This window comes from Cryptomeria japonica, chromosome 5, assembly GCF_030272615.1.
Source record: "Cryptomeria japonica chromosome 5, Sugi_1.0, whole genome shotgun sequence".
Taxonomy (NCBI): Eukaryota; Viridiplantae; Streptophyta; class Pinopsida; order Cupressales; family Cupressaceae; genus Cryptomeria; species Cryptomeria japonica.
The window spans coordinates 99,745,201-99,817,289 of NC_081409.1; the positions used below are offsets into that span (position 1 = coordinate 99,745,201).

The 72,089-nt window shown below is 36.0% G+C and overlaps 1 protein-coding gene across 1 annotated transcript; it reads right to left on the bottom strand.

Annotated features, from left to right (window-relative positions):
- Positions 1 to 5,536: 5,536 nt before the first annotated feature.
- On the bottom strand, positions 5,537 to 29,486 carry LOC131067675 (uncharacterized). Its single transcript, XM_058002788.2, has 3 exons — positions 29,169 to 29,486; positions 18,216 to 18,325; positions 5,537 to 5,872 (listed from the first exon to the last, which is right to left on the bottom strand). The coding sequence occupies exons 2-3, from the start codon at positions 18,313 to 18,315 to the stop codon at positions 5,649 to 5,651; spliced, it is 324 nt and encodes a 107-aa protein (XP_057858771.2). The 5' UTR covers positions 18,316 to 18,325; positions 29,169 to 29,486; the 3' UTR covers positions 5,537 to 5,648.
- Between the last annotated feature and the right edge of the window lie 42,603 nt (positions 29,487 to 72,089).

Here is a 72,089-nt window from a genome sequence, read left to right on the forward strand (position 1 = left end):
CATTTGGTTGACTTGAGGAAGTTCAGTTATTTGCATATTGGTTTTGTTGATATGCGGGTATATTCCCTTGGAAATTTTGTTGGAAAGGAGGTCTAGCAGGTGGGATTTGGGACCTTTTCAAATTAACGATTTCATTTGAGAAAGATCTCAAGAAGTTTTTCATATCGTTGACCTCTACAGCTAGGGATGAGGGGGAAGGCATATTTGCTTGTTGGGATCCGGGGTATACATACATAGATTGGGGTGCAGATGTGCTAGGTACGGCTGGCTCGAGGACTTGATTTGATAACTCAGGAAAGACCGGCATGAGCGGTCGTGGCGCAAGCTTTCCAACATCAATTAGATTGTTTTCTACTCGGACCACCAAATCATACACATCCGGGAGAGTATTGCCTTCGAGAGATTGGATCATCACAGATATATCTGAATTGAAGGCTTTCAGATAAAAAACAAATGCCATATCCGCAGGTGGATGAGCGGACAACAGTATTCTTTGTCAAGTCCTCTAAAATCTCATATTGAATTATGTCACCGCTTCTTGGGGGGCTCTTTTTATGGTAATCAATTGTTGCATTAGGGACGACCTATCAACCTTGTCGGAAAATCTCTCAAAGAAGCGTTCACCCAGCTAGTCTCAATCGGCTATAGAGTTTGGGCCAAGAGATTTGTACCAATCTAATGCTTTCCCTTTGAATGAAGCCACGAGAAATCTTAGAGCTACATTTTACTCTGTAATGTTATGGACAGTGAAGACATCGGCCACATCTTGTAGGTGTTCCCCAAGCGTCTTAGGACATTCTACGATGAATTTAGGGACAACTTTTAGCGCGGAAGTGGGAATCGGCCCCAATACTGCAGGTGGAACCGGAGAAATGAGAGGGCTCCCGCTATTCGAAGTCACGAAGTTTCTAGGAGGAATCTGAGTCATTATTACGGAAACAACTGTAGAGAAAATAGGTGGAATCCGAGAAGAAGTAGTTGTGGGTGAATGGACGCTTACCAGGGGTGGGAGAAGCAAACTGGGATTTAAAGTTGTTTGGCTCCTGGTAACAGGTCTACGACTCATAAACTTGCTTAGGCTTGTTCAAAATTACGATCCCACCGGGCGTTCCAGAAAAAAGAACTGTTGACTCTTAATTTTACATTAAACGCTAGCAGCCTTATGGGAAATTCAGTGATGGGGGACCTTTTGCACGAAACTCACTGAATGACCTCCGAGTTTGAGAAGTTGGCTCTTCATACAATTGGAGGAGAAAAGGGGAAGAAGAAAACTTAAAACAAACAATCTACACTACTTAGGCGATCGCCAGATTATTTTGGAAAAGTATTAACGGCATATAAAACCCAGATACATGCGACTTTAAAGCTCATTCAACAATCTACATGTCCAGAACCATTTGAAAGAGTAATTCAACAAAACTTATTCAACATAATATGACATTCACCATTCATCCAACAGATAACAAGTCTTAAAACATAGTTTAATTTGTGGACTCTCACGGCATATATCATAGAAGTTATTAAATTTGAAAACAGCACAGAAATCAGTCTATTAAGCTTCAAATCAAACAATCACAAAGGCCATAGGCACAATCTGACATGTCTATCATTCACCAAATTTAATTAACATAAAGGCATCTTCAATGAGCCAAAGTCTAAAAAATCTCTCTAAAGTCTGAACCCCCTAAAAGAAGGAAAAAAGAAGCATGTATAGAGCCCCTGACTCTTAACCAACAGTATGCAGCATCAACAAAATCATAGCAACCGATCCTAACAGGAAACTCCAAGTGTAGCATTCTATGAGACGCTACCCAGCGAAACGACCTTCGAAGTTGTTATCCCAACCGCATCATGGCAACCCCTGCACCTACCCAACAAGAAAATCGCGATGCAAACCACATTCTGGTTCACGAACCACCATGGAAGACATGCGGCGACTCCGGGGAGACCCGAAGTCAAGCGCGAAAAGAGAACCGGATCGTCCAATGCGGGGACACCAAGTGTCACTATCTTTACACGATGCATAGTGGGGCCGAGAAGCATACACCAAGGAAAAGACTTGAGCCACGCGGCAGCTCCGCGTTCTCTCAACTTTGAGCGAGATAAGCGAATTTCTCAGGACAACGCTGAGACGCCACATGGCATGCATGCTGACGAACGGAAAAGCGGGCCAAAAATCAAAAAAAGTCGCTGCCACTTGACCAAAATGCCGCCTACGAACAATCCCGAAATAATATTAACAATTCCAAATTGAAATTGGAGTCCTAAGTTTTCTAATACTTGTAAAATTATTGTCAAGGAAGTTTGAATTTCCCTTGACCCTTGCATATCTAAAAAAGAATCCATTCAAATATTAACTCAAAATTAATCACCCAAATAACTAATTTAGGTTTCAGTATTAATTAGCCAAATAACTAATTTAGCTTTCAACCAAGAATTAAAAACATGGTGTTAGAAATATCAAAGAACGGTATTTTCGATGTAAATGTGCAATCTTCATAGTTTATAAATGATAACAAAAATAAATATAGCACTAGTAGTGTAAACTTTATTGCCTAAAATGCAAATAATTCGAGTGTTCTAAAAAGTCTTCAAGGCTAGATTATTAGCTATGTAAATCAAATGTCTGCCTAAGTTTCAAGTAATATGTGCATACGTGCAAAAGTGGCTTGCGTGGATTTAAGCATTAGCATGAAATACGTCAATCATGGTTTGCAATACGGAGCATATAACCAATGCTACCTAAAGAGAATTAAAATGCAAGTAGATTCAAGTGTGATCTAAGGCAAAGACAATAAAGCAATTATCTTACGTGCATAAAAAATGCGTACCATACTTTAGTCTTTAATTATATAGTTTTTTAATCAAATTATGAAACACAACACATACCCAAATGATGCACATTTGTAGCCATCTCTATCTATATACTCAAGGAGAAGAGAATAAATAATAATAATAATAAACAAAACAAATCAAACAACGTAATCTAATTCAATCTTCAAAATGAAATCATATTTAAAAGAGGAATGGAAATGTAACGTGAAAGGCAACTACGCTAAAATGTAATAAAACATCAATAATCAGTACAATTCATCCTCCATCACAACGAATATATAAATCAAATCTAGGTAGAGAAAGTACCCTTAAAGTGAAGACGTATAATTTTCTTAGGTTTCTAGCCATGAGTTTCATCACTCAACTCACCTTTAAAAGAGGGATAAGTTGAGAGAGAAAATGAAGACCTGAAAGTGTTTGGGAGACCTCTTCAAACATGATGACAACAAACATGATTTGTTCATAGCCCACTCAACTTGCAAAACACAAAATATCTCATAAGCTCAAAATTAGATTAGATTCAACCAAGAATGCAACTAGGGGTTAGAGGTTATCATTGTAGGCCTAAATAGATACCCATGTTCTTAGAAGATATTTGGGATCATGCAAAATAGATCTCACCATCCAAAATCAAATTTTGTTATTGTATATTTTGGGGTTAGGTGTATCATCCTAGGTTTAATACTCACCGATGTTCTTAGAAGATGTTTGAGACCATGCAAAATAGATTCAACTATCCAAAACCAAATTTTGTTGTAAATTACATAAATGATATAAAGAAAACTATTCCAAAAGTTGGGAATTGATTAAATTGTTTCATTGAAGTTTTGTCAAACCATTTTTGTGGTTGGGCCACTTAGGCCCAACACCTCTATAATTTGATGTTGATCATGAAACGTATAGATAAGTCCAAAGATACCATGCAAAGGTTACCATGACCTAGTATATATCATTAGTGTTCCTCCAATCTTGGATTCATGTGTGTCTTAACCAAGAGTTTTCCTTTGGGGAAGCTACTTAACCATTTTTGTCCTAAGTTGTGTCAATGGCATCAATATAGCATCAAAGTGAGCATAAGATGTTTCTTTTTAATAGGCATAGAAATTAACAATATTCTCAATGGCATAAATATAATATCAGTGTGACCATAAAAAAAAAATTTAATAAGCTTAGAAATTAACTATAAATATGTATACAAATTTCATAAGTTGTATTCTTATTAGACCGATCAAGCCAAGGGTGTCTGCTTGTTTTTCCCTGAAAAAACAAACAAAACAAAAAGAAACTCACAACTCTAGCTGAAAAAATCATCCAATTTGACCAAGACGAGTGTGTCAATGAGACACTTGAGGAGATAAAAACAAGGACAAGGGACCTTACAAAGTGACTATAAGAATGATGAGATATTATATTGAGGAAAATTTTAAGGCGAGAAGGAATTAAAATAGAATACCTAAAACACTTTTCCAAATACAAGATTGCTTCAATTATCCTTCCCAACCCATCTAGGAAATTACTATGCCAACAAACCCTTGACAACATAAAGAGTTAATATGTCAACAAGTTTGCTACAAATATCCGACCACAACCCAATTGGGATGTTAATATGCCAACAAGATTGCTACAATTATCCGACCACAACACGATTCGGATGTTAATATGCCAACAAGATTGCTCCAATTATCCACTACAATCCAACTGTAATCTGCCAATAAATAATTTGACAACAAATAAGCATTTTGTTTACATGCAATTGACAAGGCATCATTAAAATGTACATGGAATTTAACTACCTCTTTGTAAAACACAAAAAAACTGAGCAAATTCCATCTAGGTGGACATTAACAAAGAGTCCTAAAAATGTAAATCGAATAAAATTACCTAGGTGAAACAAAAAAAACTCAGCAAAAAATAAGGAGCTAAATAACAATGTACTAATTGTAAAAATTAACAAAATAACTTTGTTGTTTCATGTCTAATATAGCATGTAAAAATTAAAAAAGATTATACATTATAGACATTAGTGATTATTAAAAAAAATGCAAAAGTATCCTTTTAATGTTTTTTCAAATATAGCATGTAAAAATTAAAAAAGATTATACATTAGATATTGATGATTATTAAAAAAAAATGCATACGAATCTTTTTTATGTATTTTTTTTACTTTCACATAAGAGATTTTATATAATAAGCATGCATCTGAACCTAAAATGGCAAGGTGTTCTATTATGAAGCATGGCCTGCTTTTTAGGGACAACCCTGCCCTTTTTACCTAAGCTCTCAATAAGATCACTCTCAATAAGATCTTTAAAAGAAAAACTTTCAATTCTGTTTAAAATTTAACTTCTAAAAGAGATCTATTGAAAGTACATAAAAGAAATTTTATATACACTATGAATGTACCTTTGCTCTATATATTTGTCTTACTATAAAATGAGCCCAGAAAATTATATAAAATCCTATCCTCTCTAACTAAAAGATTTTTAACATTGCCCAATATTGATCCTAGTGTTGTGCCCTTCTACATAGATTATTATGCTTCACTACTGCCTTGTTAACTTTAGTGGTTGTTAACTAGGATACTAAATCTTCTAGTCAAGGGACCCACCAAAAAATTGGTGTCGTTTGAAAATATTCAATTATTTGTCCATGATGAGATTTAGTGTCCTCACAACTACTTGTAAAACTTGAGAAAGCAGAATAAAAACGTAACTCGTGTACCCATTATAATGCGTCGATGCTACAAGAATATGAAAAATGTTGCATTCCATAAACCGAGGTCTCAAGCAACTAGCTACATCAATATAATGTATCTAATCAGTTTTTTTGTCATCTTCTAGTATTACATTTCTTTCCGAGACAGTCTTTTGAATGCTTGCTCGAGCTTGAGCTAAAAATGCTGGATCTGGCTGATGTGTTGAAGATGGAGCCTCTTTCAGTGCCATGAAAATGTAGAGTCCGATCACCAGATTCACAGATAATACAGCTAAAAACCCACTCAAAAGTGTATGTGAAGAGGATGACAAAGTCCCAGTACCTGTCATGGCCCATATGGATACAAATAAGATAATATTATGTCTAAAAAGGACCATGATATACTTTTAAGTGTCACACTTAGATATACAAATAAGATACGATTATGTCTAAGGACCATGATATACTTTTTAGTATCACACTTAGATATACAAATATCCTTGTCATGTTAACAAATGGCCTCCATATACTTCTGACTGTCCGAACATCACGCATGCATATGCTAGTCTCCTTGACAGACAGAAAAGAAAAATTCTAAACAAATAAGATACACGTGACACAAGATTTAATTCTAACATTTAACTCTTCAAAATACATTAGTTCTACCAAGCAACCAGATTTATAATAAAAAGTTAATAATATAAAAATTAGACCATGAAAACACAAGTCATGTTTTAAGTAACAGTCATGATATGTATAGGTACACATTAATCAGAGAAAAATGAATAGAAATCAAACTTTACAAGCAGATAATGTCAGATTCTATTAGTTTAAAGCATGGAAAATATGCAGTGAAACACCGGGATGCATATTTTTCAGCGGAAGGATAAGACAGATGATGCCATTGGCAAGTTCTTCTTTGCCAATGGCATCCCATTTCATGTAGCCCGATCTCCTTATTATAAGGAGATGATATCGATGGTGACAAGGGGAGGACCATGATATGTGCCACCAGGTGAGACCAAATTGAGGAACATGATCTTGGATAAGAACTATTCCAAGATCACTGTTTTGATGGAGAAGATGAAGGCATGTTGGGTAGAGTCTGGATGCAACATAGTTATGGATGGGTGGATGGACATTAGCCATCGTCCACTCATCAACATCATGGTTACATTTGCAAAGGGCCCATACCTTCTCAGGACAACTAATTGTACAGGGCATCACAAAGATGCTGCTTTTCAATTTGAGGTCCTCACGGAGGCTACTGAGGAGGTTGGCCACAAAATGTGGTCCAAGTAATGACAGATGCAACACGTGTGTAGGGAAACTTATTGAGGTAGCCTACAAACATATTTGGTGGACTCTATGTTGTGTGCATGCCATGAACAATGCATTCAAGGACATGGGAAAGATTGAGTGGATTAGAGGAGTGGTCAGCGAAGCGAGGAATGTGCAAATGTTTATCTGCTACCACCACACTTCACATGCACTCTTCAAAAGCTTCGCGAAGGAGTTCTTAAAACATGTTGAGACGAGATATGCATCCTATTTCATTCTACTGGAGAGAAAGATTGAGTTGCAAGAGGCGCCTCCATCATTGCTCAAGTTTTCTAGGTCATCAAATATGGGGATGGGGATGCACCTACCCTTGGAGAGGTGTATGAGTGCATTGATTCTATGTTTGACCAAATGAGGGTTGTGCGAGTGAAGGACCCCACTTTAGCATTCTACAATGAGCACATTTGAACAATCATTCAACGCAAATGGAACAAGTTCAACACTCCCTTGCATATGGCTGCCTTATGCATTGAATCCTAAGTGGTACAAGGGTAGGCCTGCTAAAGTTACACCGATTTAGAATGATGAAAAGAAGGCAGGGTTCTTTAGGTACATTGATAAGACATATGATCCTAATAATGCTGGCAAGATTCACACTAAGTGGACCAAATTTGCCTCTTAGGGGTTATTCGGACGCGGCTAAGATGGATATACGAACTATGGCATAAGATGACCCAATTTTGTGGGGAATTGTCATGGACAAAAATCTTTGACTACCACTCTAGCCATTCATTTGCTATCTCAGGTTTCTAATTCTTCAGTTGCTGCGAGGAATTGGTCTACCTATAACTTCATCCACTTTCTTAAGAGGAACAGACTTACCTCTAGGAGAGCAGACGAGCTTGTAGTTGTACATAGTGCTTTGCATCTCATTGACTGCAAGACACTTGTGTACAAAGAGAGTCCAATAGCACAATGGAATGTAGAGCCAACGAGACCATCATAGGTTGATGAGAATGCTACAACTTCAGATGCAGGGCTGGTTGGTGTTAGTTTGGTGGTTCTTGACTGTTAGGAGTCTAGCAGTTCCAGTGACGTGGAGTTTGGGGATGATCAGAGGCCTCCCTTCACTACATTTTGACATTTTGTACGTATTTTGATATCATGCTACTCATTGTAATCATCTTTATGATATTTTCATGCTACTCATTGTAATCATCTTTATATCGATATAATAGAAATCTCCAATTTGACAATTTCATTTGTCAAATTTTATTTAGTATTCAAGATATCTTAGCATTCAGTATTTGCAATTTTGCTATTTTACTAATTTGCAAAAGTTTCATTTGAAATGTAATTCTTATACATCTTTTCAGAACTAGTTTTTCAAATACTATATGTATATCAGCACTGCCCCCCTCCCCCACCGCCATCCCCAAACTTAGGCCCTTTGTACCTCGTCCCCAAAACGCATCCCCCTGTCCCGAACCTCCATGGAACAATGAAAATATGTACATTAATTATGAGCTGAAATCGATAATAATAGCAATTCATCACTTCTACATTATTCGTCCACAAGTTTTGTTTTGTCTTACTCAATTCTCTTTCTTAACAAAATCTTTAATGGTATTGATACCTTGACTATGGTTCTTTGATCACATGCACTTCAACATGGTATTGGTGTTCTGTCCCAAAGGGCAGAGACTTCTTGTGACATATTTTTAAGAAGATATTGACAGGATGCTTTGGTAGATGTAATGTGCATAACAATTCCTAGCCATTCCTAATATCCATAAGAAATGTACGTCAAATTAATATTCTGATGAGAAACTGTTAGTCTTTTTGTATGTAACATAAACAGCAAATATACTGTTTTCTTCATTAATTATGTCACTCGAGGGTTAGACACAAATTTAGTGACACTAAGGTTAAGTATATCAAGACCAGGCTAAGTAGCTCAGGAATATTTTTAAGGTCTCAGATTAACTAAAGCATGCAAGAAAGTAGAGCACATGCTGGTAAACAAGATTTGGCTTAATGTTTTAAACCGTGGCAATGGTTGTGAAATCAGTCAGAGAATTCAACTATGCTTAAGGAAGAAACACACACCAACACTCTTAATGTGTACCAAAAGATGGAGAAAATACTAGCAAATCAAGAGTTGTCAAGACACAAAAGTTGCATACACACTTGAATATGTTGACAGCATTAAAACATGATAATAAATACCGAGTATGGCCCATTTAGTGTGCTCGTAGTGCAACAAGATGACATAAGCAAGGCATATCAATAAGCACTGCCATGCATGCATAAAGTCACAATGTGCCAACAACGATGAAAACTGCAATTAAAAAGTAAAATCACTCAAATAATTGAAAAGCAGAAATCATAGACCACATCACCTCATGTTCTTGATAGGAATAATTAAATCTGACCTACCAGACATCAAAATGAAGTGCGTATGGTATATCTGATTTGATAATTACATCTACACATGTCTATCTCTATGCGAAATGTATTGAATGAGGAAAAAATCGGTAGGCTGAGGAGAAAATAGAAGTATATAGTCCAACCTCCAAGTGCAGGCTTAGCCTGTGGTATTGGAAATGTAAAGAAAAGTCATCAACTCCAAAAAGTTCATTAGCAGTGCCCAGTAAAGAGGAATTAACACCAGCCAACAGTTGTAGCTGCCAATAGTAAGGGCAGGAAGTCTAATGTCGTGATCATTTTTATGAACCTCAAATCAGCCAGCTCTGTGTGTGTGCGTGCGCAGAAGAATTTCATGCCCACAATTCGGAAACACCCTATTGCATCCACATGTATATGCAGATGTAAGGTAGAGAGTCTCCAACAGCTTTTAAGGATGTTTCCTTGCCTAAGAATTTAAAAAACATATTTCACAATAATTGGGAAGCTGCACCTGAAAATGGGTGAAAAATGGTGACTTTTTTCAAATTATTGAGGGAATGTGCTGCCATTCACAATAATTAAGAAACTGCCTGTGAAAATGAGCCAGAAATGGCGAATCTTTTCCCACTATTAAGGGAGCATACTGGCATCCACTCCAAATGTTGTTTCAGCCGCTTATAATTTTGTAACATTTTATGATTTATCTGTTTACTATGTGGTGATGTGTTTTTATGCACAATGCAACACAAAATAAAATACTAAGTATTATATCCTCTCTTGAACAAAATCTCCTCTTATGCTGAGCTTCGCAATCATAGGAGGTTACTCCAAGGTTCCAGATGTCAGGTCTTGATGTGCTCTTGGATAGACTCGGTTGTTTGATGTGATATTGCTGGAATCACAAAGGGGACTTGTTGAGACATGGACCAGCTAGGACTCAAACCTAGGACCTTCCATACGCTGCTGGAGTGCTCTACCACTGAGCTACTGGCCCCTCTTGGACCAGTCCATCGTTGGTCTGGGTGTGGCTTATTTCCAACACCAACACCCCCCCTTAAGCCACACCTCTCATGTGCTTGGGGCTCCTAGCCTGGACCTGGCTCTGATACCATGTTAATGCATGGTAGCTTATGCAAGATAAGATCTTCCTAACCTTCCTTGTTCTGTTATTTATCTACATGCTTCATGTCTGACTTATATTAAATGCTATAAGTTATCGGGTTAGATTAGCCGATACATACTTGCTATCGGATGCATAAACATTGGCACCGATTCACATATGTTATCGGGCTTAATTATATTGAGCATATTTGTTATCGGGTTTAATGAATACACCGCTTCATTTGGCAATTAACATCGGTTAACAAATGCACCGGTTGGAATATATTCATCGTGCACTTTGAATCATCGGTGTTTGTATGAACCGATTCATTAAATTGATCAGTCATTATATTATGATATTACAATATGCTATCGGGGGTTTTTGAACCGATAATCAGCATTGTGTTAATGGTATAATTGTAAAGGCCCCGATCAATGGGTGCATTGATCGGTCATGCCTAAAAGGCATGACCGGTCAATACACCAATTGACCGGTTACCTAAATAATATATATGCCAATTGAATTCATTTGGAGAAGACATAGAAAATATTAAATGATCTCTCTCCTTCAGACCTGCAGATAAAAATCAGATTTATTAGACATTGACATAATTCCTCATATCCATATATAGCAATCATAGTTCATAACTTGTTCTTTAATTAAAATTGAAATAACTTTACAGGACTTACGTTGAATCTTGAATGCTTAAATATCGTTGGAATGTGGGAGTTTACTTGAAAAAAGGAAAAAAGGATAAAGGGTTTAGGAAGCTACTCTAATCCTAGGAATATAAGAGTGATGGACAATCTTTAGTGAAACTCAACTAAGCTTTCCTTTGACATGTAACGAACATCTCTACAAGGCTAGTGCAATCTCCTAAGGTAAGCATATGATGTTCAAATCACCACTACAAGCATAGACACCATCAAGACAATGCATATCAATGAAGAAGTAGCAATTGAAGTTAAGTTTGGCTAAGATGGATCCAGTTGACTACGCAAGACACTTTACAATCAACAAGGTGTTAGTAGTATGGATGTACGAATTTCATCATTGATAATGCACCAAGTTCTTCCATTCATCTAAACAACATAAAAAATAAAATGAGAAGTAGAGACCATGCAAATATTGAATCAACACATAAAGTTCACCATGTCTTCAATGAAATTAATATGCTTCTTACAACAAAAGTCTTGGCAACAATCTTCGCCTTCTCCTCCTCCTCTATTCTAAATGCTTGCTATCTAATTATTGTCTACTACTAAACTATTCACTATTCACTATTCACTATTAACCTTTACAAATGAAAAAGTGGAGCCTTATATAGTGTCCTCATTACAATTGAGTGGCTAGGATCATATCTTCATCAATGGCCAAGATTGAAAGATGAAAACCCTAATTAGGGTTTGTTACACCCATTACAAAGCATTTAATGCTTGACCAATGATAGACTTACAATAAAATGGACACGTGTCCTTTGAATTATAAACCAATAGATGATGAGGGTAGGTGCATCGAACTTTGTGCCCACATGTGATAGTTATCCTCTTTGATGGATGAGTCAAGTACATTGAACTTGGACGCCTGAGCTTGAAATGATGCGATTGGATAAGTGATGATTGGGTGCCACCTTAGCTAGCTCATTGTAACTCATCACAAATTGAAGGTGATTGAGGCATATCCCTTGATACTCAACATTATCAAACGCTCCTAGTGAAGATTGGGATGAAAGTAGGAGATACTCCCAAATTGCATCATCTTCCTGACTTGATCACCTCCACCCTGGAACTTCCGTCTTGCTATATTGGCAATGATTCTTGGATATCCAGAGAAAATTCAAGATTGTGAAAATTTCTTCCTCTAGCACATGCATTCTCATGCTGAATCTTGTGCTTCCTTGATCTCTTCTATGCGGTGAAGTTTCTTTCCTCATGAAGCAAGTTGGCATCTTCATGTTGCATTTACACCATTTCTCATGTTGATGATATTGATGTTAACCTCTTGTCTCGCTTGTCTTTGATTTGTTATCATCCTTGAGCTGACCACCTTCATTTGTTGCTAAGTTTTCGTACCTTGAATCTCTCCTTCTAGCTTGCCTTATGTATGTTAGGGTGTGAATGTTGTTCATCCTCACCTTGTTGTCTTCTTGATATTTACTTCTTTGGGTTTGAGCATTATGAACTGATCTCCTGCATATCCTTGTAAGTGATGAAGTTCTTTCTTCCTTGCCCTCACAACCCGAAAAGCAAACACACCTTGATCAAGATATAGAAGAGAACAAAGTTATTCTTTAAATTTGTAAATGATTTCCCTTTGTTTGATCTCTGAAGTCTGATTTTTGCAAGTCTGATTTTCACTGTTTTAATGTCTGATTTGATAGGTTTCAGGTGGCAAAGGAAATGGCCAAGAGAAGGTCGCGGTTTTGACATCCCAAAGGAAGTTCGCTGATTTGGGAAACCAAAGGAAGTTCGCTGATTTTAGGAGGCAAAGGAAATGTTGAGTGGAGGGTTGCGCTTTGAGGTGAGTATTGGAAGTGTCAAGGTGAATGTCGCGCTTTAAAAGAGTATTGGAAGTGATTCATCACTTGTTGATTAGCTTGGTAGTCCATTTGTTCCCTTCACTTGCCATGGATCAGGCTTTTGATAACTTCTTAGCAACATTCTAGCAAGGTCACAATCATCTCCAGGCAAAGGAAATGTGAGGTGAAAGTTCGCTGATTTGAGAGGCAATTGGAAGTTCGCACATTTGAGGCTCCACGGGAAGTTACCTCAAGATGACAACTTTGCTAGCTTAATCATTTCGCCTTGAGCTTCTTCATGATAATTCGGACTCTAGCCTATCCTTCCTCCCAAGCTTTTGCCTGAGCCAAATTTTAGCATTTCATCTCTGATTCAGCAAGTAAATGATGATTATCAAATGGAATATTCATCATGAAATCGTTCATTTCCTAAATTTTGAAAGTTGACTGACCTCACTACAACTCAAAGAGAGACTTGACTTGATTACATCGTGGTCACCTAAGATACTACACCTCTTCCAAGTGAAAGTCCAATAGCTAAAGACTCCACAACTATCATAGAAAGCACAAAAAAGTGGGGGTCCCCATTTGCAATGGGGCGATGTGTGAAAACATCACAACAATATGGATCACCTTACCTATACATGCAAATACAAATGGTGAAGACAACAAGTGTGAGCATCTTGTTGGTGTGTTTTTTGGACACCTCTAACAAAGATAATTTGGTATTTTATCCTCTCTTAAACAAAATCTTCTGAAATGCTAAACTATGTGATCAATTGGAAGACTCCAAGGTTCCTAATGTTGGGTCTCGACATGTGGATAAGCTCAATGGTTTGATGTGATTTGCTGGAATCTCAAGGGGACTTACATTGTACATGAAAGCTTGAATGCTGCTGGAATTTGATCATCTGATATCGCAATCTTGTGATGCTTTCTCTCCTAAACTAACTTGAATTGAAAAAAAGGACTAAAGGAGAAGGGTTTAGGAAGACTAATCTACTCCTAGGATTGTAAGAAGTAGTGAATGACTTGGTGAGACTCAACTAGGCTTTGCTTTGACATCAATAAACTCCACAAAGCTAGTGTGATCTTCTAAGGTAAATATATGATGTTCAAATCACTATTAACAAAATGGATACCATCAAGGCAATGCATATCAATGTGTGAATAACAATTGAAATTAAGCTTGAATAAGGATTCTAGTTGACCACACAAAGCAAGTTTACAATCAACAAACTCCTAGTAGTATGGATATGTGAATTTCACCATTAATCATCCACAAAATCTTTCATTCAATTAACCAACATGAAAACAAATGAGAAGTAGAGACCATGCAACATGTTGAATCAACATACAAAATTCACCATAACTTCAATGAAAAACAATATGTCTCTTGCAACAAGATCTTGGCAACAATCTTTACCTTAGCTTCTAATCTACTTCTAATATAACTTCTAATTCCTAATTGCCTTAGCAACTATTCTTAGACTCTTCTAACATTAGCCTTTACAAATGAGAGAGATGAGCCTTATATAGAGGTCTCATTACAACGAATGGCTCAGATTGATTCAAGATCAATGGCCAAGATCGAAAGATAAAAACCCTAATTAGGGTTTGTTACAACCACCATTATATTCGCCAATGAGAGATGAGGATAGGTAAGATAAATAATATTTGATGTAGGGCCACGTGTCACTTGTTCCATCCTTGAAAAAATGTTGACTTGGTACCCTTTTGATTGTACGAATGGCGACTAGGATGCTACCTCAGCTTGCCTTGTAGACTTCATCAATTTGCCCTGAACATTCTTCATGATGTTTGGAATTCCTTGTGATCATGTCTTGGGTTTGCCTTTCCCTCATTTGTTCACCATCATAGTGAAGCTTTCTTCTTGTTTGAGCTAGTCCTCATCTTTGCTTTTCGAAATCCTTGTCTTGAAATCCTCTTCCAATCCTTGAAATGTTCATCTTCCTCGTAGCATTGTTTAAGTTTCTTCATTCTTGCATTTCACTTGCTTGTCCTCTTGGAGCTGATCCTTCATCATTTGTTGCTTCGAAGAGTTGAGCCCTTGGTATACCTGCAAGCTACATCCTCTTTCACCTCAAACCTTGATCATCGTGCTTCCCTTCCTTGTAGCAGAGCCTGCAAAACAAACAAATATTGAATCAAACACCTAAGGGATAAACTTCATTTCAACCTTAGTGGGAAATCAATCCTTGTAGGGACTAATTCAGTCCTTGAAATTTATTAGTGTCTTCATGATCATTTTCTCATGATGGAAATTTGAAGGTCATAGACTCATAGGGACTCCTTGCTCTTAGCAAACTTCACTTCATTTTGATGCCTTACCCTTGGAGTGGAAAATCAATGGGTATAGAGACAACATCAATCCTTAGTAAATTTTACCTTGTCATTCTTTTCATACCCTTGGGTGGAAAATCGAACCTCATAAGGGCCTTTTGCTCCCAATTTTTGTCCCAGCTTGAGATAGGTAATTCAAACAATTAATTTTTTTCAGAATTAATTTAGGTTCTGATTTTTAAATGATTTTCAGACTTATTAGCTTAAAATCAGAAAATTGAAACTATGAAACATAATTCTGGAATATGCAAATGATTTGATCAAAATCTGGAAATTTCGTTTTAAGGAAAATTGATTTCAAACTTAAGAAAGGTCTGATTTTAAGTTGTAAGTCTGAAAATATCCTTCAAATTCAGGAAAATGAATGATATTGCAGCCCAGTTCACTGTCCAAATCTGATTTCTGAGTCTCAAAGGTCTGAAAATGTGTTTGAAAATATCTCAAAAATCAGCCAAATGTCATCCTTTCACTTGTGTGATTCATGTTGCTGATGTAATCTGTGTTTGCTTGGCTGGAAATGGTGTGTTTTCCCCCTTTAGGATGATAGCTGGTAATGTTGTTCTCAGCTAGCAATGGTGTCCTCAGCTGAGCTCAAAATGTTTTTAATGGTAGCATAAAATCATCCTCAATAATGGCGCCACATTATCTTCAATGATGGTGCACTCCCCCTTGGCCAATATCAATCTCCTTGACCCTCCAGCGGACTTGCAGTCAGGTCAGCAACATAATGATATTTTAATGTTTGCTGGCCTGTGTTTATTCAGCTCCTCACCTCTTGCTTTCACCGTATAGTGCTTGTGGGATAAATAACAAAGTTACCTCAGCAAAGGGGAAAAACGATATGCATTGGGACATTTAAACTTAGCTTTATTTTCCTCCTTGTTTGTCCACCAAATGGAATGGTGGAAAATCGCCCCTGATCTGGACTATATTCTCCTCAAATCATATTCATTTTGTCTTAAAAGCTCATTCAATCTTGCAAAGGGGAAAATCGATAGCCATTGGGCCTTTGTTTTTCACCATAAATTCACTTTTCCTTGCATATTTCCTATCAAGTGTAAATCCTTGAGTCATTAAGACTGATTGTCCTTAAGAATCTCATGTTATTTTGATCTCCAGCCCCTTAGTGGAAAATAGATGGGTGCAGGGGCAAAATTAGTCCTTAGTAAATTTTACCTTGTAACACCCCATTCATACCCCCGTAGCTTTATTCACCTTCATCCGATTTTGTTCCATTCCACAATGAATGTGGGATAAATATTATAAAATACCAGCTGGGTGGGAAAATGTGGGTCATCGGGACTCTTGTTTTTAACTTGTAAACTTTCTTCCCTGAGTGGAAATTCAAACTTCATCAAGGCTCCTCTTTATTTCATTCACTTGTCCTTATTTCCAATGGGTAAATTGATCTATAAGGCCTCGAGTGGAAAATCGAACTCCATCAAGACTCTTGATTTCCATTGTTGTGTCCTGAGTGGAAATTCCAAGGTCATCGAGACTTTCCACCTGGGCACCTTCATTCTTTTATTAACTAAGTCCCAAGAGTGGAAAAACATGGGTCATCGGTACTAATGTATTTTTTGCCTTGTAAACTTTCTTTCCAAGTAGAAAAACGCGCCTCATCAGGACTAAACATTCCAAACACATGTCCCAAACTCAAAATAGGTATTTGATACTCAAAATGGAGGGGAAAAATGACCTCCATCAGGGCTGATTGACTTTACCTTAATTGCTCAGTGGAAAAACGTTTTCCATCAGGACTTTGTTGATTTTCATGCTTTTAAAGTCCAAACTCACCCAATTTCATCAATTCATGCAATGGAAATTCTATTTCCATCGCGACTTTATGAATTTTCCCAAGTTTTCAAGGGTGGGAAATTGAATTCCATCGGGACTTTGTGCATTTTCACACAAAATTTGCATCAATTTGCAGCAGTTTCATCATTTTTGCTCAAAATTCAAAGGAAACATGGAAATTCAATTTTCATGAGGACAACCTGATTGATCTAGGCAATTTAGCACTCAGGATGAATTCTTTGCAACTTTTACATCCTCGGCCAAGTGACAACTTTGATCCTGATAGAACACCCTCTCATAAGCAAAGGCTAAAACTAAGAAACTACTGCTAAACTAAGACAACCTAAGGAGAACAACTACCCTAAAAGCGAAAAAGTGGGGGTCCCCATTTGCAATGGGGCGATGTGTGAAAACGTCACAACACATCCCTAGATAGATGTGTATCTCACTATCTAGCTATGGGTAGCTGAATCAATCTTGAGTTCGATCAACCTGCAAGGATAGTGCAGAGTATAACCATCACCAAACCCCTCTATTCATTGTTGTTGTGTTTTGAATTTTAAATAGGTATAATCATAGTTCAAAAACCTGGCTAGTGCTCTTGCAAGTACTTGCCAAAAATTGCAGGCTGCAAGTAATCACAGTGAAAACTCGCAGCAAGTTTTTTGCAAAAACTGTAGCATTCTTTTCTATTTAAATTTGTGATTAATTGTCTAAACCCTGCCAATCTGGTGTATGTCATAAATATCCCTGGAAGTTTTAATTAAAAAGGGTTTCAATTTTTTTATTTTTGCTCATTATTTTTCAGACAGGACAGCAGAGCAGCGAACCACTAACCACAAAAGGTGAAGTACAAGTACCAACTAGGGCACAAATTTGAGGGTGTGTAGCTATTTTAAAATTTATGTGTATGCAGTAAACAACAAGTAGCTAATCTTACAAAGTTCACCTCGTCAATAAATCACATATATAAATATTAATATGAATTGTCAGTTGAATATTTTATATTCCTGTTTGTGCAGATATTCAAAAATAAAATTGTCTTTATTGTATTTTTTCAGGTTTTTAAATGTAATGGGTGCTGCCCCCTTAGGCAGAGCTTACCTATCAAAAATAAATTTGCAAAAATTTGTATCAAGTCCATAGGCATGTATATTATTATTAATTATATAAATTCAATATTAAATCCTCCATTCTCATTTAAAAATATCTGACCTGGGAAAATATGATGATTGAACCCATATAAAATTGTAAGAGGTAATGCCCACATTACAGTTGATGTCAAAAAGAACATCCTCAGGACATTGGATAACATGGTGTTTAAACTGCAAAATGGAAATGAAACATTTCAGATTTATTAACACAATCAAAAATATATGAGAGTTCAAACATCCAAGAAACAAATCCTCAACAAAGTTGTACAGAAAATAAGCTGATCTGTATTATCTAGGATCAAAGGTATCATAAATCAACGTGTAACACCAATTAGCAATTGAGATGATCAAGCATACAAAACAAGGGTTCAAAAATTAATTCTAATTGAGAGAGTAAATTATTGTACGTTTGTGGTTCCAGTGGACAAATCAGCACATGCAACTTCAGTTGCCAAAAGCACTAGGAAATCTTTTGCCACACAAATTCAACTTCCACTGAATGCAACTTATATGTGAAGAAATGATACACTGCATATGACCTTAAATTTGGAAATTAGTAAGATTCTTCTATTCATGGCTGACACACTGAAATTGTATTGATGATTATTCAAATGTAAAATAATAAAATTAAACAGGTAAAAACTATAGGGTGTATTGGGCATACACCCTATTCATTCATTAACAAGGAGGTAGTAAAAGGGGTTTGCATTCCATAAGATACAACGATCTTAATAACGTTTATTCAGTCTGTATGGGTAGCAACACTAATCACTGCATTATGGAGTTTGACTTCTTCTTTGCTGTAATCAACTACAATGTGCAAGTATCAGTGTTATGAGCCTAAATGAAAACTTGAAAAATTGCTGTGAAGTTGTATAATTTATAGCAGAAACCCTTGGCATTGAAAAATTAAAATAGAGATGTGATTCTTAACTGCAAAATGTTCCGAAAACTTGGCCTGGTCACAATTGAAGAAAGAAAAGAGATGTGATTCTTAACAGTAGAAATAAAATGTTCTGAAAACCTGACCTCGTCACAATCCATATTTTTCCACTTCTACATGGAGACTAGAAAAATAGTAATTTATATGAATGATCTATTTCCTTTGAAGTGTGATGAAACAGAACTGTTCTTGAAAATGTCAATTCCAGGCAATACATAATAAAGAGAGAAATTTTCTAAGCAGCACCAAGACAATCTCCATAGACCCATGCACCAAGAAATTGTTCCAAAAGCATGTTCTACTCTTATGCCTAAGAACCTATCAATAGCTGGTTTCGCACTTTAATATTCAATCTCTTTTGCATGCAGATTAATTAAAATATTTAGCACACCCTCTAATAAACACACAAGTTACCAATTAACTAGTACTGAAGTTGATTAATCTCAAGTTTTATAATAATAAGTAAAAAGAGCAGGGAATGCAAATAGCACGTAATGAGGTGCAGAATATCAGTGTGGTTATCATAGCATATAATAGTTAACATGTGAAAGTAGAAGCAAGAAATGTCCCTTGAAGGTGAAAGAGCAAATAAAAAATATACCATGTGCTGTTGAACAATTAGTATTCTAATTTTCGGAGCTTGTATACACTTTAAAAAAAAAAATTCAAGCCTTCAATGTAGTTGCCAAGAACCCAGAGTAAATGTTGCCAATTTAAAACATGTCACTACTATCAAAAATAATAATTAACAATGTTGCTGACACCATTATTGTTGTTGTTTGCCTCCAGATCTGGTATTGCATGGTCAACAAATATTCTACAGTATTGTTAGGCGCCAGTAATAAAATAGTGTTTGGTAATTGCCATAGTTAGCAGGAGATGGGAACTATTGACATGGAAGATGGCTGCAGTTACCAATAAACCATTTTTTAAGACAATGGAAGACAGGTATGGAGTCAACAAATATTAAAAATAAAAAAGCAATCTTCAAATTCAGTATGAGAAAACAAACAATGGCTATACAACTTTAAAAAATGTAACATGATTACAAATTAAAAACTAACATTTTAGAGTACTGAAACAAATGTTGATGAAAGCAAAGATGAATTATATTGATATTTGATAATGATCATTACATAAACAGTTAATTTTAACCATAACGACCAAGACGCAACAGATGGGAACCAAGATAGGAATGCCATTATTTAAAAATATGGTAAAGGGTTATTTTGTTTGTTTCAAATTATCAAACACTTAGGGAGTTTTTCTTGGGTGGGGTGGGGGGGGGTTGTTTTATGTTTGCACTTGCAGCTCTGTTTTTTAATTTCCAAAAACAAAAATAATATGAGCGGCAATGAGGGTAGTGAAGGTGAAAATATTTAGATTCAACAAAGAGGCAAATACTATGGGTGTGGAAGTGTTGCAAGTACTATGCGTGCAAATAACACATTTGAATGCCCTTCTACTCTCCTAAAACCTTATCCAAAGGGCCCATTCAATCTTTATAAATCCCTTTTACGATTTGCAACAGCCACAGACAAACAAGAAAAAAAAATTCAGGGGATGTTGGTAAACAGAATTTGTCACTACAGATTTCAATGTGACTTGCCCAATAAGCAGTGATGAATGTTCCAATAGTTGGATAAGTTGTCATTGGACTAATAACTTTCCTCTACGTTTAAGAGGGGCAGCTTCCTCATATGATAGGGGTTCTTATGGTTTTTGTGTACTTTTTACCAAAAAGTATAGAAAGGAAAAGGGGAGAGCTAAGAAAAATGAATCACAAAAACCCTAGCAATAGACACACAAATACCAACTGGGATTTCACAGCTAATAACAAATTTGAAGGAGGATTCTGAACAAAGTATGTTTTGATATACAATGACAATGAAAGAAGGATAACAAATCTCAACATACGAAGAGATAGGTTGCTTCAACACATTCAAACCAAGCTATCAAGATATGATTGTGTTTCAATACATCAATTGCATAGATTACGAATGTTTCAATAGATGACCAATGGTTTCCAGTTCCATCATTACAAGAGAGATTACCAATTTAACATACGAAAAATTAGTAATAATAACTCAAAAATACATTCAAAACATATGAACCAAATGCACTCTTTATTATCTTTATGAAATTCTACAAGTCCAACAACCCTTATGTACGAAGTGTCAAACCTAAAATCCTCAAAAAGACTCTTTAGAAAGTTCTCCTCAAAAGTTCCTCCCTCTGTAAGAGTTCCCTTACATTCAAAATAGCCTTGTATTTCTAGGCCTTTCTGGATAACTACCTGAACTACCTTTTTGAAATACAATAATGGTTTAGAAAATAATAAAATTTATTTGGTTATGTTTTACATCACTTTTCCAAAAATAAGGTTCATTTCCTAACTTTTAGTTACAATAAGTGACATAAGCCATTTTTTCAAAAAGACAGCTTGATACCTAAGTTACCAGGTTATTCCCTACAAAACTAGGTTCTGGTCCTAGTTTGGCCCAGGTACTGGTCCAGTCCTGGTACATCCCTAGGTTTGCCCAGGGTACTACCCAAACGCCCAGGCTCTCTGTGGGTTGAACCTCGGTAGTTGGGTAGTACCCTAGGTGAACCCAAGGACATAGCAGGAGTCCAGACACAAAACCAAGAGCAAAATCTGCTCACTTTGCAGTCTGATCTGTATTAGGATAGTTATTCTTTTCTAAGTCATTAATGAAACTTTTAACATGATTACAATATGCATTTTTATTTCTGTTGTTCGAGTACTTTGCTTAAGAAAATAGAAGTGAGCATCAAAATATGAAATATTGAAGTGCCAGTATTCATGACAGCAATTACAGAATATCAAATTGATTAATTGACAGAAGCTTCTGGCACAAGAAATCATCTGCATAGTTTACTTCGTATGAGAAATATTAAATCTTTTAGAACATACACTGTTAAGAACTATTGTAACTTTCTCATGCTTAAATGTCTGACTTGTAAATTCATTTAGGTTTAGGATTGTGTTTTTAACAAATGAACTTTAAATCATAACACGGAATTCACAGTAGATTGAACAGTAAGCAATAGACATCATTAATGAAAGTAAATAACAGCTATTCATGGTTGCAAATGAATGATTTTGTTACTTTAGATTTGTTCATATATCTGATACTAATGAACCCAAAACAATCCCAAACCCAAAAAAAAAATTAGCCGAACCGGCAACTTGCTTGAAACCTATAACTTCGAAGAAAGAGCAAGTTATTGGTCTTGCTGAGGCAAGCACTGTGTCTTCTTCCAATACATGAATGATCTGTTCAATAACAACTAGACATCCAAGGATATCCACCCCGATACCATTTGCTAAACATCCTTCTATGAACTCATATTCTTCCTAAGCAATGTAACCTTAGACTAATTATCATGATCATTTTTAGGCAATTTCATCACTTGGTTGGTATCACTTGAATATGTTGAATCCCTCTATGAATCTACTCGAACACATGAAATTTGCACCAAACCTATTTCAGCCATTGCATGTTCCTCATCCAAAGTAGAAACTAAGTCTCCATGTGCATCTTCAGGTTTTCCGTTAAGTTAAATTACACCTAGTGTTGTCATCATTCAAAGTCTTAAGTTGTGATTTCAATGATTCATTCACATCGATATCATTGGAGTGAAATGTCTTATTTGAACAAGCTTGAGGTTTCTCACAACATGGGAAGTAGCATTTGCTTGATGAATCCTTATCACATTTCAATGTGCCAGTAGACTTTTGTTTTGGGGTAGAAGCAGCAAGCTGCACTTTGCCAAGGTGTCAAACCTTTAAATTTGAGGCCCCATCATTGGGTAGCATCTTCAAACAGTTGTTGCACAATGAAATCCGTCATGTGGGAAAAAAAATTGTTTCAGCCACTGCAAACACCCGACCTTTCACAACACGACCCAAGGCACAAAAAATGCATCAATTCATAGAGATAAATCGTGTGGGAGAAATGACAGAGCTCGCAGACAGAAAGGAACTCCATTTGAAGATCACGCTAAGAAACCCAGACGCAGCGCAAAGAAAATCTGCAATTTTCAGCTCAGAAACCCTTGAAAAAAAATCTAGCCTGCGATGCAAAAAAAATACCTCCACTATTTCAAAGGAACCCTTTGAACCAGTCACAACCCTCAGAAATAACCACAAATAGAGCCACGATTCTTAAAAAAACTTATGATTTTTCAGAAAAAAACTACAAAAACCCTCAGTCTAAGAAAACCACAATTTTTTGTAAAAAATCGTTTCAAAGAAATTTTGGAAATAAATTCCAGGTAATGAAACCACGAATTTTATTAAAAATTTGCTAAACAATTACCTCTACTTTGATACCATGAAATAATAATTGCTTGTTATTATTAATTACAAAGGAGACAAGCTACTAAAATAAGTGATTGCAAAAGTTCTTTCCATAACGGAAACAATTGAGAACTAAAGACATAAACGAAAGTTACTAGAACTGACTAACTGACATACAGAATAAAAAGTTACTAACTAAACTACTTAAATGACTTAAACCACCATTGTAAGGTAAATATTACAATATTACTTTAATATATATGACTCATATGAAATGTTAAATGATATGAGTGTTAATGATACAATATATCCATCATTGAATGTACGAGAACTATATAATTCTGATCATAATACTACCAGCATTGAGTGCTTTGTCAGTATTGATCATGATATCACTGAACATGCCCATAATCATTCAACTAATGAAATTGATTATATTGATTGTTATTCTGATGTTTCCAATGACTTATATGAAGTTGAATTTAACAATTTTGTTCTAGATGAAGATAGCATTGGCATGCAGAATGTGGATAGCATGTTTTCAGCCTTAACTGATTTAATTATGCATAATGATGAACATATGGATCGGGATTCAATATTATTATCAGTTGAAGGCACTACAGATAGAAAGTGTTTCTAACCTTGTTATCTCAAAATGCATTAATACATCAGAAATTTCAAGTTTGTGTATAAAGGGGTTAGAGGGTGAAGTGACAAGTGAAGCTGATCATCATTGCTTCTTGGTTGATGTCTAATGACATTCGTGATAGATAAGTAGAAGATGATGATGAATCAAAAAGTGTTGATGCAGCTGAAAGCTAAAAACCTCATGAAGCTCTTCATGACAGAGTGTTTTATGAGTTATTTGAACCATTTCTTGAGGGTTTCCACATGGATATGAGTGATGATTTTAGAGCTGAATCAGATTGCATCAATGAATCTGAAACGGATTTGTTTTTAGAGGTGTGTGATGTTGATGATGCGGTTAGGTTTTATTTGCAAGTCACAAACACATGCATGAAGAAGCTATATCAAAGTATTCAGGTGCGTACTTTGACGCTCAGAAGTCATCATGCAAATCCCTTTGGTGAAAAATTGTTTGGAAATGTTGAGTATCGAGAGATATTGCCTGAATCACAAACACTTGTGATGAGTTACAAGGAGCAAGTAGCTAAGGTGGCGCCCAATCATCACCGACTCACCTTCACGCGTCATTCAAATTCAAGGCATCTAGATTCGTCGAACCTGACTCATCCAACGAGGCAGATAACTACCACATGGCACAAAGTTCAAGCTACCTACCCTCATCGTTCATCGGTCAAACATTCAAGGAAGGACATGTGTCCCATAAAATGTAATTTTATCATTGATCAAGCATTAAATGCTATGTAATGGGTGTAACAAACCCTAATTAAGGTTTTCATCTTGTAATCTCGGCCATTGATTGTGAATCAATTTGAGCCACTCATTGTAAAGAGCTATCTATATAAGGCTCAGTTTTCTCATTTCAAAAGGTTAAGAGTCAATAGTCAATAGTTAATAGTTAGCAAGTAGCAAGCAGATAGCAGCTAGAATCGATTAGAAGAATTTTGAAGAATTGTTGCTTTGATGCTACCAAAAAAAAAAATCATTGAAGTCTTGGTGACTTATTGTGTTTGGAGCATTTGCTTGTTTCTTCATCCTTTTAAAAGATAACTTAAAACTAAAATAAATAAAAAATAAAAAGAGAGTAAATTTGCTTAAGTATTTAGATGAATGGAAGATCTATGTGCATTATTGATGGTCAAATTCCTATGTTCGCATTACTAGTATTTCACTAATTGTGAAGTATCTTGTGTAGTCAACTGAACTCATTTAGCCAACGTTAACTCCAATTGCTTGCTACTTATTTATTGATATGCATAGTTTTGATGGTGTCTATGTCCTTCGTGGCAATTTGAACATCATATGCTTACCTAAGAAGATCGCACCAGCTTTGTGGAGTTGTTCTTCGCATGTCAAAGCAAAGCTTACTTGAGTTTCAATTGAAATCATCCATCATCATTGCATTCTTAGTGTTAGTCTAGCATTCCTAAACCCTTAACCTTTTTGCATTTTTTTATCAAGTGATCATCATTGGTAGTAGTAGGAAAAGAACTTCATTGCATATCATTCATAAGAATAATATTCCTTGTGATCAAGAATTTTGTCTCCTAAAAAGAAGAACTACATAAGTCCCCTTGGAAGAGCAACATCACATCACAATCACTGAGTCTATCCAAGAACACATCAAGACCTGACATTTGAAACCTTGGAGTCATCCCATTTGATCACGCAGTTTAGCACTTGAGAGGATTTTGTTCAAGAGAGGAAAGAATACTTAGTATTTTATTCTATGTTGCATGATGTCATGAAAAACACATCAACAATGCCAAAATTCAGTTTGTTGTGCAAATTTAGACAACAAACCCATGTTTTATTTAATTAATTAAGGCCCCATACAAATTTTGACAGCCCTAGGGCACCCAGTTTGTCTGCAGTGAAATTACAACAATTTTGCCAGCAGGAGAAATTAAAAATTGCTAGTTTTACTAAGTTTAAAAGGCAATTATAAAACAAATTAGATGTTTTAAGTATTTAAAAAACATTTATGGTGGTTTTAAATGGTTTTTATGACTCAACTTGCAAAATAAACTTTATCTTTATAAAGTTTATACTTCCAAATTTTTCAACTTTATGTGAGCATTGGCAAAGTTTCCTTTTGGTATGTGCGCATTTGTGCAGGTCAAAGGGAAGGCATGAAATCAAATTTGCGCAATATAACAAGTGAAAACCTAATTTCTATCTGTGCAAGTGCAAATGGGTTGGTTTGTTGTTCAGTTTGCATTTTGTTTCTCCTTGCTATTTGACCTGCACTTTTACCTGCTAATGCTGCACCATTCTGAAGAGTTCACAGGTGTTATAAGGAATGATTTTGAGATGCATATCTTCACCATTGCCCAAGACCTGCACTCCACTATGTATAGGTGAAATTGTGTAATATTTTTAGTCTTTTTTGGCTTGCTGTGGGGGAATGACTCTATTTATTTTTCATTGATTTGCTGCATTGAGCATGAGAGTGTAGCAATGGAAAACCATTGAGGGGCAATGTTTTAGTTGCCAACAAAGGATGCAAATGTAATCAGGCATTTGTGGCAGAAGAGATGAAAGGCATATAGGTTGAAAAAGCTACAGGAAATGGAGGCAATGGACAATCAGATGAGGCAAATCACTTTCCAGCTATTGCTGATAGGAAAGTCACAGAAAACAAATGAAAGTACAAATTCAAGGTTGGACACCCACAAAAGTCAAGGAGAGACTTGCAATAAAGAATTTGAGATTGCCAGTCATTCAACAGGTTTTGCAAAACATTTGGAAATGCAACAAGAGCTTTTTGGAAGTGTTCAATGACTACTTATGTTACTGTGGGGAAAGAACAATACCAAATAAAGACGACACTTGTTTGTGAATGCAACAGGAGAAATTTTAAGAGAAAATATTTGAAATAAATGTTGATGGTTTCATTTGTAGACTCTACTCTATGTAACACATTTTTCTAATTTTTTCATTGCAGATTTGAGGTGAAGTTGGTGCTGCACGTAAAATGTGCTATTTGATATTCCAGAGGTTTTAGTTTGTTTTCAATTGATCAGTTGTATGGTGGTGCCATTCAAATTATAAGATGCAGCATATGAAAATGTCTGATTTAAAGTGATCTTGATGTCATGTCTAGAATAATGGAGCTGTGAATATAAGATAAAATAAAATGATATTAATCGTGGCAGATGTAATTGGGAACTAATTCAACTCAACAAGCAAATGGAGGAAATAGAGGTGATATTTAAGATCTGAGCTGGAGCAAACATATAAGCACAGTGACAGAGACAAGCAAGTGTATGCCAAATATGGCAGGAAACAAATTAGGATATTTTATGGTTTAAAATATCAAGTGCTAATACTACAGAAAGGTTTCAAATGCCTAGACACTTTAAATTTGTGACAAATATGCATGTAGAAAGGAGGTCTTAATTGAGAAACTATGGGTTTTAACAAGAGGGTTATGATTTTCACCCACAAAGGGCAAAGTGCAACAGTAAATGTATTTTTCAATAAGAGTTTAAATTATTCACGAGAATACAAGCAAGAGGTGATAAAGACAAATGTTCAATTGCAAATTAAAGGCAAGTGCAAGACAAACGGAATGAGCTAAAGATTATTCAATTTACCAGATGTCACAACTCAGGGGAGCTGAAGATATTCCAGATATGTCAGCTGCTGCAAATCAAAGAGAGATGAATATACCAAGTGTCAATCATAGATTAATTTTAGAGCTTTCTGCTTCTCTTTTTATTCTTCTTCTTCTCCATTGTAAAAGGTTCCAGTCCCAAGTTTCTGAAATGTAATTTCTTGTACAAAGTAACTCTGCTAGGTCTGGTTTTTTTTAAAGTTTCAGTTTCAATGTTGTAATCAGATTTTTTATGATAGAAAGCAAATCAGTTTGCAGCATAGGATGAAAGATGTACTGTAATGTCTCCTTGGAATGTATGCTATATCTTTTGAATCAGAACAATTAAGGATTTTAATAGTTTTTGTTGCACATTTGATGCAATAAACATTTGGTTGATGGCTCTTGTTCAAGGAGAAAGTTAAATGTTCTTTCACTCAATTGTTGGAGATACTGTGTTATATTTCAGGATCTGTAAGTAGATAACTGGTAAGTCCATGATAGGCCTCATTATATGGCCACTGGTTTTGTGCTCATGCTAGTATCATCTGGTTTATTTCATCTTGACTCTATAAATGGATAAGGCACCGATCTAGTGTAGTTCTTGTGCAAACCCTGGATGGAAACATCTTAAATATGAAAATCATTTCTAATTCCTATTTGTAATTTAGTTTAAGTTTTTTCTTTCACTTCATGCCAGTGTTATTAAATGAAGAACAAAGGGTTGTATCAGCTAGAAATAGTCACACAAACCCTTGTTATTTTGTGTGAAGTTATCTGCTAGACATTGTGGTATGATTATTAGTATTATTCAGTTTCAATGCTATTGGGGAAGACCCACCTAGGTTTTGCAGAGCCTGAAGTGCAGAGGATCTCAACCTTTGGTTAAATCCTTTTCATTGGCCAAATCCTTTGCTAACTCTGAGCATAAGACCAGGCATAGCTTTAAGATTTATTGATATGTTGATTTGGGAACCAACATACCTGACCTGACCTCCTTATACCTTTGGCTCGTTCAGGTCTATGTAACCTTGTTTCTTGTAATTAATATGAGAAAACAAATGGCGTGATTTAGAACAAATCAATGACTAAATAGGCATAAACACTTCTACAATAATCAAATTGAGTTGGAAATCACTTATAAGGATGTTCCGAGGCGATAAGCAGGCACATTAGGTTCTTTGCAGTCAAATTAAAGGCAGCATACAAAAGAAAAAAGAATCAAATTTTAAGCAATACTGCAGTTAATTTTGGCCCCCAAATGAGAAAGGTTAAATAAAAGAACCATGCATCGTACATACAACTGCATAATCTGTTTTTCTACACTTAAAAGGATCTAATACGAGGCATTACAATAATATCATATATGAAAAAAGCCATAGATAAAACTACAGAACCAATACTTTCATTTAACAGATAACAAAAGAATAATGAAATACAAAAAGAATTATCCGTAAGTGTACGAATTCCCAAAAAATCACTGAAGCCATGGCAAGTGACTTACCTTAAAATCTGCAAAAATTGTGTCGTGCTGGCAACGGTGCCAATGAGAAAATAGGCAGGGTTTGAAGGAAAAATATTACGAAACCCTAGCAGAGCAGAATTTTATTTTGAATGTGACGAACCAAAACCAATCTCCCAAGAGCTGCTTCAAAATAATCACACTATAAACGAAAAGTAGATTTAAATATATCGTGCTTTTATAGCTACTGAATCGTTGAAATTGAGACAGAAATTTTGCAGCTTTTAAGAAAAATATCGGTTGCAAGTTCAAAGTTGTTTTTTTACCCGGGTAATGACAACTTTCCCAGTGAAAGTTGGTCCCTCTCTTTTTTTTAATGGTAAATTAATAATTAGTATATTAAATATAGATAAAGTAAGCCCAAAGATATCATATTTGTTTATTTCATTTAAAAAATAATTATATTATTATATTATAATTAACATTAATTTATTATTATATTATGATATTATAATCAATATTATATTATTATTAAGATATTATTATATTATGATATTATAATCAATATTAGATTATTATTAAGATATTATTATATTTTTATTAAACTCTTCATCAAAGAAAAAAATTATTAAGACTAATTATTATTATTATTATATTATCATATCTTTATATTATTATTATAGTATTATTTTGACGAAATTAACTATTAGTATGATAGAAATAAATAGAATTAATTAATAGTTAAACTCAAAGTGTGTGATAGTTGAGAGGAGAAAATAAATAAAATAATTTTTTTAGTTTTTCATGCATTTATTTTTATTTAGGTTATTTAAATTTATTTAAATTATTTTTATTTAAGTAATAGTAAAACTAATTATAATAATACGCTTTCGGCATAATAAATAATTAGTGCTTGCATTTAAATAGAGGTGTAATGATTGTGTGGATAGTAATTTATACAATTTATTTAATTTTATAGTTTTAATATAAAAAAAAAATCTCCATTAATTTATATTATAAAAAAATTAAAAATATAATAATGAATAATTCTCATTCAAAATTTTGAAAACCAAAATTTTTATGACAAGAATCCAATAACCAAACATAGGTAATGGAAAATTGCATATAATAAAATAAAATGTGACTTTTAAATCAAATTTATTTTTTTATTATTATAGACAATAATTGTTTTATATTATTTACAATGTTAAATATTTTTTATTTTTTTTAAAAAAAAATCTTCTATTTAAAAATAATAATAACATACGATATATGCAATAATAAGTTATCTAGTACATAAACTTTAATATTAAAAAAATTGTTTCCAAAAACCTTATTTTTGAAATTCAAATATTAAAAAAATAGAAATGTGAACAATAAGATTTTTAAAAGGTGAGCGAACGAAGTCTAAGAGTGATGAGCGAAGCAATTCAGGGGTTAGGGTTTCAGGAGGGGAAGATGATGCAAGGGAGGCGGACGAAGCTGATGAGGATGGCGAAGAGATGGTGGCTCCAATTAGCCTCCTCTCTTCCTTCACAGCTCCTCGGTGGATGGCCATGTTCCAAGTTCCCCTCTATGTTTGACACCCAATCTTTTATGGGTGTTCGGTTTGGGGTTGGCGACAGAACGCTTACCATTGTGGCGTTTTTGTGCGAAGACTTTTTCTTTCTTTCTTGTCTCTTTGTTGTGGTCATGGGATATGTCCTAAGGCACATTTTTTCAAAGAAGATGGTTGGGCCCTACCTAGAGTCTATGGTCAGGTGCGTTGGCTACTAAGTCAGTCGCTTTCCTCCCTTTGGCGCCCTATTTCGGGTGGTTTATTGTGAGGCTTTTGGTCATTGGTTGGGATTTTTGGTAGCAGATCTTGTTCTCCCTCTCCCTATCATTGTAGCTCAATGGCTTTTGTTGATGATGGTGAGGAAGTTTTGGTGTTGTTGTAGTGTTTCCTCATGGTTTTGAAGGGTGTCGTTGGCCCTTCTTCTCGTGCTTCCTTCTGGTGAGGGCTAGCCTTTGTGTTGGTTGGGTGTGTGTGGATTGTGATGCAAGGGATTGGGTGCTTGGGCACTTCTCTTGTTTCTGGTGTTGACCATGCCCTCGCTAATGGTGTCAGGAGGCTTCTGCCCCTTGGCTCTTCTCTTGTCTCCTATGGGGTATTCCCTACTAGGTCTTTATTGGTAAGAAGGCTTCTCTTGGCTTTTTCCCTGTGAGCTTTGGTGGATGTGGAGAGGAAGAGGGACTTGGTTGATCTTATTTTCCCTCTATGGCTAGGGGAAGAGCTAGCTTCAAGGCCTGTTATTCAATGTTTTGCCTTGCTTTGGGGGTGGAGACATGGTGCTTCCTTGCCCTTGTGGGTCGTGGTTCTTATGTTCTTTACCCTATTTTCTAGGGTTGTTAAGGGCCCTTTCTATTTTGGCTATGGTTGGAGTTTAGAGGGTTCCAGCGTGTCTCATTCTCTTTGTCATTTTGTTTTTCAGTGTGTTGTTGTTGATGTTTCTCCTGTCAGTTAGGAGGGTGCTAGCAATTTTCAAGGGCCCATTCAGGCCTTACTTTGTTTCGGTTAAGTTATGTTTTTGTCAGGGGTTTGTTTATCCCTCTCTCTCTTTGTTGAGCTTGTGATGCTCTTGGATGGGCTCCTTCCAACATTCCTCCTGCGGTTCTCTTTCTTGTTCCTTGTTGAGGTGGGAACTTCTCCTATAGAGGTGGGGATCTACTTTCAAAAGGAGCTTGGAGGTTGCTCAATGTGGTATTCTCTCAATGGGTGTCGCTCGGATGCTGGTTTGTGGCCTGTTTGGTTCGCCTTTATGTTGATCCTCTTTTTTATGGCTCTTATTGAGGTGGAATTCTCTTATATTGAGGTGGAGAGGAGTTCAACTGGTGAGATGGTGATTCATTGGTGGAGACTCCAAGCTTGAAGTTACTAGTTGGTTCATGAAGCCAATTCAAAACTATTATTGAACGTTAGGGGAACCTTGGAAAAATCCCCCTCCTGTTGCACCTGGTTAGCTGAGGTTTAGGTGTTGGGTGGTCTATTTACCATCCCTTCTTTGTCTTTCCGGATAGTTAGTTTCTAGAAGTGAAATTTTTAGGTCCTTTTGAAAACCCATGAAGGTTTTTGGGTCCTTTTTAAACCCACGACTAGAAGTTGTCCTGCTTCTTTGGGCTAGATGCCTTCCTTCTTTGTATAAGGGTTCGGGGCCCTTTCAAAATCCTACTTACCTAATAAAAAACAATATGATTTTGAAATATCTTAATTCATTTAATAATCTTAAAATATTCTCAATGTCATTATCACTCAAATATAATAAATATATATCTCCAAATTAATATTTGAACACTTTTAAAACAAAATCTAAATATTATATGTTAAATAGAACACAATTTCTTGAAAGATTAAAAAAAAATCGCAATTTAAAATACATTTTGAATAATATAAAATTTAGAAAACTTTCACAAGAAATTTATCTCTGCCGCTGGCTTTGAATTTATTCTTTTATTATTCATTATTATGAAATTATCTCACTACAAAAGAACCAGTAGTATTATAAGTGCGAACTGAAATCACTGAAGCTTCACAATATAGAGATAAAGACCCATCATTATAATTATAAGAAAAATCCTTTAAGAGATCAAATGAAAAACAGAAAACTACATGCCTATATACTAATTCCAATTTGGAGAGTTTATATATCCCTATATAATGGTTCCTACTTTAAATCCAATCTATGTTTGTTATGGCTCGGTCCTTATGTTCAACGATAGAGTAAACAAACACATGCAAATTCTTAATTGCGCGACTGAGTAGATAAATTGGCTAGAAAATGAATCTCCACTAAGTGGAATCATAATATTAACAAAACAAAAGAGGATAATAAAATGTTCGATTGGTTTAGTCTGATTCAATGCATCTGAAAAAAGAAGACCCAACACAATTTAGGCAAAATCGCAAAAGATTCGGTTACTATAATGTTACACTCACTCAGTTATTTAGCATTAAATATAGCTAAATTACAGAAAAATTTAGGAAGAAGATTCTAAGACCAAGGTCACCTGGAAAACACTGTTGCGATTTTTTTGTTCATAGTGGCTCCATTGCAGTCTACTAAATCGATAAATTGCGTGTAAAATAAATTTCTTCACCTGAAACTGTATATCGAGTGAGAAGATTTCAATTGGAAAGTTGGCCAGAGAATTATGCTGGATTTTTTTACTTTTGTGGTCATGTTTCGAAATAAATCACACCCCTAAAGTCTATACAAGGTTAAAGTTCAAGCACATAAATTTGAAAGTAAAGACGAAGGATGAAGATCTCGATGGAATCCTATTCATCATTATCGCCAATCTTGAACTTGTGGCGTGCAATGGGGTGTACAACTGATGTTTCAACTTTCCCAATTACCACGGAAGAAAAAAAATTGACAAATTTTATACTTTTATGGCAACCATAAACTATTACCCGGCATGAGACATTTTCTCGGTGGGGATTCCCCACCTAAAAATAGCTCATCAGCTAATAATAATAATAAATTCCATTTTAGGCCAGCTAATAATAATAATAAATTCCATTTTAGGCCTATTAAGGGGTGTGGTTGGGTTCAATTTAGCAATGATTGTCTTTCCATCGACAATTGGGTGAAACCTTCGGTAGGGTGGGTGAAAATAAATTTTGACAGTGCCTCTAAAGGTAATCCTGGACCATCAGGGGCAAGGCTCATAGTTTAGGATTGGAAGGGTGAGGTGGTAGCTTTAGGTGCTCAAAAACTTGATAAAGGCACAAATAATGTTGTAGAGGCGATAGCGGCGTTGTTAGCAGTTAAAGTTGGCAAGAGGTTAGGTGTGACTATACAGGCTCTAATAAAGGGAAGTATAGAGGCATGGAACTTACGGAACTTTATTGCTAATGTTATTGAAGAGCTCAAACTTTTTGAAAAATATCTAAAAATTAGTCATGTTAGGAGAACAGGTAATGTGAAGGCAGATATATTATGGAAATGGGCTCTGTCATTTAATGAGGTGGGAGTGTTAAGATTTGAATATTTTAGGCAGATGTTTTTTGAAGACGAATATGATGGAAAGGGGATAATGATTATAATGCACAGTGGAGCGTACGAATAGCAAAGAAGTAGTGGCAACAGATGGCGGGTAATTAAAGTTGGGGGAAGTATTATTGCCAGAGGCCGAGCGATTGAAACCAACATTTAAGCGATTGTCCTTTCATTTTTAGTGTCGTCTTTGAGAAGAAAGTCAAGCAAATTGCAGGGGTTTTTTTGTAGGGAAGGAGAGAAACAAAGTGGTGAGAGGTGGTGAAGTGGTGAGGGAGGAAGCTACGGAGGCCAAATTCACATTGTGCACCAGGAAGCAACTATGCTCATTTTATGGAGATGTTACCATTAGAAGGCTCCAGGGTTTTTTCAAATTTTTGAACGAGTTGTTGCCGCAATGTGTGGCAATCATTCTAGGTAATGCTTTCAATTTGGTAAAACGTAGATACAAGATGCAAAGGGATATTTATTCATTGATAATGGTGTGGGGTTTGGAAGTAGGGGAGAACACAGGTACGGTGAGGAGGCTGATGGAAATGATAATTCACAAATATTTCTTGGTGAGAATGGACTCGTTTATGGAGTGGGCAGTGTCAGGAGTAGGCTTTGACATGCGAGAAGGCCTAAAGGAAGATGTTTGTAGTTGCAGAACAGGTTTAATACCATTCTTATGGTGGTCAAAGGGGTTGTGTCACGTACACCGTCGAGAAGAGGCGAGGCGTGGATGGGAGGCACTAAAATTTTTGGTTGAAATCAAAGAATTGGAGGTTGTGATAGAAATCGTAAAGGTTGAAGCAAAAGGCGTTGGGAGGAGATTCTTGCGCCCAAGGAAGAGAAGGGAGACAGAGGTGAGCAATCCAATTGAAGAAAGAGGCCCGCGACAGAAACAAAGATAGTGAGTTGGTGATATTACAGTTATGGGGGTTTTTTGTCTATAGTGATTATACTATTCTCTGTTTAGTGTTTAAAGCAGGATGGTGGTTGAAAGGTGTAGTTTCTTTTTTTGGTATTTTAGAAGCCGTTATTAGTAGGGGAACTTTTTGTAGTGGTCTGGTTTAGATGAGGTGTTTATTTTTATGGTTATTCAGAAAACTTTGATGGAAGACAATATTTTTTGTAAAACATTTCTTGAATATTAATAAAATAATATTATTAATGAGAAAAAAATAAATAAATTCCATTCTAGATTTTTATTTAAAATTTTGTCATCAACCACTTGTTAAGATGGTAAAATTAAAATGGGAAATAAAGAAAATTATCAAAGAGAAACCTCTCCCAAATAGGTAGGCCTTTAGATAAAATTTGTTTGGCTATCAAAGGAGAACATTAGGAAAGTAAGACCATTTTTCTAGGTATCAAAAGGAATAATAAGACTAAACAGAATTTATGGTAGAGGGGTCTACAAATGAAAAAAGTGAGAGGTTTTTTTAGTAGTAAAGGTGACTCGGAATTTGTTATCTACTGGTAAATAGATTTTTCATTGCAATTGTTTCTCTGAAACTGACCTTGTTTGCCTAAAGAGTAGTAATAATCATGCCAACAGTTGGAGAGATTGCAACAAAATCACAATATTCATCTGCATTTGAGAAGGGCAACTCCCTCATATGATGGGGGTTTTAAAGATTTTTGTGTACTTTTAACCTGAAAGTACATAAAGGTGAAAAAAAACTAAAATAAAAGTGAATAATAGAAACCCCATTGATAGACATACGAATAACAATCGAGGCTCCATGAATGATAGCAGATCTTATAGAGGGGTTTTACAAATTATGTTGTTGATATGCAACATTGATGAAAGAAAGAAAACATATTTTTACATATGAAGAAACAAGTCACCTTGACACTTTCAAGCCAAGATACCAAGGTATTATTGTGTTTCATCAATTACATAAATATGTAGAAGGGAAAAAGTGAACCACTTCAATAGGTGGGTGACCAAGGTATTAGGGACTCACTAATCTACCTCTCCACTCGAGATGTGGTACACAGTCTAGGACTATTAGGTACCCCTCATATGACATTGAATGTCTCACAAAGGCTCTTTGACGTAACCTAGTGACACTCTATCTAAGGAAGCAAGTGCAGGTATAAGACAACAGTGCAGTGCACTGGCATCCTATATAGACAGAGTCCCATATAATGAACTATTGGAGTAAATTAATATTTACTCAATCTTAAGTTTACTTAAGCATATCATTTTCCTAGGTAGTAGGTAAAGTTTATTATATTTCAGTCTTTACCTGGTTCTTGTATTTTGTGTTAGGTGGTTGTCACTACCCTTGCATCTCATTGGTGCTCTCATATCTACTCTTGCCTTTATAAGGATAGCTTATTGTACATTTTTATCATCTCAATATTATATATATTTCTGATCAAATATTATTTCTCTCCATTATGAAGGTTTATCATTATTTGTGGTATGGGTAATTTCATAATTTCTACATGGTATTGGAGTAGGCTTGCAACGTCTCCTTCCTTTGAGATTCTTCATCAGTTTTCTTGAGATCGGATTCAGGAAATAGATTTGTAGTTGACGCATTTCATTTTGTTGAATTAATGCAGATATTTTTTCCTAGTGATTATTGTTTAGCGATTAATTTGCCATTACATTTGGCAAAATCATTTTCTTGTTTAGTTCATTTCTGGTTTGAGGGCTTGGTCTATCCACATTGATGTATTGGATTGCTTTCATTTGCTCGATTGCACTACTAGATTTTACCAGGCAGTTGTTTTTATCAGAGGTATTCATAGTTTGTATCATCAAATTTATGCAAACCACAATTTCTTGAAGTAATCATAGTTATTTTATCTTTATTGAGCTCTTGATTGCTTGCGATTTTAGGTGTATATGGATGGCCCATGATTTGTCTATTGACATTCTCTCGACATCATCCATCAACCGGATTTCATATCATATTTGACAAACTCAATTATGTATGCATCATTATTTGCAAGTTGTGGACTTGTTGATGTTGTGTTGACGTGTTTTTGCATTCAACAACCCTACTTTGTGTGGTTCATATTTTGGCCTTATTTTACTATCACGTGGGCTCCCTTGGTAGGTGGAGGCAGCTGGAGAGATGACTTTTGGGCTTACATTTGTTAAGCAGACTCGTGCATCAACTCTCCTAATTGGATCGAGCAACTTCTATTCTATTTGATAGTTGATGGTTGCAATTTAAGAGTCCATGCACTAGTGACAGTTTTGGAGGCATTTCTTTTGATCCCTTTGATTTCTAGCAAAGAAATTTATATCAAGCCTTTGACCACCCATTTTAACCCATCGGATATGATATACAGGCTTTGTGAATCCTATGGATTGATGTTTGATTTATTGGTTACAAGGAAGGCTTTTATCGATGTCTTTTATGCTAATTTCATTTTCCATCACTATTTTTTATGATCGGTCTCACCCATTATTCATTAAGTTCCAATGATCGGCTTATTGACTACTCGTTTGCATCAATTATTGCTTAGGTTTTTTTGTCTTTGGTCAGAAGGGACTGCAAGCATATTAATTATCTCTTGGTTGAATCTATATGATCCTTGGCATGTTGGTTCTACTTTTTCTTTTGGTTACATTTGGGCTCCTTGCATTATCGTCAATTCCATTGTTCTTCTAAGTAGATTTTGGATCAATTTACTTTCCTTGCTTAAGGGGTTGGTTGCTTCAACTGTTGTGGTGATCATATTTTGAAGTGTTTCCATTATGTATATTATTTGGATTGCCAAGGACATCTACTTACAATCATTTGTTGAGTATCCGGGAAACTAAGAGGGGGAGTGAATCGGCTAACAAATTAAATCAATGTCTTCTATTCCTTTGCACATCCAGAGTAACCAACAAAATTAACTAAGACATATATAACATGAAAACACATACACACAACACATCACACAATGAACACTAGATATGGCATGGAAAACCTAAGGAGGTAAAAACTAATAAGAATGTTAGTTTTCAATATAAAACATCGGTTAAGGTGATTTTTACAAAGGGTGCCAAAATGCTCATTGCAAGAGGGCTCACTGCCAAAGAAAGAAAGAAAGAAAGAAAGATAATTCACCACTGTAACACACACAACAAAATTGGAACTGCTTATGGTGACTCAACACCAACACACTTCACACGTTATCAATAATCAAATCATTCCTTTTCAATCTCACATATATTCAATAACAACGCCACACTTTTTCATACTAACACAATTAGATCATCCTCATTTATATATTGTCTTCTGGGAAGCTAAATCTTCTAAGTCGATCAAGACAGAGATCTAAAATAGGTCAACATTAAACATTTTGGTGGTCAAAAGGAATGATAAGTAGACCATACCACAACACACATCATTGGTTAGATCAACATGTTACATCCATTATAAATTTCGGACCCAAATCATGACTCACACATTGCACCAATGTTGATAACTCATCCTTAAATTTCGGACTTAATCTAGACCCAAAAACCATTGCCCAATACAACAAAAAATAGGAATGGAACAAAGATATACATGAACACAATCGATCAACACAATATCCGATAAACAAAGATATCCAGATCACCATCAACTCAACTAATCCATACTAAAACACATCTTTCGGAGCACCAAAGGTTTCGGGGACACATCTTTTGGATCACCAACACCACGATCAAATGTTGACACCAATGACAACCAATCATACTCATCAACAACACATTTGCAACAACCTCCCCATTTGCCATTGATAGCAACATCCATCAACAATAAACACAAAACTCTCTCTGCACAACTCTGCATCATATCATCAACTCAGTATCTCTCTGAATCTCTCCCCCTTTGAAATCTAGGACAAAGGTGGGCATAAGTCCCCCTATGAAACTTACTCCTTCTCCCCCTAAGAGAAAGCACCCAAGCATCAGTCCAGATAATGATATACAAGCAGTTCACTGGACCAATGTGCATCGAAATGATCATTAGTTCAAACTAGGAAGGGGTAATACCCCTAACTTCTGTCGGAGATACTTAAAAGTATCTTTACATTATGCCTTCGTGAATATATCTGCAATTTTCTCCTTTGTAGGTACATACTCAAGCTTTACTTCATTATCCAACACCTTTTCCCTCAACAAGTGACATGGAATGTTGTATTGTATTCTTTGAAATGTATATTGCGCTAGTGTTATCACACATAATAGAGATGAGTTCATTGAACATTACACCAATATCCTTCAAAGTCCACTTCATCCATGGAATTTGTGTGCAGCATGAAGATGATGTAACGTTTTATGCTTCAACTGTACATAAAGAGACAAAATCCTATTTCTTACTTGACCAAGCAACTAACTGAGAGCCAAGAAAGAATGCTCCACCACATCTACTTTTCCAGTCATCAACACTTCTTGCCCAATCTGCATCAATAGAAGATATCAGAGTGAAGTCTAAATTTTTCAGATGCCATAAGCCAAGCTCTTTTATTTCTTTTAGATATTTGAAAATTCTTTTTATTGCCACAATATTTGATTCCTTTAGTTCTTGTTGAAATCTAGCCGCCAAACAGACTGCATACATGATATTCGGTCTGGTAGCAGTCAAATATATGTTGGCATTGTATTGTCATTGATGTCTACCGGTAAGTATGTCAACCAGTATGAAAGATGTTCTTATCGGCATTGGAGATTGTTGGCATGTTGATGTCAACTGGTAAGTAAGCAAACCTGGTAAGTGCAGTTTGAGATAGCACGTTCTAACCAATAGATTAGAGAAGTGCACGATATGAAGGTTAATTGGTTAGTGTAGACCGGTAGCATATTCGGTCGGTGACCAAAGTTTAACCGACACAATCAAGTGAGTTGGATGCTGACAGAGATGTCACGTGGACTTCGGGTGACAAACATGCAATGGTAGGTGAATGGTGTGTTGACGAGGTAGTTGTCGACTAAGTTCATATAAAATATCGACTGCGAAAATCACATATCAGTTGCAAAGGATTGTAGCTCAAAGTAGATCAAAGGGCAGAGATTTTATTCTTTGACATTATGATCGAAGCAGGATATCTAATCGTCTTGCTGATTTGGAGAAGGAAACTACTAGATCATTTATTGTGATCGACAAAATCAAGACTGGTGAACATAGTCCAGTTTGCTAAATATAGTAAACGTTCATAGGAAGAATAAAAGAGGACAGAACTTTTTATTGAACTATTGTAAGTTGTCAATTTAAGAAACATGAGATCTAATTTGATATGTATCAAGGTCGATGAAGAAAACCCTAGGCATGTGAAGTTTGAGCTTTTGTTTTAGCGGGAAAACATGTATATAAATATGCAAATCAAAAACTTAAGGATGCTTGATGAGAGATTTATGATATAGTGAATCTCTACGAGGCAAGATTTGATCAGTCTGAGTGTGATAGAAAATATTGAAGTGATTGAGTGTTGGAGAAGAACCGGTTAGAAAGGTTTAACTGACAAGGGTTAAGGTAACCGATAAACTAATGCAGAGGTTAACAGTGTGTTAAACCGATAGTGTCTGAACTGGTAAGAGAGTAGTAGAGAGTGAAGGAAAGCAGAGTGAGTTTCTAAGAAAATCTGGCAAGGCAAAAACTGAGTTGTATAGGATTCAGATAGTAAGAGCAGAGGACCAATAGAAAAGAGAAGCAATGTAACATAAAAGAGTTCAACCGGTTGAGTGAATAGTTTCCAAGTGTTACAAAACTCATTTGTAACCTGATGTTTATCATTGTATTGATTTTATATCTCATTGTATTTCACTAAGTGGGTGCTCAGTCCAGGGGTTGGTGCTCCTTTAGGTAGGTGCCCATAAATTGCTAGGGGTTGGTGCTCCTTGGGTTGGTGCCCTAAACATTGTAAAACTGTTATTTCACTGTGAGGCTGGATTGGAGCAGTAGATCTCCAGCAACATTTCTCACCGAGGTTTTTCCCACATTGGGTTTTCCTCGTATATTCGGTGTTTTGTGATGTGCTCTTGTGTGTGATTGCTTGTTAGTGCTTTTATTATCCTATCGGTTGCACACATTGTTTGAAATTGTTTATAATCACTTATTCACCCCCCCTCTCAGTGATATCTTGTGTACTACAATATAACAATCCTCCAATCATTGATCTATAGTGACTTGCATCTATTTTAGAGGACTTATCATCTTTTGTCAACTTACATCCAGTGGTCATATCTATACACACTAGTTTGGAATTCTCCAACCCAAACTTCTTCAACAATTCTTTATTGTATTTAGACTAAGAAATGAAAATTCCTGTGTCATTCTAATTTACTTGCAAACCAAGAAATAAATTAACTCGCCGATCATGGACATCTCAAATTCCTTCTGCATTTCATTAGCAATTTTTTTGCGCATGCCTTCATTTCCTCCAAATATTATATCAACATAAATTACAACAATTAAAATTTTACCTAAATCGGTTTTGAAGTATAAATTATTATTAGTCGATCCCTTCTGAAAACCTTGATCAATCAAATACTAAGTGTATACTTCTATATTTGATTATGTGAGAATTTTTGCATCAATGTTTCGGATCACACTTCATGATCCATCATCAGGATGATAAAGAGTATAAGGAGAAATGGGTAAGATTGCAAACCAAGACAAACTACTTGTAATGAAGTTAAGTAGAAAAACAACTTCCTACACTAACCTTGAGAAGAGGATAATGCAAAACTTCTACATTTCGTTACAACAATTACAGAAACTTAACAGAAATAGACACAATAATATGCATACCATAATATAGTGATTTACATGGGGAAAACCCTTTCGGAAGAAAAACCCCACACTCCAAAAGCAACTCAATATATTATTCAGCAATAAATAATAGATTACAATATATTTTTGGAGCAAGCTCTTCGCAAGAGTACCACTAATCAGAGACTTAGAGGTAACTCAATCGTCATAAGACTCTTACACACAATCTTTGTCTCATGCACCTCATATATAGGAGTTACAAAACAAGAAACTGTCAAATGGTATTACAAAACCATGGGCTAAAACCACCCAATAAGGTGTAAATGACCTTATCCCCCATCTAGATGCCCTATGACATGTTAAAACACACATCAACATGTGTCCCTCCCTTTTACAACTCATTCATGTGTCAGATACATTTTATATTTCTAATTTTAGGAGTACAAACTTTCGGAGGCCATAACTTGAGAACTGTGTGTCCTATTGATGAACCGTTTGAAGCGTCGGAAAGCCCGCAAAGTGCGCTATTGCCTCGTAAGCTGCTACACTACTCACTCCCACTTTGCAAGGCATTTAGGAGCCTTTAAAGTCCTCAAAATTAAATTTAAACCTTTCATTGGACCCCTCTAAAATGAAAACTTAAATATCTTCAAAACTAATTGTGATCTTGCGACGTAACTTTATCGAAATGCTTATCTAGCCAATCAGAAGCTTCAGGGATAATTTTGCACCATTTTGTGCTCTAATGAAAACTTACTATAAATAGTAACCTCATGTAAATGCAAGGTAGAGACACCATTTTTCCCAACATTCTCCCACTTGTCAAACACCTTGCAAGAGCAAAGGGAGTATCAACATAATAAACAAATTGTTAGGGGCCACGAGGCCCATAGACTCTGAACACCATTTGAACTTCTATATGCTCACAACCTTAGTTAAAGCATATACAATATTCATGAAAGTTTCTACCTTAACCAACTTCACCCTTCCATCTTCGACCATACCTCTGATAAAATGATATTGAACATCAATATGTTTGGTCTGGGCATGAAATGTCGGGTTCTTAGCTAGGTAGATCACACTCTGACTGTCGCAATAAACTATCACCATTCCTTGTTTTATTCTAATATCTGAACATGGTCTCTTAAGCCAAATGGCTTCTTTACAAGCATGAGTAGCTTCCATATACTCTGCTTCAGTAGTAGACAAAGAAACCACAACTTGTAGCTTACTCATCCAACTAATTACACCACCTAATAAAGTAAACACATAAGCATTGGTGGATCTTGTGCTATCAATATCACCTGCCCAGTCTAAATCCACATAACCATGAATATCTAGGGAAGTCATGTCTCCAACAAAATTACCATGATAACACAAGGAATATTCTGAGGTACCCTTCAAATATCTGAAGACTCTTTTGACTGCATCCCAATGAACTCTGCTAGGATTAGACATATATCTAGAAAGAACTCCCATTGCTTGGGAAATGTCTGGTCTGGTACAGACCATAGCATACATCAAACTTACAACTACACTCTAGTAAGGTACTCTTCTCATGTCTTCCATCTCCAATGGGGATGTAGGAAAATCTAAAGCAGATAATTTCATTCCAACTGCAAAAGGAACACATAATGGTCGACAATCCTGCATGTTGAAAATTTGTAATACTGAATTCACATACTTACTCTGGCCTAGCCATAGCTTTCTGTTCATTGTATCTCTTCTAATTTTCATCTTAATAATTTGCTTTGCTGCATCAAGATATTTCATTTCAAATTTAGTAGCAAGTTGAGACTGTTAATCCTATGAGGATTCGGTTAATGTTGAGAGGGGGGAGGTGAATCAGTATTAAGACCAATTGAAACTTTAAAATAAAAAATAAGCATCTCAGATCTGAAACCATTTAACAAATATCTCAACTTTAATCAAATCTAACATTCTCTTTTATCAGATATGCTTAACACATTAATCAAATCATTTACCACATAAACCAATACTTTCTCTACCAATTCTTATCAGTATCGGCAACCTCTGATAAGCTTCTGATAAAACATCATAACCGGTGTCTCATAAATAATGCATGAAATAAAACATAAACAATAACATCACATGAAAAAAATTCCACACATGAACACCATAAGTTTTTGACATGGAAACCCAAATAGGGAAAAACCACGGTGGGAGTTGGCACCCACAAATATTTGTACTCTTTTGAAGTACGCCCCGTTAGGAGCTTACAATACGCCCGGATAGGAGTCGCCAGCTAAGGGATTTGCATAGCAGCTAGGTTAGGAGCTTGATGATCTGTTAGGATCAACCTCGTGAGAGGATTTAATACTCTTTTGAGAGCTGCCCTGTTAGGGGACTTAATGTTTAAGGCTTGTTAGGACCTACCCAGTTAAGGGATTTAACCTGCTACAACTATTAGGGAACAACAGTAAGAAAATTATCTGTTACTTGCACTTATCTGCTTGCTTGATTAGATCAGTTATACACAACACTCTACAACTCTCAGGCAGATCTTACACTTCACTTGGATGACTTAACACATTCTCTAAGACCACTGACATCATAAACATCAATTGTGTCATCCTAAATAGCCATCTCAACTATGTCGACCACTGAACTTTAATTACATCATGAATTTACAATTCAAATCATAAGAGATCATCACGGATCGATACACAAATCATTACAATAAATTACAATGCAATATCAACCGTTGGTTGATTTTAACCCAACATGAAAATCTGATATGTACCAAAGTCAAAACCTTAAAATACTCTACTAAGCGTTTCGTTGATTCCCAAGAAATTCTTCCCTGAATCGCGCCAAAACAACAATTAAATCATTCACGTGGGTTGTGTCACATTACCACCTTCGTGTAGACTTGTTGTCGATCACCGTCATAACATAAATCATTACTGATTTGATGATTTATTCATCGGTCTTAAACCCTACTAAAACCTTAGCAAAACTTCATCAAAAATTTGAAACGCTCCTTTTGGTAATCTTCACAAGTTCTGGTTTCAGTCAAATACACCTTTCCATGATACAAGTTCACCATCCAAACCTCAAATCACCAATCATTGCCTATTTTTGGATTCAATCAAAACATTTATGCTTTACCGATTAAAGTCCTATTTCACGGACTTTAGTTCTTTGTCGGTAAACCCTTTCTTCCGGTAAACCAAATCACTAAGATGAAAAAATAAAACATCAGGAACATCAGTTGACATTGGTTGCCATCAATGACAACACAAATAACTAATCATGTCATCTATTCACAAAATCTCAATCTCTTCATCACAAATAGACTCCTATCCTTTACCGATGCAGTCATCAAACTTCAACTGCATCACCTACATCTGCATCAGTTATGCCAAATGCCATCAATCTCCCCCTTTGGCATTGATGGCAACACTAATCAGATATACAATCAGAGTAACATCATCATCTGCAACTTGCTTGTCAGTATCACAACATCTACTGCTTCTCCTCCTTTGTCTTCTCCCCCTTAACCAATGCTTCTCTCAATTTGATCTCTTCTCTTCTCCCATATCTGATTTCTTTTCTTTTCTTCTCCCCCTTTGACAATAATGCTAAAGGTGTAAATGCACTACTTGTCTTCAATTCTGATGTTGCCTCTTCCATCATCTCTGCTACTTAAATCAAAAAAATTATAACAGAGCAGTAAGTCAGAACTTTACATCAGACTTGCTCCCCCAAAGGAGTAGCATGCACCTTCATCAATCCTGGGTAGAAAATAAACATGAAATCCATAGGATTGATGGATCTCCATCATTCTAGTTCTTCCGGTGTAGGGGTCTAAACCCTAGTTTACCTCTAAGAAACTCAAAGGTAGCCTTCAGTAAGGGCTTAGTAAAGATATCAGCTAACAGATCTTTACTCTTCACATATTCCATCTTCACCTCTTTTTCTCGAACTCTTTCACTTAGGAAGTGATACTTCAATTCAATGTGCTTGATTCTGGAATGAAGTACAAGATTCTTCGAAATCTTTATTGCACTTGTATTATTACAATAGATAGTCATTGGTTCAGACATATCTATCTTGAATCCTTCTAGCACATGTCTCATCCATATTGCCTGCGTGCAATTCATGAATGCAACTACACACTCTGCTTCAGCTGTAGATTGAGAAACACATGTTTGTTTCTTGCTCGTCCATGCCACTAATCTTCCTCCAAGTAGAAAAGCTCCACCAATTGTGCTTTTTTGATCATCCACATTACCTGCCCAATCAACATCAGTAAAGACATCCAAAGTAAAATCTCCTTTATAGGGATACCATAAACCATAGTCTATTGTTGCTTTGAAATACCGAAAAAATCTCTTCACAGTCACCATGTGACTCTCCTTAGGCTCTTTTTTAAAATCTAGCCACTAATCCAACAACACGAGCAATGTCTGGTCTGCTATGGACAACATAGTGTAGCTTGCCAATCATAGATTTGTACTCTTTTTCACTAACAATGGGGGAAACATCTCCTTTGACAACGTGTAGCCTGTCACCATCGGTGTTCCTACTGGTTTGCAGTATTGCTTGTTGAAAGTCTTCAACACCTCTTTGATATACTTGGTCTGACAAATAAAGATACCACCATCCAGTTGTTGGACCTATAAGCCAATAAAGATCTTTATTTCACCGATTAGAGACATTTCAAATTCCTTTTCATTATATCAGCAAAGTCCATGCACATATCATCATTTCCACCCAAAATTATGTCATCTACAAACACTCCTGCTATCAGCATCTTTTCTTCATCAGTCTTCAAACAAATGTTGTTGTCCTCATTGGTACATTGGAATCTAATTTTGATCAAATGTGCATGCAATCTCTCATACCATGCTCTCAGTTCCTGCTTTAGACCATATAGTGCTTTGTGCAATTTACACACCATGCCCTTATCATCGGTCAAGGAAAATCCATCGGACAGTTCAATGTATACTTATTCTTCTAGAATCCCATTTAGAAAGGTTGACTTGACATCAATTTGGTAAACTTTGAATGCCTTATATGCAGCAAATACCAGCAACATCCTTACTCCTTCTAATCTAGCAACAAGTGAAAATGTTTCACCATAATCCTCACCTTCTTTGTGAGCATACCCTTTGCAGACTAACCTTGTCTTGTTTCTTACAATTCTTCCTTCTTCATCCAATTTATTCCTAAAGACCTATTTTGTTCCAATTACATTCTTATCCTTCGGTCTAGGAACAAGTGACAATGTTTGATTCTTCTCAATTTGATCTAATTCTTTATTCATTGCATTCACCCAATCATCATCCTTTAGTGCTTCCTTAGTTGTCTTGGGTTCAATTGTAGATATCAAACATGAGTTCTCTCGAATCTTTCTCATGGTTTGCACACCTACATTCTTATCACCTCTTGTGAATGATTCAGTCTGACATATCTAGGTATTACATGTGCCGATTTTGCATCTTCTGCATCGGGTTCTTCATCTTCTTCCTTACTGTCATTGCTTATCGATTGAGCATCTAGTTCTGCATTTGTTGGTTCTTCATTAAACTTTGTCTCCGGTTCAATGATCACAAACTTTTCCTCATTATCATCCTTTTCAGGTTTTGATCTTCTTGTACCTTTAGACATATCAGATAGATCATCAACCTTTACATTAGCACTTTCAACAATTTTCTTAGTTCTCTTATTATAACATTTATATACCTTACTCTTAAAAGAGTAACCAAGAAAAATTCCTTCATTAGATTTTGCATCAAATTTCTCAGTGTAGTTATCTCTCTTAATAAAACATTGACTTCCCAAAATTTTAAAATAACTCACACAAGGGGTTTTTCCATACCATAGCTCATAGGGTGTCTTATTGTTACCTCTCTTTACTACTACTCGGTTTAAAGTGTATACAACAATACTAATCGCTTCTCTCCAAAACATTTTGGATACATTACCCTACAATAACACGGTTCTTGCAGCTTCAACTATTGTTTTGTTCATCCTTTCTGCTATGCCATTTTGTTGTGGTGTCCTTGGAGCAGACATCTGTCTCTTTATACCCTGTTCATCACAATACTTAACAAATTCATCAGATGTGAATTCACCTCCTCGAACTGATCTTAAACACTTCAAGTTCTTACTAGTTTCCTTCTCAACCAGAGCTTTAAATCAACTAAATTTAGTAAATGCTTATGATTTTTCTATAAAAAATGTCACCCACATCATTTTAGAATAGTCATCGGTGAAGATTATGAAATACCTATCAGTATAATAACTCTTTATTCTCATAGGGCCACAAAGATTAGTATGTACCAAATCTAAAACATTCTCAAAAATACAATTCTTACTTTTGAAAGAAATAGAGTTCATCTTACCGATTTGACAATCTTTGCATATTACACTATCCAGTTTGACAAGTTGGGGTAATCCTCTTACAACACTTGACTTGCTTATCTTAACCAAATTATCAAAATTAACATGACAACATTTTTTATGCCACAATGAACTGTCTTCCATTCTTGCAACTAGACAATTATTAATATTACTATTCAAATGGAATAAGTTACCTCTAGTTTGCTTCCTGGTAGCAATCAGTTCACCATGACCTCCAAGAATTCTGCAAACTCCACTTTTAAACTCAAGCAAATAACCTTTTATCATTGAGCTGACCAAAACTTAAAAGATTATTCTTAAGACCATCAACCCAAAACACATCATTAGCATTACTCTTCCCATTTAGAGAGACTGGACCTTTACCTTTCACCATGCAAGGAGAGTTATTTCCAAATCTAACAACACCTCCATCAAATTCATTAAGGGTTATGAACTTACTTTCAGTGTATGAAGCAAGACATGTGTGATACATAATAAAGCACTGAGTGTTATGACTGTTACAGAGACACAGAGGTCACCGAGAAGGATTTCAGAGAACAGTCAAGGAACATAGTAAACAGAAGGGTTTACCGAGTTACTCTATGGGTTACCAAGGTATGCTATAAACAAGGTAATCTCATTTTGAGCACATAGAATCTGCTATAACATTTCAGATGTAAAGTTGCAGATATTTGTAAAGATTTTATTGTAATATTTTGAAGTTGTAAGAGAAACCTTTAACAGGGTAAAAGACTCTAACAAAGTCTATAAATTGTAAAGCCTTTAACCAGGTGTAGCATTTAGAATAAGTGTTGTAAAATCCTTTAGCAAGGTATATCTAAAGATCTTGATACTCCTAACAGGGTAAGCTATCAGAAATAGCTAAACATGTAGCTCTAACCGAGCACTCTTTATTATCGCAGTAGTGAAGTTGTGGGTGCCATCCCCACCGTAGTTTTTCTCTCTAACCAAGAGTTTCTATGTAACCAAAATATATGTGTTATGGAGTGAATCATGTATGAGTGTTATCTATTTGTTTTAGCTTTATGTTATGTTACAGCAGTTTTTGGTTTATGCATAACAGTAAAGATATTGTTGGTAAAAGGATTTGAAGTACTGATTCACCCCTCCCCTCTCAGTACATTAGCTTTCCATATTGGGCCTAACAATTGGTATCAGAGCTTGAATCTTGGAAAAGGGTTTAACAGCCTAAAGAAAAAGGTCTTATCAATGGAAGGCTATAAACAATCTCGGAGAATTGTGTATCTGCAATAAGAGTTGGATCATGCTAATCAAGTGATTGCAGACATGCAAAGACAAATACAAAAATCATTGAATGTTAGAAGAAGATTGTCTGATGATTTGCAGGACTCTCAAGAGCTGGTGGAACAGATTGAGACATCATCTGAGAATAGTATATCTAAAGAGACTGAAGAGATGATTGGAGAATTGAAAGAAAAGAACAAAGCACTGACTGATCAGCTAAAAGCAATGAAAAGAGGACATGAACATTTTAGCACACAGATGACTGAAAATCTTGATGCATTGAGGACAACTGAGGATAAAGTAAGAGATCTAGAAAGAGAAAAACAACAACTTGAAGCATTAGTATCTGAAAAGAATGATGAAATCACTAGGATGATTGGAATACAAAGTAATCTATCAGATGAATTGGCTTATGTGCATCATGAAGCAAATCTGAAGGATAATGAGAATCAAGCATTGAAACTTGAAGTATCAAGGTTGACCGATGAACTTGAAACAGAGAAGAAATCCAAAGAAACATTGAAGAAGAGTTATGAAGCATCGAAGATGTTGGATGAGCAACTGAATACAAGAAGACCCAACAAAGATGCAAGACTCGGTTACAAAGGAAAAGACTCTACCGAGAAGGGAATCCACACTACCGAGAGAGGAGAATCATCAAAGCAAGCTGGAAACAAGAAGAACATCAAAGGAAAGAAGCCTATTTGCAACTACTGTGGAAATCAAGGTCATACTACTAACTTGTGCCAAATCAGAAAAGGTAAGCAACCGAATGTCATTAGGTCTAATGGTTATTGTTACAACTGCTATAAGTATGGTCACACATCTAATCAATGTAGGACAAAGTCTATTAACAATTATCATAAGGCAAAATTCAAAGGGTTTTGTAAAAACTACAATAGATATGGACATAGTACCGAGAAGTGTTGGTTTAAGCAAAAGAACTATATGTGGTCTGCACACCGAGCAAATGATAGAGGTTACCGAACTCACACAGATCCTTACCGATAGTATTCTATAGTACCATGAGATTACAATACAAGGATATGGTGTGAATGTTGTTGAAGATATGGACATATAAGTGCCAACTGCTTTATAAGGTTTGGAATGAACAACCGAAGATCATGGAGAAATCCTGGTATGGCATGTTTTCATTGTCACAAAATTGGACACCTGGCTAGAGATTGCAGAGATCAACCTAGAGGAGACACTAAAGAAATAAAAGGCAAATTACAGATGATTTGGAAAAAGAAGGAAATTGTGTCAAATGAAGAAAGCACCTTACCTACCGAGTTAGGTGCACCTATTCCAAATTAATTGGTAAAGGTATGAAGGGACTGCATTCTCTCAAAGGTTAAATCTTAACAGTTCCTATTTTATCATGTACTTAATTCAAAATCTGCATAGCTAAAGATGCATTAGGAAATTTGAAATTGTATCAAGTCTTTTGGAAGCCTGTCTAGTTGGTGAATACAGGAAGACTGGCTACTTGGTAAAAGCATAAAAAGGAAGTGGTATCGAGTGCATTTAATGTCTTTTGACCTAACTGCACGAAGCCCGATAAGGTATAATATGTACTTAAAGCTTTTACGTGGTCATTGCACACTTACCAAGTTTTCAAGAAAGCAGAGCAAAGCGATTCAAGGTGATCAAACTACCTTCCGAGCAAATTTCAAGGTTTTTAAACATCGATCTCAAGCATTTCTAAGAACTAGTTTATCGATCACATTGGTTGTGAATATCTGTTTTACATTTGCTAAGTGGGAAGCATTTGTCGTTTGAAATTTTTCAAACCCTAGGGATCTTTTGTTAAGTGATTATCCAAAATTTGCAATGGCACCTAAGATCCAAAAGCCCGTTGTTGTTGAGAACATTGAAAAGCCCTCACTGAAATACTCTTTAACTCCCAAAGTAGCTTCTGAACCGGATGATAAAACTGCATTTTCACTCATTCCGGATAAGGTTTTACTAGTTGAGGATGTCAGATTCTTCACTAAGTGTCGTGTTGAGGAACTAGGTCATGTTGGAATCAAGGACACGTATGATGAATTGTGTACCGATGGGAAATTGGATAGCAAGTATGAACACATCAAAATCAAGGGATTGACCGAAGCCCTAACCTAACCCTATGTATTCAAACCCCAATGGGTCAAGTTTGTTCTGAGAAGAGTTCATGATGATTTCATGTGGTTAGAAGAGCAACCATTTAAAATCACCAAGGAAATCATTCATTTGATCACTGGTTACCCTATCTTTGATCATGCTCGAGCTCAGAAAATGATATCACAAAAGGAATTGATCACTCTAACCGAAGTTGAATCAGATTGCAGAGGATTGAAACTAAACAATGTGATAGATGCAGAGCTGAAGTTTGCCATTAGAGTAATAGGTTATTATTTCTTCCAATCGGCAAGGGAAAACAATGTACCCCGTGCAACAATCGACTTAGCATATAAAATTGTGAAGAAAGGAATGAAAATTGATCTTTGTGAAGTATTGTTGAAAAACCTGTTTCAGAATCTAAACACCATAAGGAAGCCAAAGAAGAACAACTCGGCTAACACTCTAAAGTTTGGATCACTTTTAGTATGCATGTTTTTCTATTTTGAGAAATTCTTTCCATCAGTCGGTAATGTAGTTTGGGAGCTACACCGACCAATCACCCATCAAATCAATGACTTCATCAAGAAGCTAGGTGATAATTTTAATGATATTATGGATGATTACTTTAGCAAGTTTCAGGAAAGGATGCTTAACAGGTATCGGATCCCACCCCAATTAGTAGAGAAATACAAGGATGACATATGTTTTGAAGTGGACACCGATTACTGCTATGTTAATGTTGTGGAACCAAGAACCCAATCTTTGCCACCTATGGGTTATGAGATTGATTTTGACATCACACAACATCAGATAGATGCTTTTCTTACATTACCAAGGCATGCTACCGAGCTGAGATACAGTACATATGAAGAAGTGAAAGAGAAAGTTAAGATGAGTATTGTAGTAACAGAGGCTACAAGGAAAGCAACAAAGATGATCAAGGCATTAACAAAGAAATTTGGAGAAGGTTCTTCCTCCACATCTGTCAAGGGAACTATAGTCATCACCGAGGAGGAATCTGAATCTCAAGAGGCAACTATTACATTGAGCACTGAATTGCCTAAAGGGAAAGTTCTGAAAAGGAAGAAATCAGATACATCAAAGGTATCACTGACTCCTTCAGTCAAGCGCCCAAACACAAGATCATCTGCAGCATCACCGAGTAAGAAACCAAATAATGTCGCCGCACCAAAGGTAACAAAAACTTACAAGAAATCTACTCGGAGACTCATTTTGACTAAAGAGTCTAGTGACACCGAATCTGAAGATGCAAGCAAATTTCAGATTGTTAAGAGCAAAAAGGAAGAAGTGCATAGTGTTGATAACTTTTGTGCTAATCTGAAGCAATATGGTGGATTTGGATCATTTAGATATGTTAAATATGAATCCAGATCTGATGAAGAAAAGAGACAAATAGAAGAAGCTATAATCTGCACACTTCTGAAATTCCGATTGGTCCCATTGGAAGTAACTAATTCTCTTCCAAAAGAATTGTATTTGCATATTGATAACAGGTGGAAATATGCCATGGACTCGGAAAAGAAGATGAGAGAAAGAAGTCCGGTACATCTCTTTCCAGACATGTCAGTAGATGAGATCACTGAACATCTAACAAACTACCACTCAAACTTCCTAGTCAAGCAAAGAGCTTTGAAATTGATGAATGTATTTTATTTGGATGTAGAGAATGAGACCAAGGAAAAATGGTAGGAAATCTTTCGAATCAAGAATGATGGTGAGCAAGTTGAAGTTGAAACAGTTGATGTTACCGAGGAAGATCCTGATATCACCGAGCAAGACCCTACTGACACTATACAAATTGATGAGGATATCATGGACACTGAGGCACCTGAACAGGAAATGATAGAAGGGAATGCATATGCCAAACTGGTATCCAGTGAGTCAGTTTTGGAGCAAGTTCATCCCTATCCTCCGATCACTTAGCCTATTTCAACCGAGGCCCCTCAAGATACTGAACAAGGGACAGAAGGTCACAAGTCTACAGAAGGAGAAGCTGCTTCTCAGGCCACCGAAGGACAGACCTCTCAAGCTCCTTCTAGCACTAAAAATGTTACAACCGAGACCCCAAGCACAGAAGCACTGATGGACACAACAAAGGCTACATCATAGGCTCAAGAAATTGATAAAAGTGTGGCCTCTACCGAGCAACCTACTGAGGGTCAACAAGCCTCACAAGCCATTGTGTTAGTTCAACCGATGAAAGGTAAAGAAAAGAAGATGAAAAAGCATACTTTCAAATTAGATTTATCAAAACCAATAGTGTTGCCGAATGTTGACATATCCAAATTAAAAGGGCAAGCACTCATTGAATTCGGTCAACTATGCAAAGCCAAAGTTGAACAAGAGAAACAAATGGCTATTCAAAAGAAAAATAAAGTACTTCAGAAGGTGAAAGCACTATTAACAGATATGCTACCTGAAGCTACAATGACAACAGATGCAGCCATCCATGTTCAACTGGATGAACTCCTAACTAAAATTGAGACATCTGGAGTAGACGCATCCAAATATTTGAGCAAGTTAAAGGACAAAGAGCTCGCTGCTAAAATGATTGAAGAGGTACAGAAAGCTATTGCTATTGGCAAAGTAAAACTTGTCAAATTTATTGTTGAGTTGTCCCCTCAACTCAAGCACATTCTCTATTTATTTCAGAAACTCTGTACATTTTCTTTATTCATTAAAGATATCAAAAATAAAACAGAAGTGATTGAGAAAGAGATCACCGATCTCTCTAATAAGTTGACCACTGAGTCAAACTCTATTCAGAATTTTTATACAAAGCTACAAAAGCTCATGGCTCAACAATTGGAACTAAGGAATGAAGAGCACAAGATAAGGATGGACATAATGGCTCTTCGGACATTATTCATTCCTCATCTTTCATCCGTCCAAGAACAGATCAACAAGGCTACCTCCCTATCCACTCAACAAGAGGGAAGTACCTTAGATGGACTAATTTCACTGTTAGCTGACATTACAGCTCATAATTCACTCATGGACAGTGTCAAGGATGCCCTCTCTGCCACTCTCACCGATGCAAGGACAAAATACAAATCCATTTTTGACCAGTTGCCTCCATCTAGTGGTAACTAAGTTTTGATGTTTGTCAAAAAGGGGGAGTCTATTATCAAAGGGGGAGAATAGTATCAAAGTATATAGGGGAATGTAGTATATAGGGGGAGTATACCGAGCAGAACAAAGTATTCATATGCACAGTTAATTTTGACAAGAAGACCAGTGACAACCGAGCAGTTAATAAAGAACATTGATCACCGAGCATGCAAAATCAGAATTTTGTACAGTATATTGATAAGGGGAGTATATCTAAATATACTATTTCATTGACTAATGTATATACTGTCTGTCTAGTCAAATTTTGTAAGTATAGATATTTTTGAGTTATGACTTTGAAAGTAGTTTTGTCAAACATCTCAACTAATGTCAAAAGGGGAGATTGTTACTACTTATTAAGTTGCCATTAGTTTTATATTCAAGGTCATTCTATATACTCTAGTTGGTTACTACTACCAAAACATTCAGTCGGTATGCACAGAGGAGTCGGTTATAGAAGAAAGTAGTCACAAAGCCCAGTATACACCGAGCTGTCTACCGAGTAACACTGTATGTCTACCGAGCAGCAATAATGATACACCGAGTTGATATACACCAAGTGGAACGTGTTACCAGATTCATTGAACCTAGACACACATGTGGAAACGTGTTACAAGATCGAGGAACAAAGAATCGTTATCACATTGGAAATTGCACTTAAGGATTGTGTATGATTTTGAGGTCATCTATCCAATGAAATATTTTGTATGGTTATTCATTCTATAAATCATGTTTGTAAGATCGAAGCAATGAACCAAATCACCAACATAAGAGATCTATTTATATAGCATGGATTGAGATCAGATAGAGATATATAGAGGCGTATGAAGCAAGACATGTGTGATACATAAGAAAGCACTGAGTGTTATGACTGTTATAGAGACATAGAGGTCATTGAGAAGGATTTAAGAGAACAATCAAGGAACAGAGTAAACAGAAGGGTTTACCGAGTTACTCTATGGGTTACTGAGGTATGCTATAAGCAAGGTAATCTCATTTTGAGCACATAGAATCTGCTATAACATTTCAGATGTAAAGTTGTAGATATTTGTAAATATTTTATTGTAATATTTTGAAGTTGTAAGAGAAACCTTTAACAAGGTAAAAGACTCTAACAAAGTCTATAAATTGTAAAGCCTTTAACCAAGTGCAACATTTAGAATAAGTGTTGTAAAATCCTTTAACAAGGTAGATCTAAATATCTTGATACTCCTAACAGGGTAAGCTATCAAAAATAGCTAAACATGTAGCTCTAACTGAGCACTCTTTATTATTGCAGTAGTGAAGTTGTGGGTGCCATCCCCACCGCAGTTTTTCTCTTTAACCAAGAGTTTCTACATAACCAAAATATATGTGTTATGGAGTGAATCATGTATGAGTGTTATCTATTTGTTTTAGCTTTATGTTATATTACAACATTTTTTGGTTTATGCATAACAGTAGAGATATTGTTGGTAAAAGGATTTGAAGTACTGATTCACCCCTCCCCTCTCAATACATTAGCTTTCCATATTGGGCCTAACAATAGCTTCTAGGGCTTGCATGTTATATTTCTACTCTCTAAGTTCATCCAGTGTCAAGGGAGTAGTGGTAGGAGAAACATATGTTGTTTCAACTTGCTTCCAATATTGTACACCAAGACCTTTGATGTAGATCTTCATTCTGTCTTTCCAGATCTTGTAGTTATCCTTGTTGAACTTAGGATCCTCTTTCTTCATCATCTTGACTTCCTCAAAATCTTTTCCTCAAGGGGTTAGGCTTTTTTCACACAAAACACCAAATCTCTGATACCAATTGTTAATCCTACGAGGATCCGGTTAATACTGAGAGGGGGGTGAATTAATATTAAGACCAATTGAAACTATAAACTCAAAAACAAACTTATCTCAGATCTGAAACCATTTAACAAATATCTCAACTTCTATAACCAGATCTAACAATCTCTTTATCAAATTTGCTTAACACATTAATCAAATCATTTACCACATCAATTAATACTTTATCTACACATTCTTATCGGTACCGATAACCTCTGATAAACTTCTGATAAAACATCATAATTGGTGTCTCAGAAATAATGCATGAAATGAAACATTAACAAAAACATCACATGAAAAACATTCCACACATGAACACCATACGTTTTTTACGTGGAAACCCGAATAGGGAAAAACCATGGTGGGAGTTGGCACCCACAAAAAAATGTACTCTTTTGAAGTACGCCATGTTAGGAGCTTAGCCTTGTTAAGAGCTTACAATAAGCCCAGTTAGGAGCAGACCCTATCAGGAGTCACCCGGTTAAGGGATTTTCCTAGCAGCCCAGTTAAGAGATTGATGATATATTAGGATCAATCTCGTGAGAGGATTTAACACTCTTTTTAGAGCTTCCCTATTAGGGGACTTAATGTTTAAGGCCTATCAGGACCTACTCGGTTAAGGGATTTAACTTGCTACAACTATTAGGGAACAACAGTAAGAAAATGATCTGTTACTTGCACTTCTTTTCTTGCTTGATCAGATCCAGTTATACACAACAGTTTGCAACTCTCAGAAAGTTCTCACACTTCACTTGGATAGCTTAACACTTTCTCTAAGATGACCAACATCATAAACATCAATTATGTCATCCTAAATAGCCATCTCAACTAGGTTGACCACTAAACTTTAATTACATCATGGATTTACAATTCAAATCAGAAAGAGATCATCACAGATCGATATACAGATCATTACAATAAATTACAATGCAATATCAATCATTGGTTGATCATGTTGGCAAATGCACACTCCAATGAGACATTGTAGGTGATTGAAGGTTTTGTCATTGATGGCAACCTTACAATCCCATGACATTGGCAAGGCAATCCACCGGCACTAGCAAGGTCAGACTCTACACCAGCACTCAGACCACCGACACCGGTAGTGAAAGGAAGCATACCGACACAGAGGCCGACAGGAATTTTGTTTGTAATATATTTTGTTAATTATTGTAAAATCATTGTAAACTGACTTGGCAAGTTATAAAATGACTCATGTATATAAGAGATCATTGTAGAACATTTGTGTGAGGGATGAAAGGATGGAAATAGGCGAAATAAGGCAGACCTATTATACAAATTATAGGTTAAAGGTTTATGTATGAAGCAGAGCTATAAACCGGTACTGGATTTGGCATAGTAGATGTTATTTTGAAGCAGTACAAGACATTGGATTAATATAATCCATTTTGTAATTGGGCAATGAGCTCTAGGCACTTGGCCTTCCTGCATGTGCAGGCCCCTATTGTAGCAGTAATATTCTCTTATTGGCCAGTAAGTGAATATTGTGGGTCACAAATCCCACCGAGGTTTTTCCCACACTGGGTTTCCTCGTTAAACTACTATGTTATGGTGTGTTTTTCATGTGGTTGTTGTTATCTCTATTTATTGCATTATTTCTTGTTTACCGGTACACAGTATTCATATGCTTTACATGTTTTAAGTTAAGAAAATATTTTTACCGGTTACATATCGATTCACCCCCCCCTCTCAGTATCTGTGGGAATCCTAACAATTGGTATCAGAGCCTGGTCCTCCATTTTCAGAAGCCTAACAGCTTGAGGAAGATCTTGACACCGATAGAGATGGAAAACTTGATGAAGCAATTAGAAGCAGCTCTCTCAGACTATTATACAGAAAAATTGAAAAATATCAAACTTGAAGATGATCTAAAGGTTGCACAGGATATTATTCAAGCACTTCAAGAAAATCTTACCATTGCAAGAAATAAGACAAGAGAACTTTGTGAAAAGATGCAAAATGAAAATGATGAAAAGGAAACTCTTAGTGATCTGATAAACAAGTTGAAACAAGAAAACATGACAACAAAGAATGAGATGCAGGATATGACTATGAGATTTTGTAAGGAAATTGAAGATAGAAAGAAGAATGAAGAATATTTGACTAGAAGACTAAGTGATGCTGCAAATGAGAACACAAGACTTAGCTATGAAAATGATTTGTTGAAGACAGATCTGATACATACACAGAATGACTCAAATGAACTTATGAGACAGAAAGAAATCTTAGAAAGAGAACTGGATACTGCAAATCAACACAAAGAAAAATTCAAGAAAAGCTCAAAAGAACTTGGTAACTTGTTGAAGAATCAGAAACCTAATGATGACACTTGTGGACTTGGCTTTGAAGCTGGTGAAAGCTCTGGTACTGCAAACACACAAGATCATGGCAAACCAGTAAGACAACCTACTGCTTATAAATTTAATGGCAAATGCTTTAACTGTAACAAGTATGGTCACAAAGCAAATCAATGTAGATCTAGAAATTATCAGAATACCAATACATCCACTGATCAATGTTCAAAATGCAACAAAGTTGGTCATAATTCTGAAAATTACATAATGAATGTGAGATGTTATGTTTGTGGAAGATTTGGACATCTATCTAATCAATGCAGAACACAAACCGACATAGGATATGGGAAAGCTATTTAGAAAAATAATGTGACTTGTTATGCTTGTAACAAGATTGGACATATTGCAAAATTTTGTAGAAGCAAGTCCTCGCCGGTAAATAACAAAGGTCCTAGTTTGAAAGGTAAAGAAAAAGTTGAAGAAGTTAAGCAGGAATTCTCAAAACAATGGATCAAGAAATCATAACTAAATGTTGATAGGAATACTCATCCACCGGCAGAACAGAGTAACACTCCACCGGTAGGAGACTCTTCATCTAACTGAAGAAAATTCTTTGAGGGTTTGGCAATCAAATGTGAAACATGCTATAATTCCCTCGGTTGATGATAAGAAGTTGAAATTACTTCTATACTGGTAGATAAGTTAAGTGATTACTTAATCGACAAGCATTAAATGTGGTGGTTGGCAAAATTAACATTATAAATCAGTTTTTTGGCTCCATTTTCATTTCACGGAGCATTCAAACATTCGAAGAGCATAAAAATTCCTGAGCAAAGACATTTTGAGCAAAGAAGTGAAGCAATTCAACAAGCAATCATTCCTAAGGCAGATAAAGGTATTTATAATCATGGCTTCTTCATCTGTTCCTGAATTCATAGCAAACCCTACTGTAGTCGAAGTGATTAAGCGCCCTAGACCAGCATTTCAGTTAGTTCCCGAAATTGCTAAGAAGGATGATAATGTTGGTGCATTTATCAAATCCCCAAGGGAGTAGTTTTTGCAGAAGACCCTAGGATGTACATTCATTGTCACATAGAAGAATTAGGTGATGAGGAAATCAAGAGCATGTATAAGACTGTAATTTGTGACGATTTCGGTAATGTGAAACCTGAACACAAAATTGTTGAAACCCTAGGATTCATTGAAATTCTTAGTATTCTGGATTTCCCTAAGGAAGTTATAAGGATAGTTCTAAGTAGGGTACATGGTGCATTCTTCTGGTTAGACTCAGTTCACAAAATCACTATAGAGGCAGTAAAAGCTATGACAGGGTTACCTTCCACCGGTAACAGGCCTGATAAGACAAAGAAGGTCTCAAATGACCTTGTGACTAACCTAACAGGTGCAACATCTGATAAAAGATCTTTAAGAGTAAATGATGTAACTGACATCAATGTCTGATTCATCAGCATGATTTTAGGCTACAAAACCACACTTGCAAACATGTTAAATTCAGTATCTAGCCTATGCATAAAGAGTGCCTATGATATGATCAAAGATAATGCAAAAATAGATGTGTGTGAATGGTTGAAAGATGAACTTATTGACAATCTTGGAAAGATTAAGAAAGACAAAAAGGGGACATTTAGATTTGGAAACCTACTTGTCTATTTAATGTTGCACATAACAAAACAAGTGCCCGGTATCAAAAATAAAAAATCTTAGTTTTGATATACCGGTAGGCAAACAATTGTCTGATTTACTAAATAATATGGGAGAAAACAAAGAAAAGAATATAAATGAGTACTTTCAGTCATTGAAGGCTTGAATGAATACTAGAGTTAGCTTATCACAAGCAATTGTAAATAAGTATAAGGATGAAATATGTTTTGTTATTAAGAAGGATGAGATTTGGATGGAGGCAGTTATCCCAAGAACCTTTTGGGTTACTAAAATGGGTTATGAAAATGATGACCACATAATTGAAACATATGCAAAAGCCCTCCTGGAAGCACCCAAGGACCTAAAGAAGAGGTATTTGGCAGTGCTGAGACTATTGAGAATCAAATTCAATCTAAGAAAAGGATAAAGAAGGTAGAAGCAACAGTAAGAAGAGGATCTAGACAAGCTAAAGCTATCAAAGAAGATGTACTTAAACAAACCAGTATTAATGAAGATGAGTTAGAAGCACTACAGCTAGAAACTCACCTTTCACCGGTAGCAACTTCTTCGGAAAGTGATATGCCGGCTGCATTTAAAAGAGTTGTGAGGAAACGAGAACCTTCACCGGTATCTACACCTTCTCCTAGAAGAACCAGACAGAAACAACAGGTAGTAAGGCCCCCGGCTAAGAAGATAACTCCAAAGAAAAAGAAGCTAACACCCAAGAAGAAGACTCAACAAAACATTGCTCCAATTGACAAACTACTAGATGAAATAACAGAGGATGGAAAGCTGAAAAACATCAATAAATTATATGATTCATTATCAGCCGATGACAAGGAAAAAGTTGAAAACAGTGTAATCCTACACTTGGACATTTACAAGAAATTCCTAATGCAAGTTGTAGATGAATTACTGGCAGAACTGTTTAAACGACTTGAAGCTAGAAGGCAAGCTGTTGTAGAGCTTGATAAGAAAATAAAAATTGAAAAACTACTTGTTGTAGATGATCTGATCTCTGAGGCTAACCAGTCAGTATTCTCAACTGCACACCAACATATAGCACTTATGGTTGGTAGAGTGAATGAGGTAGTAGAAGAAACTGCTAATGCATGGGACATATTCCTTGTAGAGAAGGAAAAGCAGGAAGAATATAGAAATCCTAAACTCATCAAAGTATACCAAAAGGATAAGGATAAGGGAAAAGGCAAGGTTGGTGGACCACCTAGCATAAAAATAATAGATAACTATCCCCACCACCTCTGGATACTCCATCAGTAGTTACTACTGACAATCAACCGGCTAGTAAGAGTATGGACATACCACAAGAGGACACAAATCCCAACTCTGAGGCATTATACACAGTGGACATTGATACTCAAAATGTCAATATTGTGGTAGATAAGGATTCAACTAGGAAAACAGATATGGCTAATGAGCCACCTGTAACATATGGTATAGAAGGTAAACCAACAGATGATAACACCGAGCAACATACTGAGCAACAGACAGAGCAACAGGCTCCATCATAGCAACAGGTTCACACCGAGACAGTGCCACCAGCAACAGCTGAGCAATCCAAACCGACCTACCAAAGGTCACCACAAGCAAGGAAATTTCTCCCACCGATGGGATAAAGAGTGTTGGCTCTTCAAATGCAGAATTCAAACCAACTAATGTGACATAAGTTCTTTTGGATTCCATAAAGAAGATAATAGATTGGAGCTCACAGGCATACAAGGAAATAGATGATACCATTCCAATTTTGAAAATGATAGCACCTAAATGTAATATAGATAATAAAGATTATTTAAGTCAACTTGACACTTTGTCTAAGTACATTACTGAAAATACTGTGACAGTTGAACAAATAAAAGAGGATGCATTCAAGGAGAGATTATAGAAGGAAAAACACAAATTCTTTGAGGAAGAAATAAAAAAGTGTACAAGGAAATTTGACACACTTCTACCAGAACTATGTAGTACATTGAAGGAATTCAAAACTTTGTATAGGGATACATGTAAAACTAACTTTTTGACAGTAGATATAGACCGGAAGATCAACAAGATACAGGAAGAAATAAATCAACTAGCTGACAATTTCATTAATTCATTTGATTCATTATCATTTTTTGAGCAGAAGATAACAGGTTTTGAGGAATAACTATTAAAGTTGGAAAGAGAAAAAGAAAGAATAAAAGGAAAGGCTAAAGATCTTAAATGGAGACTAAGTCCAAAATTGGACTACCTCACCTCCTTAAGGAAAGAAATGTCTGATGCTTTGATTCAAGGATAGAAAACACCGGCAGAGCAAATGCAACACCTCACCGGTACAGTTCAGAGGACAAAGGCCACAATAAAAGACAACAAAAAGTTCATTGAAAGCCTGAATCTGGTTTTGGCAGATCTTTTTCAAATTGTAACCAACCGGTTACAAGTATGAAACAGGAAACCACACTCAATTGACACTTTGACAACCTTTGTCATTGATGCCAAGGGGGAGTAGTGGAATGAGAAAAATAATCAGTAAATGACTCATCAACTCAAGGGGAGTACACATTCTTTTGGTAAGACAATTTTTGGTAAGACAATATCGGCAGATTCTTTTTGGATGACAGTTTTTGGATTTTTCTCATGAGTGTTGCCATCAATGCCAAAGGGGGAGATTGTTGGTAAATACACACTCCAATAAGACATTGTAGGTGATTGAAGGTTTTGTCATTGATGGCAACCTTACAATCCTATGACACCGACAAGGCAATCCACCGGCATTAGCAAGGTCAGACTCTATACCGGCACTCAGACCACCGACACCGACAATGAAAGGAAGCATACCGACACAAAGGCCGACAAGAATTTTGTTTGTAATATATTTTGTTAATTATTGTAAAATCATTGTAAGCCGACTTGGCAAGTTGTAAAATGACTCATATATATAAGAGATCATTGTAGAATATTTGTGTGAGAGATGAAAGGATGGAAATAGGTGAAATAAGGCAGACCTATTATGCAAATTATAGGTTAAGGGTTTATGTATGAAGTAGAGATATAAACTGGTACTAGATCTGGCATAGTAGATGCTATTTTGAAGCAGGACAAGACATTGGATTAATATAATCCATTTTGTAAGTCAGTGAGACTTCCCATTTTGTAATTGAGCAGTGAGCTCTAGGCACTTGGCCTTCCTGCATGTGCAGGCCAATATTGTAGCAATAATATTCTCTTATTGGCTAGTAAGTGAATATTGTGGGTCACAAATCCCACCGAGGTTTTTCCCACACCGAGTTTCCTCATTAAACTACTGTGTTATGGTGTGTTTTTCATGTGGTTGATGTTATCTCTGTTTATTGCATTATTTCTTGTTTACTGGTACACAGTATTCATATGCTTTACATGTTTTAAGTTAAGAAAATCTTTTTACCGGTTAGATACTGATTCACTCCCCCCCTCTTAGCATCTGTGGGAATCCTAACAGATCATAACCCAACACAAAAATCTGATCTGTATCAAAGTCAAAACCTTAAAACACTCTACTAAGCGCTTTGTTGATTCCCAATAAATTCTTCCTTGAATCACGCCAAAACAACAATCAAATCATTCATGCAGGTTGTGTCATGTTACCACCTTCACGTAGGCTTGTCTTCGATCATCGTCATAACATAAATCATTATCGGTTTGATGATTTCTTTATTGGTCTTAAACTCTACTAAAACCTTAGCAAAACTTTATTAGAAATTTGAAACACACCTTCCATTAATCTTCACAAGTTTCGGTTCTAGTCAGATACACCTTTCCATGTTACAAGTTCACCATCAAAACCTCAAATCACCAATCATCGCCGATCATTGGATTCAATCAAAACATCTCTTCTTTCCTGGTTAAAGTCCTATTTCACAACCCTTTCTTCCAGTAAACCAAATCACTAAGATGAAAAAGTAAAACATTAGTTGACATCAGTTGCCATCAATGCCAACACAAATAATTGATCATGTCATCTATTCACAAAATCTCAATCTCTTCATCACAAATAGACTTCTATCATTTACTGGTGCAATCATCAGATTTCAACTGCATCACCTGCATCTACATCAGTTATGTCAAATGCCAACAAAGACTTTAGTTCTGAAATCATACCTTTCCCTTTACCAATGAATAACATATCATCAACATACAATGAAATGTACATGAAATGATCACCATCAGATTTATAATAAACATAATGATTTGATTTAGAACGCTCAAATCCCAAACTCAACACATATGTATCAAATTTTTGGTACGACATCTTGGTACCTTGTTTGAGGCCATACAAAGATTTCTTTAATTTAAAAACCAAATGACTTTTACCTTTCACCACATAGTGCTCTGGCTCTGTCATATAAATATCCTCCTCCAAATCACCATGAAAGAAAGTAGTTTTCATATCCATTTTCTCAACCTCTAAACCATAAGCAACAACAATATACAACAAAAATCTAATGGATGTGATTTTTACAACAAGAGAAAATATCTCACCATAATCAACACCCTCAACCGAGTAGCCTTTTGCAACCAACCTTTCTTTATACTTCTCAATGCTTCCATCTGAGCCAATCTTTTTCTTGAACACCCATTTGCAACCAACAGGCTTTCGTCTTTCAGGCAATGGTACAAGCTCCCATGTATCTTTATTTTTCAAAGCTGACAACTCTTCTTCCATAGAAATCTTCCATGATTCTGCGTCATTCATACCTAATGCCTCTTTTATAGATCTAGGTTCATCCATATTAGTATTCAAAGCAAAAATACATCTCCAATCATCAGGTGAATACCTTTCAAGTGATTGTCTATGTCTTTTAGACCTTTGAACATGTATGTCTTGTAGACCTTTGAACAAGCTGAGTTGGAGGTTCTTCCTCCTCTTCTGAAGATTCAGAGCTAGATGAGATCTCCTCAACTTCTTGCCTATCAAGTGGTCTCGATTCAACACTTTCAAGTGTAGAAGGGAATTGAATCACATCTTTCTATTTAGTCTGTTTTGGCTGTAGTGTAACAAAAGGAAACTTAATTTCTCTAACAGTAACACTTTTACTATGAATTAATATCATGCAACAAGGTCCCAAAGCTTGTATCCTTTCACACCATAACTATAACCGATGAAGATACATTTCACAACCTTATTCTCCAATTTTGTTCACTTCTCCTTTGGCACATATGTATATGCCTTGCAACCAATTACTCTCAGGTGTCTCAATAAAGGCTTGTTACCCAACCATGCTTCCATAGGTGTTTTATCAACAAGAGCTGATGTAGGAGACCTGTTAATTAGGTAGCAAGAAGTGGCAACAACTTTAGCCCAAAACTTTTGTTTTAGACTAGCTCCACTCAACATACTCCTAGCCTTCTCCATCAGTGTCTTGTTCATTCTTTCTGCAACTCCATTCTGCTATGGAGAATACAAAGTTGTCTTTTGTCTAGCAATACCACCGTCTTTACGGAATCTATCAAAATCATTAGAGCAAAATTCACCGCCATTATCAGTCCTCAAACATTTAATTTTATTTCCAGTCTGCAACTCAACCATTGCTTTAAATTCTTTAAAATGACTGAAAACTTCAGATTTACTCTTTAGAAAGTATACCCATGTCCTTCTACTAAAACCATCAATAAATGAAACATAATATGTGGATTTTCCAAGGGAAGGAACATCTACAAGACCAAACACATCAGAATGAATAAGATCCAAAACACCACAAGATTTATGAGAACTCGAGTAAAACTAAACACAATTTTGTTTTCCATAAATGCAATGCTCATAGAAATCAAAGTCAAGATTACAATCATTCAAACCTACAATAAGGGTTTTATTTTTCAAGGTTCTCAGACCCTTTTCTCCAATGTGGCCAAGTCTCTGGTGCCATAACGTAGTCTTCTCTGCAGGTAATTTTGCATCAAAAGAAAGAGCACCCTTATGTTAGACACAATACACCACTAAGAGGGGGGTGAATCAGTGGTTCTCAAACTTTTCCCTTTAACAATTCTACGTGAGTATATTGGTTAATAGATCCAACTAAATGCAGACTTACCGGTTAGAAGGGAGACTAATCACAAATGCACTCACACATAAAAGGTCATCTCTTAACACCAGCATATACGAGGAAAACCCAAGATGACAAAAACCTCGGTGAGAAATGTTGTTGGAGACTACTTCTCCAATCTAGCCTCACAATGAATCTCTGATTATATTGTTTAGGGCACCAAACCAAGGAGCACCAACCCAAGGAGCTACAACCCCTGCACTGAGCTCCAACTCAGTGAATACAAAACATAATAATTTACAAATTAATAGCCTTGTTATAAGTGGATTTTGTAGCTCTTCTTCAGATCTCTTTATTGGATCTTCTCTCTAGTTCATTGCTAGTTCTCTCTCTGTTGATTCTCTCTTCTGGTTGCCTTTTCTCTCCGCTACTTTGCTACTCTCCACTTGTACTACACTCTGTCGGTTCTATGCCTGCCTTCTCTACAATTTCCTTCACTTCTTCTATGTCGGTATGGTCACTGTCATTTCTACACCTCTGTTACTGGTTGAGCACTTCAACCCTGTTCTCCCTTGCACTCAGTCTCTTCTTCTTCTTCTTGATGAGAAATTGACTGATTTCTTCTCACATGCAACAACACTCTCCCATTCAACAACAACACTTAGCAATTTTGGCTTGCATATTTATAACCCGGTTTTCTTGCCAAAATTCAATTCAAAGTTCAGGCGGTTAGGGTTTTCTCATCAACCTTGAGACAAACCAAATCCAATCAGATCCCATCCGATCTGATCACCTAGATTGATGAACTATAACGCATCAATCAATCTCGTTGTTGTCATGCCTTCTTGGTCATGCCTTCTATCTTTTGCAACCTACTTTTGACCTGTCAGCGGATTTCTTGGTCAATCACCAAGATTGGTTTTTTGGTTTCCTTCACCTTCCTTGATCATCTCAAACATTCTATGTTGGATCTCTGTTGTTCATTGACCTCGAGCCACAAACAACTTTTTTTCATCTCGTGAATCTTGTAGTCAACATAAATGTCAACCTGTCACCATCTACCTCGTCACCTGACACTTCACCGACTTAACACACTGACCTGTGCATGCATGCCACTTCATCTACACGCGGCAACTATGTTGGTATCCACCTTTGCTTGAACATCTGTGTCAGTATGGATTGGATCACCGAGTAACTCCATTATCGGGTTCACCTACCGGTTTACTAACCCTGTCGGTTAAACCCTCAATCGGTCTGTCATCAACCTTGCATCTCTCTTCTCTTCCGATGGAACATTCAACCGGTTAGCACCCTTGCTAACCTACCTTATGCATATCTTCATCAGATGAGAGTCTTTTTCATCTGTACCTTGTCCTTATTACCGATGGACATACATATCGGTAAATACTCTTGATGACACCATGTCATCAACCTTCAACTGATTCCATCTAAGGGATTTGCATACCAGTTGCATACTCTCTCTGCAGCTGCTCCACTTTGCCTTCTTCTTGATTTGCCCAGACCATATCTAAATAGGTTTGTCAAAGTGACAAACCCATCACTCTTCATCTGTACTGGCAACTAAACATGCCATCTTTATCGGTCCAATGCATATCCCTGATTTCATGAACTTGAGGCATCCCTTTGATTCACCGGTAGATCCGGTGTCAGCCTTCAAACAGGCACATGTGATCCAATTTGGAGCACACTCACTGTCAGTCATCTCTTCACATGGTGATTGCATCTTTATCTAGTGGGAGTCCTATTGTTTTACATCCACATAGCATACCGGTAACCTGTACATCTTTCTCCTCCAGTGTTGATGTGATTTAGGTAACATTCTACCTCTTCATCACAAACAACATCTCAACATCTTTCCCAATCACAAATATCATTATGTATCAACTTTTATATCATACCGATCACTTGTCCATATCTTCCACACAATTCAAACACTAACTTGTGTACCGATGACTCAACTGTGACTCCAGTGGTCATTCCTTTGAATGACATTCTTCTTCTTTACCGGTCACTTGTAACACTTAGTCGATATTAAAGAATTCATGTCAATAATACTCCCATACCAATTGTCCTTCTATACTGGTTGACATCAATGACAACAAAATGCCAACACCTTAGGTACCTAAAAGCCATGTCCATTCACTAAAGGTGAAACCCTCAAATCTTTCGGCAGAGTATCCACATATTTACTTTTTATAGAAGTGCTATTACACTCAATAGTGTATGTCTCTAGCTTATACAGAGTGTCGAATCTGACACCTCTAGAAATCACCATAGCACCCTTAATCATCTTACATCCTGCATCAAAAAAGACTACCTGCACACATGCATCTATCAGTTTGCTCATAGATAATAAATTTCATTTTAAACCAAGGATATGTAGCACATCGCTAATCCTTTTTATTCTACCATCAGGAAACCTAATCCTAACTTTACCTCCACCGACAATGTCTAAAGGTGAATCATCACCCAAGTACACCTTGCCTCCATTAAATTCTTCATATTCAGAAAACCACCTTTATTGGAAGTCATATGGAAAGATGCACCTGAGTTAATTAACCATGCTTCATTATCTGCATGAGTAGCCAAAGTTGCAATGAATGCATCACCATCTTCCTTCTTGGAATCAAACTTCTTCTTTTCTTCTTTGCAGTCCTTACGGATGTGACCTGGTTTACCGCAATTCCAGCAGATGACTTTGGACTTTCTAGGAGATTTGGATCTCCCTTTGGATTTGGACTTATTGTGCTTCTCATTCTTCTTGCCTTTTTCCTTAGGTCTTCCACGAATAGTTAGGGGTTACTTCGAACTAATGGATACCTTCCTTTGAACTAATGGATACCTTCCTTTGCATTGTCGGGTGGATATTTTGTCACCAACATACTAATGACAAAATATATAATTCACACAACACTATGCTAAGAAATTAATCTCTCCTCTCATCAAGGGGAGGTTCCCTATGAAATTTCTCCTCTAATTAGTAAGAAATTAAAATTGTGGATTGGTGTTGGGCATATAACTCTCTTTTTTCAGAGTTTATGTATTCTCCCTTCACCTAGTTACAGTTTCTCTATCTCTTCAGATACTTAAAGAAAAGAACTATTAATCTAATAAACTACACCAAGAGTTACTATTAAGCAGCACAAAGTCTCCTTGAAGGTAACACTAATCTGAACTGATAATTACAAATTAAACCAAGTATAGATTTCTAATCCATTAAACTACAAATAATTGCAGCAATATAAAGCTTACCACAAGTTACTTAATTTCTCAGAAAATTTCTCAAATATGCTAAGAGCGCAAAGTCTACTTGCAAGATTTGAGAGCTCTTTAATCACACAACAATATCTTAAAGATCAAAGAAGTAAAGGTAATATACATTTAATGGACATAAGAACATTAAATTATATAAGCAATTTTCTTGATACAACACAAAGTTTGTGATCAACAAAATTGTTTTCTTTATTTGTTTGATTGAATTTTCACCACAAAAGCCCAAAGTCTTAATTGGGATAAAAATCCTGCAGAGTTTTGCTAAGCATGGAAAAGATAAAATATTTACAAAAAAGGACCTCCTTATATAGGAAAAGAAGTTGAGAAAAAGGTGGGCACAGTTGACTTATTCAACTACACAGTCCCATTTTACTACAACTACAATATAAAGAAAATGTGCAACTGCATAAAAATTGACAATATCTATCGGTGCAACTGCATGAAGAAAAGGTGCCAAAAGGGGAACTTCATTCTTGATTCTCTTCTTCATTGGATTTCTGGAAATCTTCAAACTTATCAAGGATGGATCTCATCTCTGCTTCATTCAGCATCAAGGTAGAACTTGTGATGACTCAGACACGGGAAATTGCATCTTGAATCTTCACCTGTTTCTTTTTAACATCCTTAAGCATGGATGCGAGGACTTCAAAGCTGACAATTTGCCCAAACATCCTCAAACCTATAGACATGAGTATAACTCCTCATGAGTTTTCTCTTTATGCCACGAAATTCAAAATTGTTCTGTGCCTTGAATCTTCGCATGGTATTCCATTGCATTTCTTCTTCCATGTTCTTGGCTTTAGGGTTGGTTAGTACTGAGTACCTACTGATTGATTCTGGAAATTTCAACCCAGTCTTATGTGCTTGTGATTGTTTCTCATGCACACTAATCAGTTGTCTGCACAACTCCATAAGAATGATCTTGTCTGAAGGGAACCTTGGTAGAATAAAGGGCTCTCCTAAAAAACATCTGATTCAGATGTAGGTGAATGTAGGAAATTGAAGAAAAACACAACCATAATGATAAAACCTGTTGTAAGCGACCTCTGACAATCTCTGCTTTTGAAGGCCCTTATCAAATATACATTTCCACACAGCAAAGAAAGCATCATTGACTCTTCTATAGTGGTTACCTTGATTCTTGATCGTAAGTTGATCATAATACTCCCAGACGGGCACCAATCTCCTGTCACCCTTGGTAGACAAGCCTGGATATTGTCTCATTGAAGTAGTTACGTAAACCAGGTATGAGGTCATGTAAAAATTTAGTGTCACCTTGAACTCCTTCAATTGAGCACAGAGCGCATCACTGATCTACTCTCCCCAATCGATCCTTGCGGCCCCCTTTCTGATTATATTTATGTAATAAGACATCCAGTTTTGAAAATAATGAGTCTTTTAACCCCCTCACTCTGGATAATTTTTTCTATTTACTAAGTTGTCATTAGTTTTAGGCCCAAAGTCATTCTATATACACTAGCCAATTTATACTACTGAAAAGTCCAGTCCGTAAATAACGAGGTTATCGGTGTCAGTTACAGAAGCGAGACAAGTCACTGAGATGATACACACCGAGCTATGAACTGAGATGTATACAGAATGTCTACCGAGTAAAGTTTATATGTCTACCGAGCAGCTAAGAAGGAATACTGAGTTAATCTGAATCGAGTGGAAATGTGTTACCAGATTCAATGAACCTGGACACACATGTGAACCATGTTATAAGATTTGAGAAGATGAAATCGTTATTACATAGGAAATTGCATTTAAAGATTTTGTATGATTTTGAGGAAGAATATCCAATGAAGTAATTTCTATGTTTATTCATTCAATAAAACATGTTTGTATGATCGAAGCATGAACAGATCACCATCTTAGAGATCTATATAAACAGAATGATTTGAGTATTTGAAAAATCAGAGGTTACCGAGAAGGTTTCAGAGAATAGTTTAAGGGACAAAGTATACAGAAGTGGTTACCGAGTTTATTTATCAATTAACAAGGAATGCTATGAGCAAGGTAACTTTATATTGAGCACATAGAGTCTGCTATAACATTTCAGACGTGAAGTTGCAAATATTTTGTAAAGATTTTGATTGAAATATTAAGTTGTGTTAGAAACCTTTAACAAGGTAAAAGACTCTAATAAAGTCTATAAATTGTAAAGCCTTTAACCAGGTACAACAATATGTAAAAGTGTTTGTAAAATCCTTTAGCAAGGTAGATCTAAAGATCTTTATACTCTTAAT

What these genes read in the sequence shown, in the direction of transcription:
- LOC131067675 (XM_058002788.2), bottom strand. Translation starts at nt 18,315, where the DNA reads ATGTTATCCAATGTCCTGAGGATGTTCTTTTTGACATCAACTGTAATG. An exon ending in CAATCATCATATTTTCCCAG is followed by an intron (nt 5,873 to 18,215) that starts GTCAGATATTTT and finishes GGGCCATGACAG; the next exon opens with GTACTGGGACTTTGTCATCC.